At 45.4% G+C, this 60,948-nt stretch overlaps 1 protein-coding gene across 1 annotated transcript; it reads left to right on the forward strand.

The window, feature by feature from the left end:
• The first annotated feature begins 32,501 nt into the window (after positions 1–32,501).
• LOC131281398 (uncharacterized) lies at positions 32,502–52,915 on the forward strand. Its single transcript, XM_058310726.1, has 6 exons — positions 32,502–32,612; positions 40,367–42,539; positions 48,208–51,230; positions 51,300–51,695; positions 52,456–52,683; positions 52,784–52,915. Exons 1-6 carry the CDS (start codon positions 32,502–32,504, stop codon positions 52,913–52,915), a joined length of 6,063 nt encoding a protein of 2,020 aa, XP_058166709.1.
• The last annotated feature ends 8,033 nt before the right edge of the window (positions 52,916–60,948 follow it).

Here is a 60,948-nt window from a genome sequence, read left to right on the forward strand (position 1 = left end):
TTGTTACGTAAGCACTTATAACTTCACAATTACAAACCACAGCGGAACGATTGATGGGCTTGAGCAGAGAAATCGGTACAATTGAAACCCCCGGTTTATGGGGAATTTCAAGAATATTTTCCATTCCAGTGTGCACCATGCCTTTCTCCCTTCGATCCCCACAAACGCAGTTCGATCGGTGGTTAACGACTGTATTAATTAAACAATTAATTATTGGCCAAATTGAACCCTTTTTCCGGTAGTAAAGCGTGCCTCGGGGGCATCATTACTTCCACCGGTTGGTGCATAATTAATTGCGGTCAATCGTCGTGAAAATGGGTTCAGCCGGGACAAATGGCGGAAAAGCGTATTGTATTCATTACGTGAAGCGGAAGTCTTAGAGTGACTCCACGGAGTAACTTATGGGGGAATTTAAATTTAGAAGAAGGTTCTTTAGGATTGATTTATCGTTAAATCGATCCCAATCTTGTAACTTTCGGTTTGGTGAGACCATGAAAAAAAGCAAAACAAAACTCAATAAAACCAATACGATGCAACAATCGACGACGGATTAATGATTGCAACGAAAAAAACAAAACAAATGGCGCATTAATCAAATAATAATCCTTGATTCCGATAGAAAAACCGTCAACACAGGCATCATCGTGCATACGTGCTTTATTATTGTGTACCGATTAAATTCCGATTAAAAATAGGTTATTACGGGATTTGGGCGCAATGAAGAGCATCACACAGAAACCCACAACCACACACACACACACGACCGACGGTTTCCAGTGGGTTCAACTGTTGAGCAATGGCGTAAGTGGGCGGCTTCCGTTTGCAATCGAGTTGTAGGGATCAGAATAACAAGCGCCCGATGTTAATAGCTGACAGTTTAATTATTACGATTGGTCTGCCGAAAATCGGGCTGCGGGTCGAAGCATAAAGGCAACGAAGGATGGGGGGGTTTAAGGGTAGCAAAGGGAGATTTTATTTCAGATCGCCAAAACCGTTATTTTGGGGGAAAACAAACACGGTTTAGAGTGTTTATATCAAAGGCTTAGGCTGTGTGGAGAGTTGACCATACCGCACCGAAACGTATGTAAACACGTCATCATGATCATCATCATCATCATCGTTGATGTCTGAATTTCGGAGCGCATGTGAATTTCCTGTTCGTAGAACCTCAAACAAGCAGGTCTTATGGTCGATTAAATGATTACAATTGTCGAGTGAAAATTACACCCGAACATCCATCCATTGCCCCATTCGACATGCACCGGTATGGATGCAGTTGCAATTGCGTTGCACTCTGCTCCGTCAGCCAGTCTGTGTGTGTGTGAATTTGTATGAGTACGTTTTTTATTCATCACCAACGCCACACGGGCTTTTCTGGTAAATCGGAAACAAATTGGGCCCGACACGGACAGTCGGGTTCGTAATTAAACTGAGGCAAGCTTTTACCAACCACCCGATCGTTCCGCCCAACATGCTGGGCCCGTTTAAGTTTGCCTTTGTGTGGTCGGCCCCCCCATGCTTTGGGTGCATATGCATGTACATCTCAATTAATTTGAAACATTTTATTTAAACGTTTCTGGTTTTCAGCGGGAGGGCTCGATTTTTCCATCACATTACAGCCGCCTTTGGGCTCCTAATGGGTGAAATTACAAATTTGATTATCAGTTTAAAACAATTTCACCGAATTTTATGCTCTCTGAGCAATGTGTTTTACCATCCGTCGGTCGGTTCCCGTCCGTTTTGGGACCGGGTGTGTAAGCGATTATGGCGGGTAATTTATTCATAATTTAATCCGTTCAGCTAAACGCTGTCGAGGTTCTAGCGGATCGCATCCGGTTTTGATGTTTGCGGCGACAAAAGATTAAAAGCGATGCCGGGGGATTAGCCGATTGTAAAGTCGTGGTGGAAAATTTGAAAAATCATAAAATACAATCCAGCACAAACCAGTGGGAAAGATTAATAGTGGTTTGATCGTAAAAATAGTGACCCGATTAGAGTTTAGTTCTCCGTGGATGTTGTATTTTTTTCCATCACGCATTACCTTGTTTCATGCCAGTTTAGAGGGTGATGTTTACAAGTTTTCCGGAGGGGGTTGATGGCGCTATAAATCTAAATCGACGGTGTTTCGTACAATCGTGTCCGGAGAGTAACCTCGTTAGACAAATTTGCACAGTTTTACGTGAGCCGTGTTCGCATATATTTGCTCGCGAGAAAGAAAATTTAAATTTCTCGAACGTGGGTGGGTCGATTGCACGTTCCCGTTAGCGCTTGGGCGGTGCGTGGGTGTGAAATATTGTCGCGAAGCGCAAAAGATATGGCACAAAAGGCAGCCGGTCCCACTCATCTTCGGCGTTGCGGTTGTCGAATGCTGTAAATAGTTTAGCTAAACTCCGTCGTACCGGTCGTACGGAAAACCGTCTGCTTTCGCGTTATCGCCGTGCCGTGCGACAAATGCCGGGAAACGTGGTTTTCTGTTTTCTGGCCGAGCCGTTAGGGGGAGGGGGCCATTGTTTCGGATCGTTTGCGATTCGCGGCGCGCGGGTTAGCAAAGGCGCCTCGGTGCGGGTAAAACTCTTTGACCCCCGGTTGGACCACCGGAAAGCCGCGGGGTTAGTCGACCGTGACTGAGTGGCAAGCTGGTACGCCGGTTTTTGGTGCGTCGTCGGTTGGCCAGAACTCCGCAGCAGTTGAAGTCGTTGTTTGTTGTGCTAGTTCGGTCCCTAGTTTCCTGCTGGTGGGACGCACGGCTCAACCGGTTTTGCTATGTTTTAGCTTTATTGCTATATTTGTTTTGCCTTTTGGTTTTTCACACCGGAAAGAAATGGTGCCGTACCGAATGGATAAAACGGAACCGTGACCATTGACACCGAATGCAGCGACGATTTACCTTGCGCGCGCGCGCCAAACGGCACCAATCGGCCCGGAGGAGTTTTGTGGGTTTGCAGTCCGCACTTGGTGGTGTGCTTTTGTTTGTTTGTGCTTTTTAAATTGCTTGTCGTTCATGTTGAGTACTGTTATTTACGAAATGTTGCAAACTTGTTACGAGTAAAATATTCAATATGTTTTTACTCGACTTTTAACTCGGCTTGCTATCAACCAGTTGAGACACATTTTTCTTTTGGAAATCTCATTCGAATGAAATTAGTTCTATAGTAAATTATTCTTGTTTGCAACCGGATTTGTGAAACGTATGTTGATTTAATTTAACAAAGGATTAGTTAGGATTCGGTATTTGTTAGGATTAGGTACAAACTGTATCTCTATGAAATACTTTATTTTTTAAATACGATCACTGCTCGCTTTTAATAAATTCATGACCAAGGGAGTAAATATCATATCGGGTTCGTCGCTTTTACAACACGATCAAGTCTTTTTGTTCTATTTTTCTAGGACATTGTTTTTAGCTATGTTTTAGAATGTTTTGCTCAAGGAGCAGCCCGATCATCGTACCAAATCGAATTGTTTCGTTGAGTTCTTCGTATTCTTCATAGCCATTAGCTTCCTCTCAGACCAAATGGCATAAGAGCATCAGCATTAACAGGTCGGGGAATGCTGAGAAACGATGAAGAAGCTCATCTTCAGCGGGGTGCCGCAGTAAGTAACCTTCATTACGCAAAACACAACAACGGTCATAAATTGACCACTGCCAATGTGGCCGCCCTGAAGAATGAACAAAGGAACCATAAAGCAAGAGGGAAAAACTAATGTTCCATATAGCTGTACCTTTCGAAACCTCTACCACCTCCCAGAAGGGTTCTTCAAGAGAGGGTACTATTTTATTTCATTTTTATGATGATGTTCGGTGCTGCATTCTGGCAACGGTTTATTCTTCCACGTTTTTGTCTCAACTTTGCACGGTTCGTTGTGAGTTCTCACCGAGAGACCTCTTGTTTCCAAAAAAAAAAAACGTGGAAGGCAATAGAATCCAAAAGCAGTGCAAACCACGCTTTTGGAATGTAAAATGCTCTGCTGTCCCGATGGAGATAGGGTGGTTGGAGATGGGAATGCGCGGGGAAATGTATAATTAATTTACATCGTACTTTTACACCCCGCGTAGAGAAGTGCGTTTTTATATAAGGTTACGTACATTTTTCACTGCACATTACTATTATCACACTCAAGCTAGAACTTCGCCCAACTGCACGAGTGGAAAGTGCTGGTGAAAAGTTTCATTCACTCTTCTTCCCTTTCTATCACGTTTCTGGCAGAGTTCGCGAGGAACGGAGTGTGGTATGTTAATTTTCCGACCACCGCAAGCTTTACAGCGGACCAGCTCACGCTCGGAATGCGTGCGGAGATTCCCCGTTGCGGAACACTGTTTGAACTTTGCTTTTTCTTTTCCCTCCGCTTACTTGCCTGCTCTGGCAGTGGCTTCGCGGGTCCGAGTGCTCGAAACGTGCTTCCGGTTACAATCTGCTTTACGGCAGCCGAGATTGTGCCGTCCATGAGATGGTGCATGGCCGCAAGCCGAGAGCTCAGCGTGAATGTAGGTTCACCGAACGTCCATTCGGTTGCATATTTTCGTGTTAATGTTTTAACGGGCATTCTTCGCACGAAATGGGAAACATGACTGGCGTTGAAGGTTTGACTGGTCGGTTAAAATGGAAAGATGTTACCAGAATGGTTGCCCTTGACCAAAGCCAAGCTAGGCTTTGGAAAGGATTTGCAAATGTATTTTACATCAGTGCACTTTTGCTGAACGAGAATTGACGCAGGATGCAGTTTTCAATGTAGAGACGGTAACGAATCTTTGTATGATGAGTTTTCCTTGCAAAGTCGAAATGCAAGGAATAAATAGTAGGACAAAATTACGTTTTCTCGTCAATTGAAAGTAGATTAGTGGAAACTACACACTCTTGCCATTAAAAACTCATCACAAGTGACAAATGATGCGTCATCTTACGCCTTCATCAAAATTCACAATCTTACCTATTTGAACTATGGAACAGCTTAAGAAAAGCTTTTGAAGAATAAAATGCCCACTTAAGCGCACATCGATGTGTCTCAATCCCAATCCGGATACCACTCAAAAAAGCTCATTGCAGTTTAATACCGACGACTTCATTTTGAGACCACCTTTGAGGCTGGTGGCGCTGTAAGAGGACCATATAAGTTATTTCGAGCCCGGCGAATCTTTTCCCACGAAACCGGCACGCCGGATCGGTTCCATTGTGTGTCGCTTTTCGGACAAAAGGTGGCCATGCTCATAAAATGGCAATTTTCGGTACGGAAAATCGACGCACTTTCAGCTCATCGGTGACTCAAAACACGAACAGCCTGGTCGGGGCTTCCGTTCGGGTTTGATGCTTTGTTGATTGACACTCGCGGTGCGCGCGGGAGCCCTTAAGTAAGCGTTCCTAACTGCGTTCACGTAATCTCCGGTGTATGCTGGTGGCAATCGCGGGACGGGGGAAAAAACGATAATGGAATGCTGGACCATTTTCCTTCGCGAGTCCGATCATTGTAAAGATGGGTTTTTTTCTAATGTCCACTGAATTTTCTATTACTTGGAGGACCATTTCGATTACGTGCACATACCTTACTTACGGTATATCCGAGTCTCTGTTGGTGAACAATTGTCCAAAAATGCTCGCATTTGATTTTCCACGGAGAAGTCTTCTCATGGTAAATGGCTCCAAGGCTGAGGGCCCTTTTTCACTTCCCCCGATTTTATTTCCCTCACACAAGATGGCTTTCTTCAAGTGATGAGAAGTTGCGCCACTTAGATCACTACTCCGATCGGTTCGGGGTCGGTTGTGTAATACTTTTTAGTGGTGGTTATTTCGTTTTTTGCTTCCTCAGTAGCCACTACAAAAGGATGGATTCTGGTAAAAAATGAAAACAGCCCAACAATACGCGGGAGGGTTGTGACCCATTTCGTACCGTTTGGTCCAGTTGGTGTACGAGGGTGATAATTATCTGAGCGCCCGATTCGATCCGCGCCGATACCTCATGCCCGTATGCGAATGGGCCCTGTTGGTTATTGAGTTGCTGTAAAAAAAGTAAATTTAAAATATGGTTTCAAGCGGGTTCCGATGAAATCCAAACATCAACTCAAGGGTGAAAGTACAAGAGAAGAAAAAAAATACATGTAACCACTGCACGAACCTCGGCTGGTTGTGACTTACTGCGTGGAAAACTAGAGCGTCTCTACGGGTATTGACGGTTGAGGAGCAACGTTTTTCAAACCCGAGCCTACTTCGATCGAGATAAGCTGCGGGCTTATGCAAGTCGGCTTAAAGGTGACGTCTCGTTCAAGAAACAAAATCTGGCTGATGGTTTTATGCTGGTTTTGTTTGTGCAGCATATTTTTTTTGTTTCGTCATCCTCGGTAATTAAAGTGTAGTTCTGATTGTTTTGCAAGAATTTGGAGCAATATCAGCCTCATACCTACAACATCGCACACCGAAGTGCGTTCACCAAAAACGGCACCGTTCGAGCGTGGTCCAGATCGAGAAGTGGGACGGTGCGAAAGGTTAAACCACGCTTATGTAACTTCACTTGTACGCTCCCGGCACGAAAGCATCGTCCGTAGGCCTTTGGCAGGATCTACCGAGTGGGGTTGAGCGGCGGCGGAAGCTAGTTTTCGGAACGCGTAATGTTTACACGAAGAAAATGGTCCAATTATCCGGCGAGCAAGCTGCATGGGTATAGGCTGGGAGGCCATCGAAAAACTGTTGTTACTGTTTTTCCAACGATGGTTTCCCCCTTTTTTCGGGGGCGGAGGGACAGGGAGCTCGGTGAGGCGTACACACACGGCAAGGTGTCCGCGACAACAGCCCACGAGGGAAACTGTCGGTAAGCTGTCTCGTTCGGCCGAACGCCGCCGAAATCAAGCGTAAAGCGATCGCGGGGGCCAATTTCGGCGTGGCGGCACTCTATGGGCCGTTTCGTGATTAATTACTGTCTATAAATTTGTTTACTCTCCCGGGACGTCTCGGTGGTGGTGGTGATGCCGAAACGGGGCACACTTCGGAAGAGTGTTGTTTTGGGTGGAACGGTGCCAATAAAACGATTAAGTGGGTTCTTACATAAAATGGGAAAGTTCGATCCCACCGCCAGGTGCTGATGCGAAAGGAAGTGCTCAATCTATCCAGCATAATTGTGGTACTTTGTGAGGTGAACAAGAGATTATAGAAGCACATGTTAGAGACCCTTTTTGTGCTTCTATTGACAAGGTTTTTTAAACAAATTTTTTTCATATCTTACAACCTTTTCTTTCCGTTGGAACTACTTCTACAAAATACTTTAATAGTTTATTATTCATACACTGTTTAATTCAATTAAACTTCCATTGAGTACTAAAGAAAATGTTTTCTTTTTCTACACTGTTACTTTTAGAAACGGCCCATGTTCTTGTTGAACTTTATCGTCAAGTCCTTTAGAGCGACCGGTAACCTTTTACAGTAGGCCTACTTTGTCAAACGCGACTCGCTTCGATGTCCTTCGTTTGAGGCAACAATCTCCTCAGCTGGTTGAACTCTCCCTAGTTTGTTGTTTTTTTTTTGTGTTTGCCTCCGACCCCGACCCATGATCGTTCCATCCTTAAAAGCACGTCCATTGTGTGAAGCTGCACCGCGCGGCGACATTCGAAGGACACGCTGTTCCAGTCATTGGGTGGAGGGAAAGCAAACACTGGGGAGAAAAAGTGTACAGCACCTCACGGTTATTAATTAGTCAGTAATAATCGGTCATGTGCCTATGCAGCACCGAACATGCTTCTTGTGTTACGGTGACCATTCGGGGAGCGCAATTTTACCTCGGAGCCGTTGGAGAGGGCGCGGTGAGGTGTGCCGGTTACTGAGGTGCAACGGTATGCGTTACAAACGGGTATCGGCAGCAGCTTCCTTCGCTTCAGGTACACACCCTGTGACCCCATGCGGTCGCTAAGTCGCCCGGTTTCGTTCGTTTGCAATGTTCCAGCACACTTTTCAGCCATCCTGGTCGAAACTAATCATTAATTTTAATTATCTAACCGGCCCGGCACCTCGAAGCTGGTTGGAAAATGGTCGTACTTCTTTGTTGTGCGCTACCCGAACTAGCACCTAGTATTGGACGCCACGTGCGGCCGCAGCACCGATTTTCGTTATTTATTTTTACTGCAGCACTTTTATGCTTTTTTTTGCTCGCTCCGATCGAAGCAGCCCAACCGCTGGAGGCTCGCTGTTGGTCGAAGGGAAACCTACACACACACACACATAGCTGTTGGACTCACGGGTCGTATACGCCGCACCCGCACAATCGATGAAGGGTAATTTTTCATAAATCATGTTTACGGGCAAATTTGAACGGGTTTTTCCTTCGAGACCCGACCGAAAGAATGGCCACGAGGGTAGCGGACGAGCACGAGGCAAAATGTCACGCTCATGTTTCACTGGCTGGAGTTTTGTGTCCACCACGGGGCACGGGAAGAGGGGGTGGCACGCGGGGTGGTTGTTGTTATGACCGACGGCGAAACCATTCCGCGACCAGGCGACTTTGCGTAACCGACCCTAAGAGAACCTTGAAAATTTAGAGTAATTATAGATTTACTGTCGCCTGACGACGACCGCGAGCAAAGTTGGCAGGAGTTGGAACGCCGATCGGAGGATAAGGCGCCAACCGTTGGCCTCTTGGGGTCGATCTAGAGTAAGACGTCCTAGATGTCCTTTGTGATTTACTCGAATTGCTTCAATAAGAATGGCTAATTAAACCCAGAATAGAATATTCAGAATGAATGAAATGGTTGTACGAGAAAAAAGGAAGTTCAAGTTCATTGCCTAGAGTGTTCATGGATCTGGGAATGTGAGGTTCAACTTCCGGGAAACAGCTTGTAGCTCCGTACGTTTATTGCGTCCCTGTCAAATAAATCAAACATTTTAATAGCCTCTGCCTCTCCACGAAATTGTAATGGTAATTATCTTCCGTCGAGTAACCAAGATGGACGTTCGTTTTCGAAAGAATTTCGAAGGGAATTAAAATGGTCAATTAATTCTCCATCGACATTAAGGAAACAAATTGCAAATGAAAAGATTTATTCTCATATCAAAAGTAACTTTCGTTATCTATCTATCTATACGTCAACTTATTGCAGATTGCAATTTGTTCAATGGATTTCCGTTCAGAGATAAAATGGTATTGTACAGAAAACACTCTAAAGTTTAGAAATCATTTTTTTTTAGCTTTAACCAACATTAATTTGATTGTTGATATTATTATGATGCATATTCGATGGCGCTCATCGATCACTTATATATTTACGTACTACATTATAACAAAATTATCCCGATCCACCCGAGAACGTTTTCTTTCTATCAATAAACCAGCTGTTCCGGAATCAGAACCAACGTCGACGTGTCACCTCATAACTTGATTCATATTCTCCAAATCGTTAAAGTTGCACTCGGAACAGTGTTGTAGACTGTGGGGCGTAGTTTGACTCCACCAGACCGTGTATTACGGATGTGGTCTGCTGGCAGAAGGTTAACACGATGCCAACCAAGCCCAGGATTCTGATTGCCTCATTGTGGCTGACGACGACGACTGAAACTGAGAACACGTTGTAGCACTATGGCTTCGGGGGAATCTAAACCGATGGATCGAGTTGTAGTTTGATACCCGCCTCGGGATGAGCTTGAGTTTGTTGATATTAAGTATAACACACTTCGTGGAATCTAGTTTGATAACAATACGCCGGAAGAAATACTAGCTGAAATGGATAACGGTTTACGTCCCGATCTGTTTTCCACAACCGAGGAACGTCTTCTCCCGTAGAGTTATTTTGGTGAAACAACCTTGATCTCAACACGTGCTGCTTGTATCAGGCTCAATTGATTCGTTCGCGTTGTGGTTTGGTTAACGGAAGCTAACCGGTTAATTAATTAAACTCCATACCTTACCACATTCTAGAATGGTTCAAAGGTTTCCTTTGGGCTTAAAAACGGATACTCAACCTACGGGAAGAAAGCGTTGCCAAAGCGCGCGGGCGAACCCCATTGAAAGGATTAATTGAATCTTCTATCCCTTATCGTTTGAAGTAAGAATTTTCCCTCGAAAGGCTTTATTTACATACGTATGGTCGTATGAGTTCAAAAGCGACAGGTTTTTGTTTTGTTTCGTATAAAATTTCAATGTGTAATCATTTATTGCACACAGAAACCGCGTTTCAGGTCATGATCATTGATGTCAAGCACCTGAAACAGGTACGATCATTATGTTTCGCTTTGGCGGACCACGGAAGAAAGCACATCTTGTGGAAAGATTATCGCTTCCCGAGCGACAGCGGTTACATAAAGGCAGCAAATGTAATGCCCTCGAGCTGGGCCCGCCAACTTTTGCCATCGCTAACGGTGACTCGCGGTTTTGATAGCAAAGTAAGCAGTTTAATTTGATCCCGAAGGGATATGAGTGTGCAAGTGCATTTGCGGTGTGTGCTACGAACGTGGAAAACTCCGTTGGCGCCGCAGCCAACCGCCGAGAGAAGCGTAATGGTGGCCGCCCGTCAATCAATTGTGCTGGCAAGGTGGGTGGCGATGGTTTTCGGCCGGGGGTGCGAACCCGTGAAACGACGACAGACACAGATCAAGGCATTTCGCAAACACACCAACGTCGGTGATTTATGGTTATTCAATACGCTCCATCATTATGTGGGATTCTGTGACAGACCATCATCATTATTTTCATCATCCAGTCTGTGAAAGGTGTGTGGCGGTATTTTATAGTGAATGAGAGGTTTTTAACCTTTGATGTTGTCTTTACCGGTTTGTTCTTAACATTACATTTTTTGTGATTGAAAAGGTGTTTTGATTGGTGTACTTTACCTTTTTTAACATTTTATTTTGCAAATCGTAAGAGACCGTATTCTTTTATTGTTTCTTTTCTTTTCTTTTGTTTTCTGCTGACACTATTTAATTTGAAAACTACTTACTTTGTTTTCTTTAGTAACTTTTACTTTCAATTTGCTTTCGTGAAAGAAATCACATCGCGTTAATGTGATTCGTATTTTATTCGTCTCTACTACAAGGTTGCTGATCAGTAACTCCCAGAAAAAACGACTATTTCAACATTTTTTTTCATTAGCTGCCGTGTGCCTTCCACTGGTTGGTAGGTAGAAAGTGTAAAACGTAGTTTAACCGAGCGCTGATAAGAAAAACCTCACCGGGCGACAATTTAATCAGCTTAATGACATTCGTTCCGCGCGCAACTGAAAATGGGTCTCGATCAATTGCTCGGTACCACATTACTGTCGTTTTTCTCTTCTTCTGTTTTTGCTTAATTTTATGCAACACTGTGGCCCATTCGATCACCTCCATCGATGCATAACCCGCCCCATGACCGGGCTATTCGCTCGTGACGCCCACAGGGGTTTTGCTGGTGGAGAGGGGGAGGGGGCGATGGGGCAGGCTTTTCGCTTGGTGCTCTATATTTGGTGCCCTGCACCGAATGCACGGCGCCCTATTTCAGCAGCCCGGCGTCGGTGGCGTCGCCAGTGACACACCTCGGAGTTTCTTGCAGTGATCGGTGATTTGGTTTTTTTTTCTCACAACCGTCGTCCACTTTCCAGCTTCAAACCAGTTCCGAGGCTGGCACGAGGCGGGCCCAAGGTAGCCCTATGAGGTACCGTGTAGGTGCTGGGCACTTAATTTTCTTCCTAACTCGATGACTTGATGCTGCACGATGTACATTCCGTGGAGTTTTTTCTTTCTTTCTTTCTTCAATGTTCGTGTGTGCTTTTAACGGTGTACATTCCGTGGAGTTTTTTCTTTCTTTCTTTCTTCAATGTTCGTGTGTGCTTTTAACATTGTTCACAGCCGCGTAGTGCGGGCACTCCTTGAAATGGGTCGTGAGTAATTTGAGGGTCCACGCAAGCCACCAGAAGGCACAAGGATCGGTTCTCGGTGGATGGATCGCTGCGTTGGGCCAAGGAGGAAGCACACGTGAAGCACGCTTAGAGGAGTGGGGAAGAGAGCAACACGAAAACAGCTTCAAATAATTCGTCAGATTGCCGCCGGAATCGAATCGTTGACATCATCATCGGCGCCATAAGCGTTAGATCATTTCGCAATGTACTTCAATGATATCGACACCTGAGTGACGCCTACATTTTGATTGATGAGAATTTATAAAACTGCAGTGAATCGGTTTCAATGTAGTGAAGTGTAACCTAAACATTTATATCTATTTTATCTCTTTATATATTATTTTATCTCTACACTACAGAACATCTGTTGACATCATATTTCACTAATATTTTATCGATGGAATAAAAGGAATATTTGCATAAAACTAGCAGTTTGAGTAACATTCCTATTTCGCCGGTTTAATTTCGTTTTGTGTGTCGTATTGAAGGTCGCTTCTAAAAGAATGCATTTTAGGGTAAACCTTTGTTTTTTTTTTAACTTCTAGGACATAAAACTACTAGCTTATGCCGTAAGAGCACACTATTTGGAATATGTGTCCATGCGTGTATGTGCGGATTCAATGTGGCGCCCGCGAGCCAGCGATCGTTCGGGTCGAATTCCTGGGCAAATTGAATCCACGCCCGTAAACGCATGCCATAGAGAAGATTGCGTGACCGCACTAATGGGAGCCCATTTTTCCATCTGCTTCACTTTCCACTTGCAGCAATTTTGTGTCCCTGCAACAGCGAAGCCCTCGGCCGGAGCAGCCAAGCCCAACGCACCAGCGGACGCATCTTACCGCCACCGTTGCTGGAGCCGACATCAGGAGTCGCAGAGAAAGGTAGGCAACATGTGCGAGGATGTTGAAGCGTGTCGTTTACGGCACGAGGTTGAGCGGTCGAACAAATCACCCCAAGTGCGTTCGGTGGGTCGGTGTGTGCGTGGGGTTGTTGCGTTGAGTGTTTTTGTTTTGCCTCCGTGAGGACAAATCTCATTTCACAGCCCGCCGAGCATCGGGTTGGGGTTACATAGTGTACTTTTCGAGTTTGTTGGAGTTTTAGCCTTTGTTTTAGCCAATCGTGCACATTTGATCTCGTCGCCGAAACCGAAAACGTGCCTCGAGGGGGTTCGGTCAAGAGTGGAACACATTCACACAATGTGTCAATTTTTTCTTACATCAACGCATCTTCACCGGACCGGAAATGAGTGAAGTTAAACGATATCTTACGATTGCGGACGGAAAGAAAGTTTATTTTTCGTAAGGGCAATATGTCCCGCTTGATTAGTTGGAGCTATCGATTGGTTGTTGATAATGAATTTTTTTAAAGAAAACTTTCAATCCAAGCTTCTTGCATTGTTTGAGTGTTGTTACTGGAGTATCATTATCTTTACTTATTCACGCATCGATTTTTTCATTCTTAAGATGCATATACACAACTTTGAAAATTGGATTGAACTGTTTTATGTAAATAAATGTATTTTGAGTTGTTGTTCTTCCTTGGCATATTGCATAAACCCATCCCACATGAACAGCCAACAAACCCCTCTCACCAAACCACTACTATGCCTATATTTTTTTGCCCAAAAGTGAGGTTATACAAGTGAATTTCAGGGAAATTTATCAAAAGTATTTCTGCTAGTACAAAGCTGCGTGGAAATGGGCACAACTGCGTGGAAATGGACCCTGCAGACTGCAATGTTTCGTTTGCAATTTATTTCCTCTCTTTGCATCCCGAAACACAATGGGACACGAATTTGCGAACAATTAAATTATATCCCTCCGCAGGACCGCTCGTGCGTGATGGGCAGCGGTAATAATTCCGCTACGCCGGTCTAATTAAATGCTTCACGTGCGATGATATTATGCTCGGTTCCAGCGGGTGCTGGGACGATTGCGGCCATTCTGCGCGACGCTCCACAGGGCAGCGGTAATATGGTAATGTGGCGAACGTATCCGTGAAAGTGCGTTAAAGTTGGAACGAATTTTGTGTGCGTGAAACTTTTTCAAATATAACATTTCTGGTCTATTTCGATCGCTTGCGCTGAAATAATCATGCTCTTGTTTTTTTTAATTTTTTTAAATATCTTACTTTAAGTTGACTCGACCCATCCTGTTGTAAATTATGTACCATTTCGTGTCCTTTTGTACAGAGGCCTTCACCAAAATCCATCCTTATACTATTGACATCAGGCGCCTCCATTAAAACTTTGGTGACGTCAAACAAATCGAGAATATTACGAATTGTAAGAAGTAGCTGCTCTTCATTGACACTGAAATAAGGTGAAATACAGTCCTCATACATGTGTGATTCAAAATATTGTGGATTTTGTGTTCATTTGTCAACTGATCCTCGGTTCACGTTCTGGAAAGTTCAAATAGTGATGCTCCGAACTGACTCGGGCTGTAAGAGTGAGTAACAGGGATGGTAGTAAATTAATTCAGGAAACGTACGCTTTCATCTTCCGTTGTCGATGTGGAAGAAGTGGTGTTGTGGTGGAGGATTGTTTATTTACTTGAAGCTCACCTTTATTGGCCAATAAAAGAATTTTTGGCATTTATCTTTCTGGCAGAAGCCGTAACATGTTTTTGTATGCTAGGATTTGTTTATTAGGATCAATGTTTGCAAAAACGTTACAATTTTCTTCTGTTTTATAACACTTCAAGCAGTCATTTAGGAAAAAATTGATGAAGCGTTGAAACATATTTAGTTTCTTTTTGCTTCAAGCTGATTTTACAATTTATTTAAGTAATCAAGAGTTTGTTTGTATTTAAGTAATCAAGAGTTGTATCAAGAGTATTATAAGTTATAGTCTTTAATTCAACACAACTTCCACTATGCCAGCTCTCTTGCAGAAACATATTTTTATCAAGCTCCCAGCAAAATGCTATCGCAAACAAACGTTAACTGCCATAAACGTAGGGTTCTCTCTCTCCCTTATCGATTCTCGTTCCTAGGAAATAATTATAAACCGCTGTCGTTTCGCCGGGGAAAAAGCTGTCGGAAAGGCAGAGCAAACATTCGATCCACCAGATTTTCCGTTCGTGTTTGAAAACCAGCCGCATGTAGATTGTTCCATTTGTCAAGGTGCCCCAGGGCCTGACAGTTGTTTGTTGCTCTTGTTTGCATTCATTTCCGTGTCACGTATCGAGGAAATTTATGCCCCGAAGTCAAACGCTGAAAAGTGTGGGGAAAGTTGAAAGAAAACAAACCGGGGCGAGATGCGAAGAGGCGCCGGGTCTGGGGTTTGTTGGTTATCTATCCTGGCTGTTTCATTTGTTTCAAGTGTCTAATTAATGCCGGAGGAAAGAAATCCCGGCCAGGCCACACGCTGAAGTTTTCTCAACTTGGCCATAAGTACTCAGAGGACGGCTCTGGTTAGTATTTTAACCGTAGCCTGGGAGAATCGTTTGGACCTTTCCAGATAGAGGCAGGATTCAACGCACGCAGGGAAAGCTGGGTGTGCTGATGTCCTTCGGCTGTCGGCTACAGTATCTGACAGCCCAAACCCTACGCAAAAGCAAATCGAAACAAGAACCAGTACAAATAAAGAAAAGAACCTTTGGCGGCAACCAGAAGAGAAATAAAAAAAAGCAAGACTGCTGAGGGATTGAAAATCTTCCGGAATAAAACTTTCCCGGAAGTGATTTGTCAGCGCTTGGTGAAAGTTTCAACTACGCCTTCGTTTGACGTGCGGAGTGTTTTTCTGATGTTTCGTTCTCTCTTTGCACGACTTGCACTGCGCCGGAAGTATTTCGTTCTCAACCAAACATTCAACACGAATGACAATAGGCCATTCGTATCCCAAACGTCATTCGGATCCTTCCGTCACTCAAGTGGACTCGAAAGATGGATAGAAAAACAAACTCCCTCGAGTTTTCCAGGGAAACGTTTCCGGGGGCATTTTTTGCAGTATGTCTTGCGTGATTTTTTTTTCACCCCAACGCATGACCCTTGTTGGGTTCTCGCTTAACCCGAGGCTCGTTGCGAGACAAGGGCTTCTTAATCGCCTTCCCGTCGTCATGATTTATGACACTAGTTTGTTTTTTCATGACTGCAAGATGAACAAAGCATTCGATTGCAAGTTGAGGTAGTCTTTCAATGCACACGTCTATCGGATGGGAGGAAAAAAAAATCAACCAACCAATTCAAATCGAAGCCATGGGGGAGGTGGCAGATTTGGCACTCAAGATTCTGTCCCCAGAATCGGTGCGCAAATATTGAAATTGGAAAAGCGCCAACATGATTCGGTTTGAGCAAATTTTCACCAAGAATCCGTAGAGTGGCGGCAGCTGTCAGGAGAAGGGTGCAGATATGATAGCTTTGCACTCTGCTGTCAAAGTCTTACGTTGATAAGTAAGAGACAGGAGTGAATTATAGTTTAAAAGCAAAGGGTAGTTTCCAATATTTCCCCGGATCTGGGATTCTTCTCTTAAAATATGATTTTGTTTCAACGATAGAAAAATGAACCAAAAATGAATCTAGTATCATCATGAAATAACTTTGGCAATGAAAAACCTTTTAATAAACTATTCTATTACTTATTTAACAATAAAAGGAATTGAACTTGGTACTGTAATAGTGAAAAACTAAAATGTATCAGTCAATTTTCCATTAGCTGAAAATTCCACAATTTTTCGATGGGATGTAACGAGAGATGCATAAAAAAACTCGTGGATCTCTTGTAACGTAAAAAGAAAATGAAAAGCGGTATTTGTTGGTACTTTTCACACAGAAGCGATGCATGATACCGTTGCCAAGGGAAAATGTGCACCGTATAGCATCGCTTTGGCAGATTGTTTTTCTTTCGTTTGCAATTTTATACGTTTCGGATCTGTCGTTGACTTAGTATGAATTTTCATCGCGATATGCGATGAAATATCGTTGACAGATTTTGCGCCATTCAAATATGCTTCCGAAGGATCGTGGCCGTGGGAAAGTGGAAAGTCAGTGTGGGTAGGGGAAAACTCAGTGGGCCACAGATAAAGCGGAATAAAAATTTAAATAAACCAAAGCATGCTCCAGCGAGGCGCACGAAATGGTTCAGCATGCGGCGGAGCATCCAATCTTCGGTGGAATTGACGTTTCATCGATTCCGTCGGTGTCTGCGGTTGTTTTTCATTTATTTTCCCGCGCAAACCCAGCAGCAGCAGCTCGCTCGCGGTTGCTTTTGGGATCGATCGGTAGGGGGTTTGATGCGGGAATTGACATTATCAAACCATCAACGACCAAAGTCAACGTTGGACTGCGTTGGCACTGCAGTACCCCTTCAAAGTAGTCACTTTTTTTTCCTCAAAATCACCATAATGCCGACAAGAAGTTGGGCTCCCCGATTGCACAACTTCAAGTGACATTTTGATATTATTTTTCAATCAGCGCTTTGTCGGCCACTCGGTCGCGGGACGCAATGTCAGACTATGCGGCCCATCATGCAAAATAAACGCAGCACCAGCGATGCAGGTTGCCATCGCGGCCAAAATGCAGCAGGCTCTGCCGATCGGCCCAATCGACGATGATGCATGCCTTCGATCGCTTCGTGTTTGCATAATAATTATTGCGAGTCGCGTCGCGGGCCATGTGCCGGGTCGTTGGGTCGGCTTTTTATTTTCCACCAGGACAATGTAGGCCAAAACGATTATGCCACCATCGCAAGTACACTCCAGGCTGGGCTCATTCTTTCACTCGCAGGGAAGGGGACGCATTTTATATAAACTAACAAGTCTTCTTTTTCGACTCGGTTAACTCTCTTATCTGTGCAGAAACGAACACCGACGCAAATGGCACGAGTAACAAGAAGTGACAAATTGTTTTCGAAACGCACATTGACATTACCATGGCAGTGCAAATTGTGGACAGGCTTATTCTGACGCTTGCAGGAGTAAAATAACATTTACATTGTCACTTAATAAACGAAAATGTTGCGTTTGGTTCAGTGCAGCATAACCGCTGAAAGGTAAATGTATTCTAGAAACTGAATACAAGCCAGTTAATTTTTCATTAAATTGAAATCATGTTAATTAAAACAAACCGCCTGCAGCATATCAGAAACATGGATAAATAATTACTAAAACATGGAACAACAAGTATTGCTGGATGCACAAAATACATTTGCGTTCGGTTTCACGCACTGCAATGTTGACATATAAATTGTAAAATTGCGTATGCAACATTTTTCCTTCGAACATACTTGGCAGCATGTGAAAGGCATTTTTCCGAAAATTACGACCAAGCACTATGTAGTCAGGCTGCACATTGTTGACAAATGCATTTTATTTCTCATGCCACCCACAAAACCCCACCCAGTCAGCCATAGTCCGTGGCCCGCCTAGACGAGGGCTACAGTTTTCCAGCTCCTGTCGATGTTGTTAGCTTTTCGTTTACGCTCATCGTCCCAGTAGGGAAATTTCGTTCGACGCACGGCTCCGATCGGCTGAACGTTGCATAAATCACACGACATCACTCGCCGGCCGGTTGGTTTTGGGAAAATGAATGGTTCGCATCTTGCAAACGCTGACCTCCACCCGGAAGGGAGTTCCAAATCAAAAATGTTCAAACATTTGTTTCCACCGTTTTTTCTTCCTTTCACTCGGGCATCCACTTTGTGCGCGCCTCGGTTGACGATTCGCGTGCATGGTTGGTGGAAATAATTTATTGGTTATGATTTTTTATCCGTTAATAATCACGACCGTCTGTTGTTTTGCGTGAGTTTGCCCGCGAGTTCTTATTTTTTCCTTTGATTGCGATAAATTGGGCAGGCACCGTAGGGTCACAGGTGAATGAAATTTAAATTTCGACGAAAATTTGATTGGTAACTGATTGATGGTATGTTTGAAATGAATTCGTAATGTAAATTGCTTTATAGTTTCTGGAACCTGAAAGCTAATAACAAGTTGAGATAGTTTTTAAAGTTACTTATTTTAACAAATAATCACTCTTTTGTGCAACGATACATTATTTTCTCTCACTCCATATATCCGTATGTTGTACTGTCAAACTTGGATACTCCTATCCATTTCAAATGTATCCTCCGCGCGGACATGAACTGTGTGTTATCGAAACTGTGCATTCGCATAAATAAACATTTGCGGTGAAAAACCCACCGTGGTGTTGTCGAAAATTATTACCATTTGCGGTCGTGTTTCCCGTACGTTTCGCCTACGTCTCGGCACGTGGGGATATGGACCACTGCTACTCGCGTTGGAAAACGGAGAAAATATGGAATTACAATGTGTGGCAGTTGGGTTCGGGCGGAATAACAGCGGGTTCGCGAGAATGCATGCATGTGGTCATTTGTTTGTCTGCAATAATAATGAATTTCCAGAGAGAGAACATCATGGGAACATGATAACAAACCCATTCTGGCAGAGTGAGGATATTCTTGGACCTTCAAGTATCTTCACACTGCATTTACAGCTATTCCTGGTTGGTTTGGTACTAATGTATGCTACTCGATCATTGCAACCTGACCACTGCCGTATTGGGGCTGTGTTAGTTTCCGTTTCTCAACGTTGAATAGCAAACAGAATCCTTGGTGGAAATTTGATAGTTCCGATAGTCTCTAAACGTCGGAACAACATCGTCCATCGTATAAATCATTCAAATGGATGCCAAGAAACTATTTCATTACGGCGATGGTGTGTATCACGTACGTGTACGCATCACTTTCAGTAGCGAAATTGAATACAATTTTATTGAATTATGTATTCCGATTAGCTCTCAATTTTCTCGAAGAATGTGTACTGATGATTGTAGCAAAATTCATCACATTCGCTTAAACAGTTTGGTAATATATTTTTAGACTTTGGAATGAGCAAACATTTCTTTTATTCATATTTCGATGTATCTTTCTCTCATATTACAGGTAATTTTTCTGATTCTACCAACATTTGTACTCGAGTACCAGCATATGAAGATAATGTACCATGTCATCTATTCGTCTGTACGAGTTGAAAAATCACCTTTCTTATGAAATGAATTCTCCCCCAAATCAGGTTCAGGTTCAGGCGCTGTAAGGAAAAAAAGAAGTCCACCCGGACTGTCCTCCATAATTATGCCAGACGCATGATTATGTGACATTGTGCAAACTGAATCCACAAAACCTCGAACGTTGTGTTGTGGACCGATTTTGCATTTTGCATTTCGTTGACATTCAAACGAGAAAACATTAAAAAAGGCAATGAAAACGAAAAGCCCATTATTCGGATTTCATAATGTCGAACGGCGAGTAAGGAAAAAAACAAAACGAATCAACCCAAAAAAAAAAACTCGTTCTGGGAAACATTGCCAATGGAATGGAGTGGGTTGCACATTTCTTTCATAATTTCCAATCTTTCTCCTTGGACAGACATTCCCCCGTGTTGGTGCCGAGCGTGTCGATGTGCTTTTGTTAAACATCGATCACTGTTGTTGATAGTTTAATCCCATTTTTCCGTCGATCGGTATCGGTAGGGAGCGATCGCCGATAATTTTATGCAGTTTCACCCTATGATCACCATGAATGTTGGGTCCGATCGTTCAAGCCTCAAGCGAATGCTCGGTCTCACAGGTACCTACATGCTTTGAATTTTCGAAACGACGCTGGAAGCTGGAAAGGCATATGCTTTGAAATTTATTTTATACCGACCCTGTTTCCTGTACGTTTCGATTTTCTCTACGTTCCGTAGTTTTCAATGTTTCCCACGGTCCTGTTTTATTTATTTGAATTGTTTTTCGCTTTGAGATCGATTCTTCAGTACTTTATGGTTTAGTTGGAGATTACACAAAATAGTTCAATTTATCGTTCTGTTCCAATATTTTGAAAACACCACACAATTATTTAAAAGTGGTGTTGGAGATTATACTTAAATGATCTCATTTTTCTTTGTATAAGATAAAGGCTTCAACAATAAATTTAAAAAAAACTTAATGAAAGCGTTACAAAACATGTCATTAGCCGAGCGCTAATCGTCGATCATTTAAAACAGTCCGAGTCCGAGCGATTAGGGCACGTCACCTAAAGCTCTCCTGAACACGGGAGCACGCAATGGGAGCTTTCTAAACCCAAACAAACAATCAACTGCCGGCGGAAGCTGCTCCCAAGAGCATAAGTGTTCGGGTTTTGTTGATTTGCTCGTTGCCTCAAGGGTCCCAGCTCGACATGGGTGTGCCGTTGGTCAACACTGTCCACCGGCATATTTCGCGCCCAATGTTGCATGAAAACGGAGGAAACCATCAAAACCATGGCCTCGAATTTCTCTTCCCATTTTCGACCACCTGGCCAGCGGCTGCCGGGTTGAGCATCTGCATTGCGTTTGTTTCGGTTTTTATTTGTGGAGTGTGAACCTCAAGTGACGCGACGCTGCACCGTCTGGGACGACGAGTGGCTTGGACCGTCCAAACGGGAGAAATCTCTTCGACTCTAAACCAGAAATGATCGGACACGAACTGTGTTACCTGGACCGAGCCCGGTTGCAGTTTCGGTCTTACGTCGCGCCAGTGGAGTGAAAACTGTACTGCCCAAAAATAAATCTCTACACGGGAGCGCCCGAGGGCATCGTCGGCAGTGCGTCGACCTTTTGGATTTAACGTCGCACGACGTCGTCCTTTCTTCCACAATTTCTTCGCCAATCTGTCACGCCGCTTTGCACGCGCGTGAGTTTCGTGAGTCGAATGCGGATCCCATGCGGGATGGAAGGGCAAGGTTAGGGAGGCTGGGGTGGGGTGGCCGAACCGAACCGGGATCGCTGCAACGCCGTGGCCCACCGTTGGCGGCCAAGTCCAAGGCACCTGCTCTTACTTTCTTCTTTCGTGCGCGGAGGTTCAAGGGTGTGTGTACGCGGGTTTGCCAAGGCTCACCGCCTTGGAGGTCCACGGCGTCGAAAGTGAGAGTGACGAAACACCCGAAATGCCGTCCGCAAGCCGCCTGGCGACATCTCGCCATCGTTCATTCATCTTTCGGTCCGCGCCGGGTTTGTTTGAAACGATTCCCCGAGTGCGGCGCGAAAGTTTTCGCCTTCCGTCCGTCGTTTTCTCTATCGGTGCGGCCATTTTTGGAATGGTATGGGAGCGAGCAACCCTCCCAAGCGGCATACAGCTTGTCACCAGCCGCCATTATCGGCTTCCCCTCCCCCCGCGGTTCCGGCGGCCATTCGTTATTGAAGTTTCCTTTCGGACAGCCGGGATGGAGCCAATTAGCGGCGGGGTTTTGAGCGACGGTTTCGTTGACCTTGCGGCTCCTTGGAATGATTGAAAGCCTCCCCGGAGAAAGAAAAAAAAGGAAGGAGGGTTGCTGATCGATGGCTTAAAACAAATAATGGTCTGTGATGTTGATTTATTTCAGGGAAGTATGTTTTCTCTCCCATGGTAAAATCGTTTTATGTCTTAATAATACTAGCATCATGAAAAATCTAATAGCATCATGATTTTTTATGTCCGATGTTGAATGAGTTTATTTGTATCACGTGTTTCGAGCCTGCATGGGTTTAACCCTTCTTTGCATGATTTTTTCTATTTTTTTTAAATAAATCAGGGTGATGTAATTAATGCTCTGGATTAAAGCAAAAATATTTTTAAAAAATCCTAATGTAAATTTGAATTTTGAATGTTTGTTGCACGCAATAGTCGCTTAAAATGTTTCCAGCAACAACAAATTTACAGTACAAGAGTTTTGAGTACCTTTTTTTGTTGACTAGATATTATGATTGAAATTTCCCTCACCATGCAAAGAAGGGTTAACAGTTGTGTTTCTTCTGCTTGGAAACAGAAAACAGCTAATTAACCAAGTGACATATAAAAAAACTATAATAACACTCTTATGCTTGTAAAACGTTTACAAAATAAAAAAAAAAAACATCTCGTTGCTAATTTTATTTTCTGTCATCTTCATAAGCTATTATTGCTTTATACTTTAATTTCCATAAAAGCTGTTCTGTGAAATCTCGAAAAGTTAAACGTGCTACCATTTCTATGAATATAGGAATGAAAACTAATTTCTTTGATACATTAACGTAAACAGTTCACGAACAAAACGCGAAATAAATTGAGAACATTCCTGGAACAATGAATTTGCAAGTATTTAACCGCATGTTTCAACAAATTCCAAACCGAATGAATGCAAAACAAACCAGTTGGAGTTGCCCTTTTGAATCCCTGCTGGGCCAAATAGACAAGAAAAAAGAAGGAAAACGATTCGTCCCAATCAACACCGCATCAACATTAATCGCGGAATGCGTCGGTGCCCAACCCGCGGTAGGGGCAAATTCTAGCAAGCTGCATCCGCAATGGCGACCCGCAATCCGTCGCAACATTCCACTCCACCGAGCAGACGAGCTTTCGCGGCGCAGCCAAACTAATTTCCCGCTCGCCCGCGTACGCTTTGTTTTTCCAAGCGCCAAAACTAACACCACACTCCAAAATCGAGCTGACACCGCCGGAATGCCGAATGATGAAGATAGCGTCGAAATCACATCGATCGCGGGCGGTGGCTCTTTTTCCCCCTGGGGGCATCTCATTTCCCACGGTGGCTTAGAGGGTGGGCGGTGGCGCTAGGTGGGTAGTTGTGATTGAATTTGCATAACAACGAAAAACATGGATCATGTTTTTCGAGCGTTTCGTCGCCAGCGGGTCGGCTCGCTTCTGCGTCAACCGTCGTCGATGTCGATGTCATTCCGCAGTTCGCAACGAGCCAAGCGAAAGTGCAACGGAGTTCGATGTTTTCGTTTTGCTCTCAATTAACCACCCATGGTGAACCACCGATGACCTCGCTTATGTTTTTTCCCCCCTGGCAGCTCTTATCAACCGCGTCAGGAAGGATTTTCCCCCCATTTTTTTTTCGCCATCAGCTTCTCGCTTTTCTCTAGGGGGCTTAAACACTAAGGGGGAGAACTGGAACAACCACCGAAGAGGGCACCGGTGACAGTCGGTGGCATCGTCAGCGCATTTAACTACGTTGTCGAACGTGGAACGAACGCCGACGACCGCCTGTGCAAACTGACCGGCTGTGGGGCCACTTTCTAGGCCAGTGGGTCGAGTCGAGCATAGGCCACAGTTACCAGCAAGCACCTCCTGGCCTAACCCCCTTCTCCACTCATTCGCACACACTGACACATGACCTCCGTTTTGGTCGGTCTCTTTTGCATGGTTCGACGTTTAGTAAATGCGCCGTTTCACCCAAAAGTAGTTCATGACACATCGCTCGGCATTTAGCGTTCGTGTAAATTATAATAAGGTCCAGCTTGTTGGAACAGTGCCATGGAGAGTTGTAGTTTGAGTTTCCGAATATGGGGAAATAATATATTATCTGCCACCAAAAAGTGTCTCCATTAATGATCTATCTTGTGGAGTGTTATAACGAAAGAGCAATGGCAGTATGCTCCGTACCGGTACGAATGTCATCATCAACATCCTCATAATCGGCGAAAACGGGACCTAGACCTGGACAAGACGTGCAGACTGGTTGCGTAATTTTGTGCTGATCCATTTTCCGGTCGCGTTGTGTTTCGTGCTTTGCATATATGCAGCTTTTGTGGTAACAGTTCGCGTTATTCACGGGCGGACACGATGATGGTGTTCCAGTATTAATGCAAATTTTTCGCTCATGACGTGACATATAGAACCTCCTGCATGTAGACAATGTGGTGCAATCATGTACCCGTTTATAAATGGTAAAAGCGAAATTCTTTTTATTATAAAATAGATGTTTTTACGATCTTATGCATATTTAATCTTCTTTGATGTTCCCACAACATCTATTTGAACCGAATTCGATATCTACGAATCCTTTCGCAATTCCTTTTGAAACATTGTGCCTAATGGATGTTGAAAAAATCTTTCATTAGCTCTGTTTGCCGGAACGGTCTTATCCCACACTAATGGCGCCCGCTAATCATCGATTAATCAGCCTAATTCAATCGGATGGATGAGTTCGCACTTGGCAATGAGTTTTTGTCCGAGTTCGCCGGTTGAAATGTTTACGCTCCATTACCAAGGGTCAAGGTACCCCGCGGGCCATGCCGGCGAAGGTCCAGAACATTGTATTTACCTCTTTTATGTTGATCTCCGAAGCGACGACTTGCCTTCTAAAGTCGCTTCGAGTGAAAGTTACTTGTTTTTTTTGCTGATGTTCTACTTCCATTTTTATTGCTTCCGATTAGAAGCAGAACCAGCCTAAGTGTGGGTGCGGAATGCAAAAAGGGTAGCTTTTTCATCTTTGCATCAACGAGGATTGCAAAAAGGGCTTCGTTTGAAAGGAATCTCCATTCGTAAAGTTAGCGGTGGATACAAAAAAGATGAGCGAAAGGAAAATCCACTGCAATCGACTGTGAAGGAATTCACTGGAACGGAACAAACCCCTAGGCGGGTCCTGGAAAACCCAAAAGCCCCGAAAAGTGTGGCACAGTTACGCCGATTATGGTATGCCAAACTGTGTAGCAATTTGTTTCTCGAAAGTGAAACAAACAAGACGGATGTAATTGTTCCAGACGGAAATCGGAAGGATGCACAAGAGAAAGATAAAAATAATTAGTACCAGTTCATTATTACGCACTCTACTTATTATAGCGATTCTTTTCGAATGTTCTGTAAATGGATCGTCTTAAGAAAACGACGAAGTAGTCTTTGATTTGAACTGTTATATTCCCAAGTGCAAGTGTTTTGATATTTTTCTCGAACGGAATTTACAACAATCGCTCTATCGCGTTCAAGGTAAACATAAGAATAACAAGTGACCGGCTGGAAAATTGATAAATGAAACAATGAAGGAAAACTTTGCTACCTGCCCAGATTAGAAGCATATTTTCTTTACAGTTTGTTAGTTGTTTTTGTGGCCGAAAATCCGGTGATTGATTGTCTTTCCGTTTGATCGACCCCTTGAAACCTCCCGTGAGACCTGCCTAAGCTGAATATTTAATCTACATCAATCTTGTATCCGTTCCAACTGCCGTCCCTTTTTTCCGGCTCCTGAGGACACAAAACAAATGGAATAGAATATTCCAACCATTTCAATTTTTTTCCCTGTGTTCAAAAACCAACTTTCCCTCGAACGGGGTTGGATTGGGGTGTTTTCCACCACCACAAAACCACAAACCGAGAAAAGGGAACAAAAAGTGTATCAACAGCAGCACATCGCTGATAAATTACTTTGCCCGCATTTGAGGAATGCTTTAGTTGATTTTTCCCTCGAACCGTATCAATCAAGGTGCGTTTCGAAACGCAGAGATGGGTGGAATTTAATATTTCTTTACCAAATACCGACCGTTTAAGAAGGCAATCATCGGTCCTGTTGTACTGCCCGACCGCTTCGGAACGAGCAAAAGTTTTCCAATTCCAGTGCCGCGGGAAATTCGACGATTCCACAAACGACCCCGGGCCAAAGGGCATTTTCATCCTTTCGGGAACGTAAAGCAAGAACTCGCGCAAAGTATTTCTCGACCCCGTTCCGAGACGCGCTTCGAGGCGGGGAGGTCAACGTTTTCCATCGGAAGCCGTCGGTTGGCGATAAGGTTTGTTTCGGTGACGTGCTGAGAAGTGTAGCAAAAGAAAAGGCATTTCCCTTTCCATCTCACCGAATGTAGTTATTTCACGGGCAGGGTCCCATGGAGCTCGTTAGAAAAAGGTGCATTGCCTGTCGAACACGACGGCGGGTTTGGGGTGGATGGTGAAACGTAAAACATTGCACCCGGGCAACAATCCGTTCGAACGTGGCGTGGCCTCCCTTAAGGGCAGACGGCAGCGTGGGGGCGATTTGGAATCCACCTTGTTCGCCATGCTCATTGCGTTTCGTTATCGGTGAAGCAAACTAACTGATGAAAACATAAAACACGGTCTTCCACGAACGCTGTGATTAGAGGCACTGCTTTGTGGAGGACGGATAAGCGCACTAAAAAGGGATTGAGTGTTGAACCGGCGTTGGCCCCGTGCATTGGAAAAGGTGTAACACACCTTGGCGGCCACTTTCGTGCAGCGTGGTGGAGACGGAAAAAATTAAAACGGCGTGCCAGAAAGGGAGAAAAACTTAGAGGACACGCACGCACACACACCTTGGCAGAGGGCAAGACCATCGGGTTCACGATAAAAGGGTTGACTTCGCGGTGGCGCACGGGGCAGGTGAAAACTCTCACTTTCGTCGCGGGTGTTATCAAAATCGAGAAAGTTTCCCACCAGCACAAATCCCGGCATCGTCGGGAAGGCAGCGTCTTACCAACCGCAACGGCGATCTTAAAGAGGCGACGGAACCGGTTCAGGTGGCGGCGATTCGGACCTGATGTGCCATCACCGGAGGTTGGCTCACCCGTAAACCTGTGTGTGTGTGTGTGTGTGTGTGTGTGTGTGTGTGTGTGTGTGTGTAGGGGGATGTTTTTTTTCATTCATTTCCATTCGACACCAGCGTCGTCCTCCATGTTTTCATCTCCCGCGCGGTTGGTCCGTTTTTGGCGATTTCTGCAACCAACCCTCCGGTTTTCTTCGGACGGAGGAGTCCACGGTGGGTGAAGGGGTCTCTTGGTGGCGGGAGCAAGTAGGGGTATTGGAGGCTGCGGTGACAGTGAAAGTGAGCCCGAAACTTTATGAAACGATGAGCGAATTTCCATTCCATTTGAATGTCTTACGAGGCATGTTATATAAGAACTTAGAAGCGCAGGCATCACGCTATAGACGTAATATCGTTGTAATTAATTCGACTCCTGATTTGAAGCTGATTAAAGAGAAAAATGGTTGATAAATTAAAAGAAATCATTTTTATTGTTATGACATTTTTCAATCAACAAATGGAGGGTTTTTGCAAGTAGAAAAATAAACACATCATTTGTTAATGATGTATTAATGAAAAAAAGCTTTATTTCACTGGAAACCTCAAATTGTTATTGCTCTTAATCCGTCTTAACACACAGAACGAAAAGGAACACAAATTTAATCTCCTCATGCATGAGAAACTCTCTTCCCGGAATAAATAAGAACACCTGGTGCTAGTAAATTAGTTCCACTGCATAATGCATCATCCTGTGCACGAGTATCAAAAGGGCCTGCGGTCATAAACTATTCCATGTTGTTTACCCATCCTTTCCCGCTTTTGGCACCAACACCGTTCTGTTCCGGTACGACGGCAACAGTGTAGCTACATCATTTCTTTGCTCCTGCTCCGGTTCTTTAGGAACCACGATCAAAGTTCAATGATGTTTCACCAAAACATTTTCTCATGCAGTTGAGGTGCTCATCGATACCGAACACTCGAGGGCACACGACCGGGAAAGCTTCTCTATTTTTGTTTTATATTCTAGTGCATCGACATGCAACAGTTGCACACAGTCTGCTTTGTGGTTTCACACTCCTCGCCTTCGTCCTCACATGGCTCTAAGACAGAATGTATTGATTGTGGTTCGCAGCCTTCTTAAGGTTGGTTCAAATTGGTTCACCAATTTCGCTTTTCCAAGCGCTTGAAAGACCGGAAGCCTCGCGTGCAAATTGAAACACCGCTCACGTTCGCGCGACGATCGCAAAGGCGCTTTGGAGGATTCGTAGGAACTTCGGGGAATATAGGAAGGGAACTGTAAGAGCATTTGAAATGTGCTTCCGATGCAAGGTAGCGTTTGATGCTGACGATTTCAGACGAAACTAAATTATTTCTGGTAGGGTGAAAAAAACCTTTATCTATTTGATGTACAGCGTGAAAGAAGTGGAGTGCATTTTTTCTTAGTTTGTGTTTAAAGCGTTTTTTTTTAAATCCTGATAACTGGTGGGTTTTAGATATAAAAAAATTTTCCCACTCCAATCTCAAGACTCCTAAGAAGGAATTCAATTTAAAGTTAGCAAAGCTATGAAACTTCATTAACAATGAGGAAAGATGTTCATTCGAACCCAGTAACTATGTAATTATTATTCACAATTATTGTATTTTTATGTCCTACCCAATAAACTATGCTACTACTACTAAAATCCTGATAACATTGATGAATCCTTCAAAAGTAACAGTAATGGTGAAGATCTAGGGGGAAAATAAAACATTTAATTGAATATATTTCATCACGTGAACATGTTTCACGAACAATCATCCAAAGCGAACTTCTGACTCCAGAATTGAAGGATGTGCTGTTTGCAATCCACAGATTAGTGGACGTAAGCTTCTGCCTATGCTGTGATGCATTCGGTCTGTTTTTTTTACATGCTAGCATGGGTTTACCACATATGGAACTGCAACTGAACTGAAGCTTTTGAGTGGATTTACGTTTTTGCGAATGACAATTCGAAAACTACAATTTTTACAAAAGCTTTTACACTTTTGTTGGATTCATTCGGTAAAGTTTCATCTGCATCGATCCTCTCAATTTTCATAATCTTTCTATTTATTCTGTCAATATGGTTTTTATTGATTTGATCAATTGGCTGCTCTTTCTTTTCAAACTTTCCTTTATTAAAAATGGTCCACGGTTCTGCGTTTTCCGAAGGTTCATCCAGCAATTTCCATGAAAACCCCTTCTTCACTGTCAATTAACTAACAAAACAATACCGCATGATTGACGCGTCATAAATTCGATCGAATAAACCCATTTTCCAAAAGCTTACAGCCGGATATAATCATACCAAGAAACCCGCTTTGAAACAAAGAATAGATCATGCTTATGTTGTTTAAGTTAATACTGGAAAGAGAAGATGGAAATAGTTTTGAAATTCGGTGAACAATTTACCCGATAGACTACTCTATCTTCTGTTAATATCGATAGCAATCATCGTGATTATCACCATACATTATTGGAGCAGTCCAATTCAATACGAGACCAAGAACTGACTCAGGAAGCACAGTCGGCCCCCGGGAAAAGTACTAACAGAGCAATTAGTCCCAATGACTTCGATGTCAGCTTTGTTGGTTTCATAACCATAAAAGCTTCCACAAGTTTGCTTGCCTCCGAGAAGAGGCATCGTTTGCCTGGTGCTTCGGTTTAATTTCTTATGTTTAGTTATTGATGTGAACATTTTCCGACCTTCTTCCAAGCGTCGAACAAATTCAGAACTCCAATCGTACCGATTGCTGCAGTGAACTCAAGGGAATTTTCTTACGGTAGGCAATGTTTGAATTTGTAGAGAGCTGATCACAAACATATGTGGAATGTACTGTTCATTTATCGAAATCACACTTATGCCTGATATGTAACTTATGTTTGATTGCAATTTTAGCTCCTAGTGAATATTTACTTGATAGATGAGTTTGAGAATGAACTGCACACATTTATTTATCGAAAAACAAACGAATGAAAAGCAAATCTCATCCACTTTATGATTGGTTGAAAGTACTCTGCACCCTGTGCATTGTTAAACTGTTTGTCTCGTGCACACACCCCAGTGCAAATCATTAGCAAATTTGAGTCGCTTTTGCGCTCTACTTCGGCGGCAACCCGGAACCGAAGCGTGGCACGTACGATTTTCAGCCTCATTTAGACTCAAATAAAGTCATAAAACGACAATGTCAATAGCACATGAAAGGGCAATGAAAATTCGACTAACTCCGTGCAGCGTAGGTAGGAAAGAGTTTTTATACTCACGCTACGTTTCCAGAAGTACCAGACAGATGTTCCCGGAGAACCAACGTCAAATATAAATGCAGGATAGCTCAGACCAGCTGCATTGTAAGTCGAAATGGAATCATTCTTTCCACTTGTTTAACATTCAAATTTAAAGTCAATATTTAAATCTTCGCTCGTAACTAGGCTCCTTTCTTATTTGCAAGAGAGCTGTTCTTTTTCCCTTGAGTTTGCAGAGTTTTACGAGAAACTCCTCAACGAGTTTACCAAGAGTAGTTAAAGTAATTGCAACACTAAATATGCTTCATATCTAAATTTCGAATGATTTTTAAGTGTCGCTAAATATGCATATAATTGAAATGGACAAGGTTCTCGCATAAAGCACGTTTATCGCGCCGTACGCAGCATCATCCGTGCATGAAGTAGTGAATTATGGATGGAAATTGAATTAATTAAGTCCAAATCTAATGAGTCATTCTAATCGGATACTCTTCTACCGCATCCTCTGGCTCAAATGGACATTCCGCAGCCAACCGAAACCGATCTGGACATCACATTCGATTTTCAGATGGCTGTCGTTATCGAAATGGCCAGTTACATCGTCCAATGCTTCCTAGTCCGGCTCTCTTCCTCTTTTGTATCGTGTGGCATCGTTGAAAGGCCTGAGCTCCCGGGGTCTTCGCCAGCAGTCATGTCAAGCTATGAAGCTGTTGAACCGAAATCAAACATCATCATCATCATCATTGCCGCCGTTTTCCCCGTTCGAACGCCATTCTGCTAATTCCCTTCAGTATGAAGCAGTCGGCTCGAAAGCGTCGACGAGTTTCCACCTGACGGGACTCCCAGGACAACCTTGGACGATGAATTGGGTCGTCCACTATCGGTTGTCGTTATTATCTCAGACCCTGAAATTAACACCCGTAAGTCGAACGGACAGGTTGTCATTTGTCAACGGTGGTGCGGGTGCTGGCGTCGGAAGACGTTTCCCGGGTTGCTAAGGAATTTCCCTGGGTGGATGGGAGTGGGAAGGAAGAGAAGGAAGACGATGGCATAAAGGCACTCGCTGCAGAACACACCGCTTGGCAGCGTCCGTAAAAGCCCGGGTGGAGTGTCTGCGTTGATGGCGCATAATCAATTTAATGGTTCGTTGCGATAAATAAATCATCATCGATAATTAGAAAGCAGTAACGTGTTTATCATGATTTGTTGACGTTGCCATGGACAAACAATGGCAATTCGGTTGGTCATGAGTGGCTTACTGGATGTCGGCGATGTAGACAATGTGACAGAACTGGACGGGATGCCTTTAAAATGGGATATAGAGAAGTGTGGAAATGCATGAACTTTAAGAAAGTAATCGCGAAGAAAGGAAGGATACGTTCCAGTCCAATAAATCCAACGTTTTTTTTAAAAGACGCCTGCACTGTGCTTTTTTCATCTAATGTTCATCTCAGATCTCTAAGTTTCTGGGGATAACAAGCCAAGCTTGCCTGAGTTGCTTTAAACCAAATCATCCATGTTCCTAATAACAAATTCATTAAATCCAAACGAGCACTTTCTTAAGCACTCCTTTTCACCCAATTCATTTCTTGAATCTTCTCCCCTAGCTCCTTTCTCCAACGGCTTCGCCTTTCTTCCGATTCGACGTTCTGTTACACATCCTTTTTGATTAACACTAGCAACATCCGGCGTGCCGTTGAAACACCCATCCATCTGGCCGGTCGGTCGTTTTGAGCTCGTCTTAAGGTAGATTTACGATCTGCACGATGGCTCTCACCTGAGCCGAGGGCATCGTGTTCCATGAACGTTTTCTTTTATAACTCTCTTTGCCTAGCTTCAAAACCGCTGGCTTTTGACGGAGAGTTGTTTGGGAGTAAATTACAGCCTTTTAATAAAGGATGTTTTTTGTTTTATTGTAACATACACACAAGGTGAACTTTACTTGAGTGGGATCTTATGGTAAATCAGTTAATAAAGCTTGGAAAACTTATCTAGAGCAGACGGTGCTTCACAATAATATCAGGAGTCTGCATATTTTAACTCATATTTCATATTTAAACTCATGATTTTTCTTGTCTACTTTTACTAATTATTCCCTCTTTATTTCTCTTTTATTTTCTACAGAATGATTCCGTCAGATGGCGAAAGTTAGCCATCTTCCAATGAGGCGCTATCCTACCGATCAGCCAGCAGCCGTCAATGTAGATCCAATTAATTTCTATCCTCCAGCTAATGGTAGCCACAATCGGGTGAGTTTAATGATGTTTGTGTTTTCTGTGTTTTTACAATTTTTTGTACCATACATTGAATTTCTTTATGATTGCCTTCCCCTGCACGTGGTGACCTTTTTAGTGTCGCGCTTTATGCATAAGCCTTTCTTTGGTCAGCTCTAAGCGATTGGAAACATTTTTGATTAGCTCCAACGCTTTATCTATTAAGTAACAAACTTAACGGCACACACAACGTCAAAGCGAAGCTCAACACAGTCGTTCTGCAGGTTGCGTATGGAAGAAATGTTACACGCAATCTGCTTCGGTGGAAAAACATTATATCAGAGTACTGAGCAAAAACAACAAGTCTGTAACAAAAAAAAAGCATACCTACCACGCCGTGCAAATGGGCACATAATAAAATTGCAATGACGAAAGGAAAAGTAAAGATACAAAAACGTCCCACATTCATTAAACAAATGTACTTTGGTTGTAACACGCATAAAAAAAGTAAAACCCGACACGTTTATGCTCACACCTACCGCGGTTGACATGCACTGACAAAAGGCACGAAAAGCAACATGTGCAGTAGTGAAGGGGATGGTTGGGAAAAACAGACAATCCATAATATAATGCTTAGCTGGGAGAAAGGTGAATTGGTTTTTTTTGCCCTTCGGCCGAGGTTAATGCAAAATGTAAACGCAAAGTGTCTGCGGCATGAGATCATAAAAATTATGCTCCACGGAAATGATTGATTCACCCGTATGTTTATTTAGTTTATCTCGAGCTTATTGTGTATGAAGTGTGTTTTTGCTGAAAGATTATCCAAAAACGAGAATGAAGGAATATTTGAAAATATTTAACTCGTGACTCGTGATGTAATTATTTATATTAATTATTTTATATTCATAACTCAGGATTTATTTTCTATTACATTTAAGCATTATTTTTTGCATGTAAATTAACGATTTTCATAACGGTCAATGTGGAAAATATTGATCCTTTTCTGCATGTATCGTTATTGGATGATTTTGAATCGTAGTAAAATCATTTCGTTTGTTCTCTGATGTTGCGATCCGCTTCCGGCGAATGACAGTTAAAAACTTCGTTTCCCGCTTAATCCTGTGGGAATTTTATGGAGTGTCTTCCGGAAAATCTCTCGTCTGCCTCCCCCCCATTCACTACACTTCACTGGTCCGCTGGAGCGAAGGTTTAACTTTTTCATTCACCGAATGCTGCCGGAAGCAGCCGGAAGCGGTACCAAACAGAACCATTCTGACAAGGTGCTCACGGTTTCGGTATTGTTTCGCATTTTTCCTAGCACACTTTTCCAGAGGCAGTGGGATTTCCGACACCCGTTCAACAATCGGAGGCAGCTTTTTCTTTTCCCGGCTCGATAAGCGAATACACCGGAATTAGCTTGAAGGTCGTACGTTAGGGTTTTTACCAATCGCGAGGGAAAATGTGACATTCATCGAACGGCGGAAGTTAATAACTTTCCCCTGCGGGATTGGATTCCAAAAGGAAGTTTTCGAGGGCCTACGTTAGGGTAAAATCCCATACGGTTGTCGGTGGATTCCCTCAGGTGATACTGGCGTTAGCAGTATCAGGGACATATTGAACAACTTCGATGCTCCAGATGTCAACGAAAGTGATAGGCAATTATTTTCGGAAAAGTTTCTGTCAGATATTGAGTTCTACCGCACGGGACGAGAACTTTCCACGACTGATAAGATACGAGCCTGCATGATTATTACAATCAGCTCTACGCACAGCTGACATAGTTCAGGGACAATTTTAACATCGACGTTTGAGATCTTCTTTTTATGTCAATGAATTAAATGAGAGAAGTAAAATGAATAATGTTCTTGTAATGGTTATATATCGAAATTTACTGCAGATTGTTTTATGTGTAGGCTACATTTTTACAATCAATCCAACCGTCATTCAATCTTTTGGGTGGTAATAAAATACTTGAACTTTGATTTCCTGTTGCTGTCAATTTTATTATTAACCATTTTACGGCAACCATAAACTGTTCTTCCCCACCATATTATCCCTTCCGCTGTTTTACGTTGTTTTCCTTCTTATCAAAGAGGATGCACAATAAAATCAGCTTCTGTTGAAGGTACCATTACAACGAAAGGAAACGATAAGCCTTGAAGCATCTCCCCAAGGCATCAGCTTTACGTCGGACGATCGAGTGACGTTTTCCGGTCGCATCACTCCGGCAAAGTCGTAGGTCAGTCTCCGCTTTCGGTAGGTTTCGATCGAAGTAAAAGTGATTTCTCCATCATATTCTCCGCGCATAAAACGCCATATACCGCTTCCGTTCGCGCTACGTTTTCCCCACGAAACGGAAGGGACAGACAAATTGATGCCACCGGAATGCTTTTGCACGGCGCAAATTATCAGCATCCGATCGGGGGTAGCATCTCGAATTCGATCTTCACGACCTCGACCGGGGACGTCAATTAAAGACGACTTGGCAGCTGTCCCGGAAAGCGCATCGCACTTGCAAAGGGGTTATCACCGTCCGAAGCGCACCGAGAGAACGTTCGGCTAATGGAACTGCAGGAGGGGAGTGGCGATGGGGTAGATAATTAGCGGAAAAAAGTGAAATGGATTCCCTAATTGACGAAGCTAATTGATAAAGTGTGCTCAGTGTGTGACGTGGTCGGTGTTCGGTCGGCCAGTTTTCTTCTTTCCGGGAGGGAAAACGCAAATGCAAGGGAACGTGACCGTCGAATTCGTCACGTAACAGTCGTTCGATCGAAAGTTTGGTTCATGCATCGATTGTGATATGAACTAGCGAAAAATGGGTATTTATGATTAACATCTGCGAGACAGGTTGAAGGTTCAATACATTTCATCCCATTATAAATTTCCCACTGAATCGTTTTAGTTTGAGTTTCCTCCTTAACGCCTCTTCTTAATATTCATACAAAAACGTTCAACCGTCCCGGTTTCATAATACCTGGCCCAATACTGCACGAAATGGATACGTTAATATGTCGTTCGCTAATCGGACGAGCATTTGCAAAAGTTATGTGACGCGATTTGCATAGCGCGAGGCCACGGCAGACGAACACTATCATCATGCCGACGTAACCGGAAGAAATCGGCCACGAGAAACGAGAAATTGGTAATGTGGTTGATTTTTGCCATGCCTTTCTCCATGGATTTGACATCGATTTCGTTTGACCCGAATACCGCCCGGCCATCATCGGCCAGGAAGCCAGCTATGTTAATGATGGGCGAGCACGCACCTTTCGGTGATGTCGGTGACGCTTCCGGGAGTCGGAAGTTGTGAGGGAAATGTCGCGAAATTCAAATGAGGCTTTCGTGATTTTGGGATGGAAAAATTTTACGCCACTCGAGGTTCGAATGATAACTCGATTTTATTGCGCTCGTGTTTGTTTATTGTCGTCGGGATGTTTCTTTTTATGCTCATTTGCATCATACATTTTTATCGCGGGCTTCCACAGGCTTGATCTTCCAGTTCCGGCGCCTGCCCGGTAAACGGATGGGTTGCGTTGGATTTCCGCCTCCATTTCCAATGCCCTTCCGGAGTCGGCTTCTCTTTTCAGTTTTTCGTCATTTTATCATCCGAACTTTTTTATTCCGTAACGAGATGGTAAAAGTGTCGTCGATGCTTACGCAATCGCCAGCCGATCTGGTAAACCTTTACCTTTAATTTTGGTTGATTTGATCAGAGAATAATAAAGTTTAATATGCATCTCGTAAACACGATTAGGATCATATTGGATGCCTTCAAAGCATAAACCATTAGTTCCTTCTATGAAATAATATGAAAAATCATGTCTCAAATGTTTTCTTTTTGCAATGGTAATTCATAAATGATGACGAAGAAGAAAGAACATCCTATTAGAACGAAATTAGAGAAAACATCCTATTAGAACGAAATAGTACCTCTTTGAAATGCATTTATTTTGAACTCATGTGAATATATCATGCAAAAGTTTTTTCATTTGTTCGGCTCGTTTGAATGCATATGTTCCCAGCGAGCCCAATGTGTTTATATAAATGCATGAACTACATTCCATTCTGTTTCTTGCCAATAAGTTTTGTGGGGCTTTTGTGATGCATTCAAAACTTGTTTTTAACTTTTTTTAGCTGAAGCTTCTTTTTGCCTAATATTATCTGAACCACGTATAGAAGATCTGAATAGAGTGAGTAAAAACATGGAGGCAAAGCTAAAATTTACATTTAATGAATTTCAACTTGTATCCATATTCAGCGTATGTCTCCTGGTGCGCCATTTCCCAGCAAACACCGACAACCCCACCCTGGGAGTGGAAAACATGCTCTGCATCCTCGTTGTTGCAATTTTAATTTGATTAACTTTTCTTCGGAGAAAAGTTTTTCAACCCCGCAACCGTCATCGTTATGATCCTTACGCTCTCTACTTTTCGTTCCTCTGCTTAACGGTGAGTTTTATAAGAATCTGCTCGCGCCCCCCTCCCAGTGCATGCATTATCCTTGTGAAAGTTTACTAAAGATCGGAGGGTGTATTTTTTGCGTCGAACGAGGAGAGCTTAGGCTCCCTGTTCCGTACGTCGCCATGTTAGGGCGTAATTTGTGCGGTCTTGTTCGCATGATGCTTTCATTGCAAGTTGCATTAAAGGAGGAGGGAAAAATTGTGTTTCAATTTGCATAGATGATCCAGGCTGAACGGTTAGGCTCCGTGCCCGTGGTTGGGAGTTTTCCATCACTAGAGTAGGGTGTGCAATTTTATTGTGATATAAGAGAAAAGGAAAACTTGACATCAATGGTATTCAAATTTGGAAATGCACATTCACTGTAATGTTTTAATGGCATTAACATGGACATTTACGTGCGTTGGTTTTACTCTTACTCAAGTGAAAACTCTTAAACACCTATTGCTGAATTATGTTCATGATACAGGATCAAGTTGGCCATGTTTATATGTTCACTGTCTTCTTTTTTTCAACGTTAAAAATCCCGTGGATACAAATCTGGCAAAGTCTATCGAAATAAATTCTCGTTGCGCCGACTAACAGGCATTCAATCGTAATCTATTGGCCTCAGTTCACTCACGACCATCCCACCACCTTCACCACCCTCACCGTCATCATCATCGTTGACATCGGTGGTGACTTTTCTTCCCCGACCCGGAGACCGTTGGGCAGCCGTGAACCCAGCAGCTTCATTCCTTCCCTGCCATGCTTCGCTACGGTAGATTGAGTTCATATGCCGTAACATAACTCCGAAGGAAGGTGAAATCCGACCCAGTCCGGTATGGAAATGGGATCGGACTGTTGCTGCTGGGCCCGCGCGGGGGAAAGCGCGACCGTTTTTCCCAATCCTAGGCACGAGCCAAAGCGTACGGTCCCGGGGAAAAAGGTTAACTGGAAGCAAACGGCCGGAACTTATGAGTTCTTCCGGTGCAAATAAGCGGAACCGAATGGGTTCGGTTTTGCGTGTGCAGTGGGTCGAATTTCATCGCTGTTCGTTTATTGGCAGTTTTTCGTGAATCCTTAACGTATGGTGGTTATTTTTTTTCTCGGTTTTGTTCATGTCCATTTGGTCAAAGGCGAAGGGTTATGCGTACTATAGAGGTCAGCCGCACAATATATTATTCAATTGTAACGCTACATTGTCAAAAACGTAACTTTCGTGCACTGATTTGAAACCGGTTTTTTTGAGATCTAAAACAAACGAAGCAAGCTTGCCATATAAACGACATAAAACATTAAAATAAACAATCAAATGCTCGTACGCATCAGGCCAAGCTTTCAAGCAAGCACTAACAAGACTCCAAGAAAAAATCACCGCATTCCAACCTTTCCATTCGCCAGGATGCGGAAAATGGATCTCCCACCGTACGGGAAGCTAAGCCATATTTCATGTTGCGGTCGACCGCGGGAAATTTAATAACTGTAGCGAACGCGCCCTTGCGGCAAGCGCCCATACTGCACGCCGAGTCCTTCAACAACACGACCCAATCACTGCCACGGATTTGACTTTTGACGTTCCACCGCGCACGAGTCGCATCAAAAACTGTGGATCGTTGTCATCCGCCGTCTAATAAACGCCCGAGGGGGTGGTGGTGGCAGTAGGGTGAGGGTGTCGTAAAATCATGTGTAAATACTGCTATAAAACTGCGCCAAGATTATCGCCATAATCCGCTAAAACCTCGTCGCGAACGATGTGGCACGGTGCCGTAAAATTGCGAGCGTTCGCAATGCTGCAAGCTGAGGGTGTAATGTTGCGTTTATGTGTGTGTGTGTGTATGTGTGTTTTTCTCTCAAGCCCAAATTTCCTTGTGGTTTTAGTAAAAATTGAAACCATCCTCAATCGCACCGGGGAAGTATGACAAAGTCAAACATGACATGACGTTTGACTTTGATGGAAATAGAAAACAATCCTAGCACGCGGTGGAAAATTTCCCAGCCAGCCACCCTAGTTGAATTTGTTTTACAAATTAAGGGACATTGTTGGTTTTTCTCAATTGTTTAGTCAGGAGTTTATTTTTTGCGTTTTTTTTTTATCCCTCACTTTCATTCCCAGTAATCGCGCTTTCTTCTCACGAACAAACCGCCCGATGCTGTTCATTTACTCGACAAATTCTCAAACAAACGCGCCTTCCCCTCGGGGGATCCCTGTAAATGGGAAAAAGCTTCGGCGGAGGGACGGAAAACAATGTCCCCGAAACCAATCGTGCCCAGGAAGCTGAAAACCACATTTTACGACCCGATTCAGTTCGTAAAGTTTGATGCGAGCGGCAAGAACCCGGTGGTATTGCAAGGCAAAGGGAACCTCGAAAGCTCATTGCCCGCGAGCTCACTCCCCCATTATGGACCTACCGGATGTGAGTGGGGAGTGGGAGGCAACGGAAATGAAACTTAAGACGCATCAAACCACGAAAATCTTCCCTCGCCGTTGGTCATAACCGTGGCCATGGCTACGTGCTCTTTAGGGACCGTTTGGAACCGGGCGCTTTCCGTGGATGATTTTCCGCGCTAAAACTAGAACGAGGAAGTGAGTCCTGGCACCGATCGGTGGAGCGCAGTCTAGCATTAAGTGGAAGCGGTCGGCTTCCAATCAAAGCATTTGCGTTCGTCGCTGAAGTTGTGCTTCTCGGTGGTATTCCTTTCCCCTCCCGAACCACCCGGATTTTCTCAATCTTTCGGACGAAAATCGAACCACACCGTCGGCGGCGTTATTGAAGCTTGGGCGCATCAGCATGCGAGAAAACATCCATACGTGCATATCGAACACCGGCCAAGCATTGTGCGGGCTTTTCCCAACTTCCTTCGTTAGGATTTTTGCGTTTTCTTTCGACAGCACATCCTACGTGACCGGAACCGGAGCTCGGAAGCAGAAGGAGTACAGCAAATTGAATGCGAACAGATTTGTGTGAGCGGAGGGGAAATACTGAGCGGTTTGCTTTTCCCGGTAAGCCGTGCTTACCCTTTTGCGTACCTTTGGTGAAAAATAAGATTTTTCCCGCTGAGTTCGTGAGCGAGTGCATGGTCGATTGAAACCGGATAAAGAAGGGGTTTGGTGCAACCCTAGGTGAGGATTGAGATATTTGCGAACTCATCGATCCATGGCGTGGGCAATGGCTTGCACAGAGAATAAAGAAATTTCATATGTTCCCATCCGGAAAATACCTCTTTTATAAATATTCTGGCTCTTCAGTTGAAAGAACTTTTTAATTTCGTTAGGATCAACCCATCATTTTATGCTTCCAACTTCAAATATACCATTCTGAGTGTTCTTCTTTTTCTTTTTAATTCTTGCAGGCTCCAAAAACTTCCGAGAAGAACAAGAAAACATGGGGCCAACGTCTTAAGCTTAGCAAATCTTCTTCCCCAGCCGAAGACAAGCAGCAACATCAGGGTCAGCCGAGTAACGGCTCCAGTTCGGCTCTGGTTCCCTTTGGCTCCCGCGGGTACGACACTTCACTAGACTTCAACGGCAACGGTCAGTTATCGCCTTCCACCCACGGACCCGCAATTTCCTCCTCCTCCTCCTTGAGCTCAACCTCACCGTCCCCCGGGACAGGCTCGCCGGGGACCTTCTCCAATGTGCACCAGCTCGCCACGATGAAGTACGCGGAGACGTGGGTGTACGGCACGGTGCGCGGAATGCCCCCGCCGCTGCCCCTGTCCCACCCGCACCATCCACATCACCTACCGGCGATGTACTGCGCCCCACCGCCGCCCGAAGTGGCCGTCCTGATCTGCTGCTGCCCGGAGTATCTCTCCGGAACGAAGCGCGAGATCAAGAAGGCGACGGTGTGCAAGAAATGCAAGGGCTCGCGGCTCCCGCTGGCCCCGTTCGGGGGGACGGTGCGGCTCACGTCCGGTGCGACGTACCTGGCACCGCCACCGTCCCGCTCGAGCGCCGGTACGGTTAAGCTGGCCGCGACGTACGGCAAGAAAGCACGTCCCACGATCTTGGGCAATGGGAATCCCGATCCGTACGACTTTATGCGCCGCTCACGACTCACGCAACCGTCCGAGGCTGGAGGGGGGTCGAAGTCGGTGAAGAGTAGCTTGAAGGAGAAGCTGCGCGGGAGAGCTAAGAGTACCAGCCCTTCGAGGGGACGCAGTGGGAGTACATCAACGAGCAAACGGTCGTCTGCAGCGAGATCACCTTCCCCAACGCTGACTAAGAATGGTTCCCGGGCGAATCGGTGTAAGGTGGAACCGTACCAGGACTGCTGGGTCGGTGAACCCGACCGGGAGGAGCTGCTAGACGAACTGAGTCCTCCTACGAATGGGTCCATCATCACCAACGGTTCGCAGAACCGAAAGTCCATCTTGCGCTGCGACGTTAATCCGTACGACTTGATCTCGCTGAGTGGAGTTGGAACTAGCGGCGCTGGTAGTGGTGGGGCGATGCTGAACGAATTCTCTCCGGCCGACACTGACGGCGAGTTCGACCTGCACTCGCAGAAGTACGAGAACATCCTGGACTCGCTGTACGCCAACCGGTACAACCCGTCGGCGACCAGCAGCATCGCGGCAATCAATGGCCAAAGAATCAAGCTGTTCGATGACTCCGGAACGGGTGGGTCCGGCGCGCCGGTGTACGACGATGTGGACGAGTTCGTGTACGATCCCGTCGAGGTGCTGGACATGGTTGAGCCTCCGACGGCGAACGGCGTTGAAGATCCCGCCGCCGGCACCAACGGAACGCCGGAGCGTCCGCCGAGGGTGAAAAAGCAGGAGGCAACCAAAGAAGCCGACGACAGCCGGTCCCTGCCGTCGTCACCGATCTCAGCCTCGGATCCGGCGGTGGCGCAAAGTGCAATAAAGTCGATTCTCAAGCGTCCGTCCTCGATCGCATCCGGACCACCGTCCAGTGCGGTCGCCCCCGAGCGGGACACGAGTGCGCCCGGTTACGACACCATCCGCCTCAATCATACGCTCGTCCAGCGTCTCGCCAAACTCACGACCAACGGAGGCGGACCGGACGGAGGGGACGGACCATTCAGTAAGGCGGGTACCATCAGTGCCCGAAATCTGACCACCCGGGCGAACATCTCGCCGGACAAACGATACTCCGGCTCGCAGTTCTACCTTCCGACGCCGGTTCCGGTGCCGGAACTTGCCGGCTCGGAAGCGCCACCTGACACGAACCAAACGCTTGGCGGCCGCAAGAAGGTGCACTTTCTGGTGGAAAACGAAATCATCCACGACGATGACCGGCTGTTCGCCCGGATGCTCTTCACCGAGGTGAATCCTCCTAATGGCGCAGCTGCAACCGGTCCGGAACCACCGGCTCCTATGTCCACCTTCACCGGAGGACAGACGAATGGGATGAACGAACAACAGCAGCCAGCAGACAAGCCGGAATCGCCAGCCTCTGAGGGCGTGAAGCTAGGCCGGGACCAACCGGGAAACGTAACACTCTCCCTGCCCGCGAAGACACCGAACGCCGCGAGGCCAACGAACGGCACTAATGAGGGTAAGTCGACAGCTTTTAGACTTCCTAATTATTTCCTAATTGCTTGTTTGCCACCGGGATTAACGTCGCTTTCACTTGCTCCTGGCAGAAGGCGAATATCATTGGTGATTGTTTTATTCCTTCCACAAATCGGACGCCCATCAAACCTTGTAACTGTAGGTTCAGGGTCGTTTCCATCTCAAGTTTCCAACTCATTTCCTATTCAACCAGCCCGTTGTCCTTCCCGGCCCTGGAGCACATTTTCTTCGGTAAACATTTGCATTGCAATCGAAGTTGTCTACGGGATTCGGGGCGTCCCCGGAAGCTTCCAATTAAAATCGATCCTATCGATCCGGTACCATTTCGAACGAGGTTGAGTTCCATCTTCCATTTCTCTTCTTGGAACCACTTTTTTTCTAAACTGCTCCTATTCCAGCACACACGTTTGAGAGTTGCCAAGACGTCCAGCATGCCAATACTTCCGCATCGTGACGAACGAGGAGGAGAAGGATGGTGTTTGTCGGAATCGGCTTTGACTAATTGAATAATTTACACCTAAGATCGGATCGGATGGTGTCGGTGTGGGAGTTTTTTTTCCCCTCACCCACACCCCTGTTCACCAATCAGACACATCAAAACCGTTCAGAATGATTGGCAATTAGTGTCAGTTCTAGTGGTACTGAATGTCTGCCGACCCGGTTCAGGTAACGAAAGGGACCTTGATGCGGTGGTTAAACTGGACCATGATGGGCAGCTGGGGTTTTCTAAATAGGCCCCAGAATTCCAGTCTCGAGGAACCAGTGATGGCTAATTCACATTCGTTGGGAATTTTTGTTAGGGAAGTTCTTCTGCTTCCTATGTTATATCCGAGCGTATGTCCCTAGTACCTTTCCGTAGTACCTTACCAAAAGTTCTTCAGCTTAATCAGAAGCTTACCAAATGTTCGTCAGCCCTGGCTTGAGCCTCATCAAATGTCTAAATTGAAAGCTGGAATGACAAGTGGTCAGTGGGAAATGGACAAACCGAATGGAGCACTGCCGAAATTGGACAATCCATCCGAACAAAGCGGTAGAGTGATTAGTAAGGAATGATCCCAACAGCCAGAGCACCTAGCTTTCATGCTCTCGTTAGTCTTTTGGAAATGGATGGAAACATGGCACCGTTTTGTGGCAACTTATCTTTCTAGTATCACATGCTTCAATACGTGTGTGCATCTGGTTGAGGGATTCTAGCTAATGAATATGCTAGTGGGTCCCACAAATCGGAACTCCAATGGCTGGCCACCACGCATTCGGTGCATTTATTCAAGTGCATGCACCGGTGCTAATTAAAATGATCCATTACTTCAAATTTCTCACGATGATATACAAATTTCAGCAACGTTTTCCCGTAACGCCCGTAGTTTTAGCAAAGGTGCATGTTGGGAATTTCCCACGAACGGTCGTCTGTGTCCAATGTACTTCCAAATGAGGAAACCTCTGCGGAGGTCCTGTCCGTGTACGTACTCGTACCCATCGGATATTCACTCGTTTTTCGCGAGCTCAACCTGGCAGACCTTCTGCCTTTGGTCCGTTCTATCGAAGCGGGTGCTTCGAGTCGCAGCCCGCAGGTTGGTGCGATGTTTGTGATGGCAAATTTTTCCCGACCTGTCCTTCCGGTGCCACGTCGGTTCGCGGTTTCTCCGGGTGGCAGTTTTGCAATTGATTCGACAGAAACTAATGCCCATTATGTTGTCATTTTTCGGCACATGTTTCGCCCCAAAAATATTTGCATTATTGCGGCCACCGATGGCGCTCGTACTCGTACAGGTGCGGTCCTTGGGCTACGGAAGCACGAGGTTCATCTGCAACCCGTTGCAACCTGCGGTGCTTTTCCGCAGTTTGCTGCACACACACACACACACACACACACACACACACCGGTGCATATGCCGGTCCACATAACCACCGCCGCGAGGATTGATGTTATAGTCCGCCGAACTTGATGGCCGCTAATTATATAGAATTAGAGTTTATGCTAATCCAGCGCCGACATGGACGCCCGGGCACGGCGTTATCGAGCCGTTGTTGCCCATTTCGGGGGGTGCGATGGTGGTGTTGGACGGGGGGTGAGGAAAAAGGTTCGGCACAGGGTAGCTGCGGGTTATCGTTCGCTGAACAAGCCCCAAGCGCTACGGCTACAAGATGGCCTGCGGCGATTAATCGCTGCGGTGGTTTTGGCCATTCCGTGCCAAATCGATACACTCGATCGATTCGTGGGTTTTGGAAAATGGCACAGCTGCAAGTTTTCGAGCGGAAGCTTGGAATGCTCGTGTTTGGGACTCATCTAGTGGCAGGGTTGCAGGTGCTGGCCTGACGGACTTTGTTTCAGCATTTGGTTGAAACGAATAAAGGAGAACTTTACAACATTGTATTTCTTTCGTCGTTTACTACAGATTGGTGTGTAGAAAAACGTTAGTTTGTGTTCAAAGAAAACTATTTTTATTTTGGTACTACTTTATTTTGTTGCTTTATCATCCATTTTTGTTTCATTTCGAATGATTAAATAATTTTAGATTTCTTCAAACGTTAACATTTCCCTTTATCATTTTTTGAGATTCTTTTCATATTAATAAAGTTTTTCCTATCGAGAATTCTGATAAAGAACTGTTGAGTTTGTTTTCTAATAGAACTGATTTTCCCCATTCATCATTTCACTCAAATAATAAAAAAGAGAGTATTTAAATTTCCACATGTGAATAAAGTTAAGCTTCTGTTTCCTCGAAAAAAGAAATGCATCAGATGAAAGCGGAAACGAATCCCCGAAAAGTTCATCTGACAGCACAGAGCATGCCGATAAGCCATTGATTCTTGTTACGATAAATCCTTGACCTTTTCTTGACTCCCCAAAGACCTCAGATTTCACGTAGGACAAACCCCAACGCAGAGGCGGGTGGAAAAAAGGGATGAAAAACTGGGTGGTAAAGCCATCCGGAACCAAATGGAGGTAACCGGTATGAAAATGGATCGAGTCGCCTTCCGATTCTTCAACTTCCGATGTGTTTTTTCCCTTCCCCCTCTCTATCTCTCTTCCTCGCCCTTCTTCTATTGCCGGGGGGGAAAACCCATCCCCCGTAAAGGATACCTTTGCAGGTCGGGAAAGAAGGAAAAGATTGGAAAATTTGCCTATCACGTTTCCCGAATGCCACCGGCGTGTGCGGCGTGGGCGTTCGAGGCGGGGAGGGCTAAGGATGAAAAATTTGTCGAAAATTATTTGCGATACAACGTGAATTCCCTTCCCTTGCTCAATGTAAATTTTTCCCCCATGTCCCGATATGGGATGCCGATCGGTTCGCTTCTTTTCCCAACAAATCTCAGAGGAAATTTCGGGTGGAAGTGGGTAATGCTTGAAAAGGCTGGAAAGTGAAATTATGGCAAATATTTTAAGTCAAATCGGTAACCGTCCGCCCTGGGGTGAGCCCGGGTGGGGCCAAAGGCTCATAGTATTCCGGATCCGGACCCTCGGGGGAAGGGAGCTTCTGGGAAAACCCTCGCCTGTCGATTGCCAGGGTTTTGAAGCTTTCGCATAAATCACTGAGGCAAGAAATAAAATAACATGATTGGGACCAGCCAGCATTTATTGTTTGCCCATATTTCTCCCGAGTGTCCCAGCGCGACGGCGACGTAGGTGTACTACAACATGTGTCATTGCTGCTGGGACATTCGGAAACACCCGGGTGTACCCGGGTTCACTTCCGTTCTTGGTTTCCCTTTTTCCGAATGTTCGATAGATCGAATCGTTGTGATTCTGCGCCCGTAAAGCAGCTTCCGGATAAAATCCCCTGTAACTACAAAACAACTTACGGCAATTTCTCAACGAACCCCTCCCCTGGAGGGACCCATCTCCCAACATTCTGGCAAAACTATCAAAAGGTACCCGGGAATCTGTACTTGGAAGGACCGGAGCTTGGAGCGATCGGATACACAGCACCATGTGGGGTATTTACATGTGAACTTTGATTTCGATTCGCTACCCCTCCGGCACTGTTGGGGTGGTGGATGGGGGTGAAATACAAATTGTCGTGCCACACCTACCCAGGATCCAGGGGCGGGACGTTCACAAATCCGCAACCGGGGACACGCTCGAGGGACAATTCCTTGTGGAAGTAATCTTACGCTCAGACGTGTGATCATTCCCTCCACCTTTTGCGGGAGCTTCCGGGTGAGGCAGGCGATGGCATGGGGACTTCGTCCCGGATCCTTCGCTAGCGCTGGGTGAGGATAGCGATAAGAAATTCTACAAACAAACGTTTGTCTTCGAAACGACCTTAGCGAACGGCACGGCGAAGACGCTGCAGACACGATTATTGCTCGTTCCCGTTCGTCGTTGTCGCTGGAGCAGAAGTTTTTCGCACACCACGACAGACAGAGCTTCCTGTCCCGGTGCATTGTTCCAAAGCCGGGTTCGGTACCGGGGTCCAATCGACACCCTCCTGCTTTGGATGCGGAAGTTCGCCCGTACTTTTCATCATCACTGTGCCGTTGCGATTCGAGAATCGGAACCGCCTTTTCCCTCGGTGCACGAAAAGATAGTTGTTTTCTCAGTCCGTGCGCTTTGTAACGCAACAAGGCGATGGTGGACGCCCAGCGTAGGGTGGCGTTGAAAACTTTTCCCGTCCCATAACACGACCGGAGGAAACTGCACGGGTTGGGAAATCTTAAACAAAAATAGTACGAACCTACTGGAACAACATCACACGATTTTCGGTCGATGCAATTTCTGGGCCGTTGAAGATGGCGTCGCTTCCGGTTGGTTGGAATTTCGGTCTTTCATCAACGGACGATTGCACCGTGGAGGACGTTTTCAAACCGCGGTTTTATTTCATTTGAATCAGAGCAAGTCTTATGAAAAGTATATTGCTATTAGTTTAAATGAGTACAGATGAAAACCCTAACCTTTTCTTTTTACAATGTGCAAACTCATTGCTCGTTTTATTAACGTTGCAATTCACCTAAAACACAACCAAAACCATCAAATATGTAATCACACCGTTCGCAATTGGAAACCAATTCCCAGCTTGTACTCATTATTCATTCATCACATTTTGCACCCTTTGTACAATCATCAAACAAACACCCAGCGTGGCACCGTATGTCCCTTACGCTCGATACCGTTCTGAACTGCGAATCGAACGGATTGACCTACGTGTTACCGGGAACTGGAACTCAATCAATTCCGCCTGCAGCGATGGTGGCATTTGCTGCAGTGTAAATTTGATTCGCTCCAATAAGTTCAAAACCTAACTAACGCCAGTATCGCCCGTGAGGTGAAACCACCAGGAAGCCACTGACCTGGAACTCATCATGAACATCAAGCGTGCTCGGAGTTTGGCTACGCTACGGTTTCACTCCATGAGGACTGATTCTACTCCCGATTTTAGTCCTGAATCGGTTGCGAACAATGTTTACGGTACAAACTTTGTTTTGCAGGGAATTTCTAATTACGTTGAGTGGAAATTTGTCGTATACACAATGTAACCTCAAAGGCGAAAGTAATCGACAAGATAGTGAGGTTTTTTTTTCTCAGTAGGTTTCGTTCGCTTTTAAATCAGTACCGTGAAAAATAATTACTAAGTGCGCTTTAACTAAGGAGGTGCAGAGTTCTGTTGCACAGGGGTTTTAATTCGCGTCTTTTTCCTTTTTCTTCCCAGAACGTACGAGACCGAGTGCCGTGGCGACGGTGTTTCAACGGAGGACCGGACCCGTTCGCAGAAGCTTCAGTGACAGGTCATCGCCTACGAAAGCAAACGGTGATGCCGTGGTCCTGAATGGCGACGGTGTGAGTGCGGGAAAGGGTGACCATTTCAACGACACGATGGCACTTCGCGGAAGAAACACCCGTGTCGATTCCCGTACGGCTTTCGAGGATGAAACAGCATCGTCGACTTCGTCATCGTCGTCGTCGTCGGACTCGTCGTTTGGATCGGTGGCTTCGCTGTTGATTGTGGGCAGTGCAGGGTTGGCGAATGGGGGAAAAGCTCGTCCAAAGCTTCCTCCGCCACCTCCACCACCGATGTCACCGGGGAAGGCAACCGCTGTTCAGAGCGTCGAATCACCGTCGAACGGCGTTGACCATTGTCAGGATGAGCGACAACGTAACAGGGATAGCAACGTGTATGAGGATTTTTGCTTCAGCCTGATGGCCGGTGTCAGGCGTTCGAGTAGTGACCGCAGCAGCTCGACATCGACCTCCTCCCGCACGGTGGTGCAGGTCGCGAGCTCCCCGCTAGCGGCTGGGTCGCCGGGAGGACTCTCCACCACCGGGGCCGTCCATCGGCTTGAGATTCGGCACGATCCGGAGCCGGAGGAGGAGCAGTATCAGAAGAAGACGTCCATCATGATCACCGGGGATGACTGCTACTCGACCGTAAACGTGGACGGTGCCAGTGACACCCCGATCTATCAGTCGTCCGTGGTGGTAAACGATGGTGGCAGCGCGGTAGCCACAACGCCAACCGAGATACGCCAAACAGCGTCGAACACCATCACTATCAGCGTGAGTTCGCCGACGTCCACGCTGCAAAACCGAGGTAACAAGCAATCGGACAGAGTGGGTCGCAGCGAATCAACCGAACCGGAGACACGAGACGAAGAGGACCGAATTACTAAGAACAATGAGCGAAACAGCGGGTTCCTTGGATGTGGCACGGTCGTCTCGATGGGTGCCGATGACTCCTCAACCATATCGCACTCCACCGGCACTTCGATAATTCCTATCGGAGGCAGCAACAACAGCATTGTGATGAACGGATCAGCGGACTGCACCAAAAGCACCACGGTGACCAGTGGTCGAACGTTGATTAATCTTGACTTTGATCGTCAAAGGGACTCCATTAGCGACGTTAAGCAACTATCATCCCCAGATGTTGCTAAAAAACGCCCCACTGAACAAGAGGCAGTCGCGGGCGGGCCAAATGACGCGGACGCACAAGTTCCTAGCGATTGCAGCGATGATTCCAAAGAGACCCCGGACGTACTAAAACCTGATGACAAGGGTCCACAGTTGAACAAGCAGAACCCTGTCGATCAATCACCCACTCCGGTGGTGCTTCGACGGACGCTCAAACTGTCCGCCGAGCCGGTCGCAAGTTTGCAGGCAAAAGTTTGTCGCAACAGCTTCATTGCCAAGCTGCTGGAGGATCCCACGCTGAGCCAACTGGCCGAAGGTTTGGAGTACGAGCTGGTGGCAAAGCTGATCGAAAACTCGCTGCTCCGGCTGAAGGAATCCCGCAATGGGCTGGACATGAGCGGTACCAAAGACGAGGACGACGTGTCGAAGATGATCGAGCAGTCGTTGCTGAAGATACAGGAGGAGCGTACCAAGCTGGGCTGCACGGCAGCCCTCGTGTCGGCGAAGGTGCAGGAGCGTGAGGCGTCTCAAAACGCCAGCAAACGGAGTAGCGTCAGTTCAGGCAATAGCTACGGTTCGGCAGCGGCCTACGAGTTGATGGAGTTTGGAGATCAATTGGGGGATCTTAGTGATTGTTATCAGAGCTGCAGCAGCGATCTGACCGTGGACGATGACACGAACTCGTCTCGGAGTAAGTTCTACCAGATGCTGGTGGATGCCACACTTTCCGAGATCGAGATCAACACGACCAACGATGACGACCATCACTATGAGTCGATCCGGCTGAACGGGGATCCGATCTATGAGGAGATAAATGACATTCCACCACCACTGCCCCTGACCGCACCTCCCGTCGATGACGTTGACCTCGAGAAGCAGCGTAACGCACGGTCCATATTTGAGGGCGCTTCGAAGTACGACATCTTGTCGTACCTGGTGGACGCGAAGGAGCGTGGTATTGCGCAGGAAGAGTCGTACGCTGGGTTCCAGTTTGGCGGTGCGGCCGATATTATTCTCGAAGAGGAAGAATCGGAACCGATCACGGACTTGCGCCACCATCAGCGCCAGATATCGGATATAAGTAGCAGGTTGAGCCACATCTCGAACGTAAGCGACTCGAGCGAAGACACCTCGCTGCTATCGTCCGTTGGAGGTGTGCAGCGTCCGAAGGCGTCGGCAGAGATTGAACGCAACGACTCCGGTGTGGGTTCGGAGACGAGCAAGACGTCACGCAGTCGGTGGCAAAATACCGCCTCCGTGTCGTTGCTGAACAAGATCGCGCCGATCCACCTGTGCGAGGACTGTGACGGCCCAGTAGAGACGCAGGTCACGGAATCGGGCGTCATGTACGCACCGCTGGTGTGCCGCAAGTGTGGCAAGAAACGCGCCGAACGCAAGGAGATTATCACCGAGATCGTCGAGACGGAGGAGAAGTACGGACGCGACCTGCAGATCATCCTCGAGGAGTTCTACCAACCGATGCTGGTGGCCGGGCTGCTGAACCAAGACCAGCTCTCGGCAATCTTTTTGAACGTGGAAGAGCTGCTGGAGAACAACCAGTTCTTGGCGGAGCGAATGCGCGACGCGCTCGACATCGCCACCGAGCAGGGCGACGATGACCTGCTGACGGTTAACATTGGCAAGATCTTCCTCGAGGCGGCCCCGATGCTGCACGCGTTCGAGAGCTACTGTGTGCGGCAAGGGGCGGCCAGTCTGCTGCTCGCCAATCTTGAGAAGGAGAAGGAGCTGTTACGCATCTTCCTACGTGTCTCGCAGATGGAGAACGCCGTGCTTCGGCGCATGAATCTCAACTCGTTCCTTATGGTTCGCTACTGAAATTAGCCAACTTTTAAAATTAGTGTCATGTTAACAGCCAGTTCTCTTCTGTTTTAGGTCCCCGTACAACGTGTCACCAAGTATCCGCTACTGCTGGCCCGCCTGTACAAGGTGACACCGGCGCACCTCGAAGGCAAAGAGCTGCTCAAGCAATCACAGGAAAAAATCGAACTGCATCTCAACCACATGAACCGCGAGGCGAAGGACGTCCCGACGAAACTGTGGCGTCGAATCTCTTCTTCCAGCCCGGGACGGAGGCTGTCCTGTGAGCTGGACATGATCAACATCAAGCTCCGCAAGATGGCCGTCGATGTGCTCGAGTGGAACCACGAGGAGGTTCGGTTTGCCATCGAGGGACGGCTGCTGTTCACGCAACCGAACGATGGTAACTGGAAGAAGAGTCGCACGATTAAGCTGACTTCCATCAACGCACTTCTGGTGACGAATGGAAAGGTAACGAAAAAAGGCAAACAACTCCGGGGGCGTAGCCGGCCTTCATGTGTTATTTCACGGAGCAATTTATGTTGTGTTCCTTCCGTGGCATCCCTGGTTTAAGTTATTTCTAATTAGAGACCATTAACCCAGCAGTGGTCTCCGGACCGCGAGTAAATTAATACATAAACATTGGTCTGCCTTTTTTCTTCACTAATGAAGATAGGTAGTCGCAAAGCTGTTCAGCCTGGAAATAGAAAGAAGAGCTCCACCTGGAGATCCTTTTTGATTTGAAAAGGGGTTTTGGATGGAGGATCCCGCCCCGAGTATGATGAAGACAGCTGCTGGAAACCGTACATAAAGCAAATTCCATTCAACGACCACGCGTATCGTTTGGTGACCCCGTTTTCCACCGGAGGGAACCTGAGGCTCACTTTAAATTTTCATTGGTGTGTCACCGGTCACCCATTTGTCTTTCCCAACGACGGCCAGTCGAGGGCCTGAAGGGATATCGTCTTCTTGGGTTGGGGTTTTCTGAATCCTTTTGGCTTGCTTTTCTTTTGTCCTTTTCAACCCGGTTTCCTACCCACCCACAGTTTACGGTGCGGTGTCAAAAAGCGCCCACTACAAATCATGATGAAATGCAAAGGTGAAACACTTTGGCCTGGCTTCCCGAGCCAGCCCTCGAGATTGTGCGGATTGCACGGATTCCTGCACGGAAAGATTTCCCAACTGCTGAAATGCATGTTTTTGCACATACCTCTTTTTCTTTTCCATACAGCCAACGGCCAGCTACAAGGCGGACCGTGCCCTGTCGGAAGCGCTCAGCTTTCCGCGGCACACCGGCATCCGCGAGGCGTCCCTGCTGCTGGTGCGGGAGAAGGGCGGCCGCTACACGCTGCTGCGGGAGCCGCTGTTTCTCGACCGGTGCATCGTCTGCTCCGAGCACGACTGGGAGGACTATTTCGAGGTGCAGGAGATCCTCTCGAAGGAGTCCTTCATATTCAAGGTACCGCGCTGGTTCGGGGACGTGCCACGGCCGTGCATCAATATCTGGCCGTTTGCAGACGGACGTTCTTACACTCTGACTTTGCTCTTCCATTCCACAGGCTGAGGACGGCACGAAAACCAAACAGTGGTACGCCCAGCTGCAGTACCACTCGCAGGGCATGGGCACCTGGCGAAAGCGTCGAAATGCGCTTGCCAACATCATGATTAATGGCATGATGACACGAACGTAACCGAAGGCGGCCCCACCGTCACCGTCACTCTCACACTCCCATCCTGCCGATGATGATTCCCCCCCCGCCCAGAAGAAGTCGCTGGTGGAGCAGACGAGGAGGAATCGAAATCCCGTGCCAACCCCGCGTGTATTTGTATCCGAGTGGGCGTGTGTAATTGTACGTTTTAAGTTCCCTTTTGGTGTAGTTTTGATGTGTTAACGTACATAACGAGAGTAATGCTAAACGCCGTGCGATGGTACGCTGTGTACAGAGCAAGATGGCCAACGGTTTGCTAGTTTTCGTTTATGCGTTATCCCGATAAGGAGGGTTTACAATATCAGATGACCGACAGCAGGGAAGCTCCTTTTATCGGAACGGGAAACGTCTCAAGAAAGATTATTTATTCGATTAGCCACGTATCGAATGTTCTCAACTCGTACTTAACGGAAAAGAAGTTCAATTTTAAATGCTTTGCTAGTGTCCTGCGTCTTCACCTTTTTGGCACGTGAACAATCCTTTTTAATGTTACTTTCCTCTTGCCTTAGATCGTTTACAGAAAGCTAGTTCCAACCGATAGGGTGATCATTTTTAACAACCTTATTTCACTGTATGTTGCTGTTTAAAACACAATTCGCTTTATATGTAAAAGATATGTAGTAAACAAAATGGACTTTCGATACGAACGGAGACCGATAGAAACCGTTTTCTCGTGTTATTGTAAGTAGTGAGCGAACAGATGAAAAAAAAAAACAGAAGTAGAATAGTAGAGCTTTGCAGTCGGAAAACGGAATGCGAAAGTAACTAATTTATCTAACTTAGCGGGAAAAAAGCAAACGTTTGATGATTTGCGAAAGAAGCGTCCTGTCTCTGTTTGCCTCAAACACTGACAAAGGTCGTGAAGATTGGCTTAATGCCGATGGATAAATAGGACCGGAAATGATAATCGCAGCCTTAAGCTTTCAAGCAGATGAATAAACAAATGAGGACCCTATGCTGATTGAAAAACAGTGAAGGATAAATATTTACCTTATGCACTCAACGGGAAAGAACAAAAAAATAATCTCGTATCACAACATCACTGAAGAATGAAAGGGAATGTAGGACGATAAATAACAGCGAGAGAGAGGGAAGCAGATTCCTTCGGATCCATTCGAACGTGCTAGAGTTAGTGTCGGTTGTAAAAAACCATAATAAAAGAATAAAACTGAAGAACAAATAAATAAACAAATAAAAACGAACATAAACCGGGGTGAATTTAAAACAAACCGGGGGTCCAGAGAGGGATGTTTGCCTCTGATCTGACCGAAGCTGGCCCGGTTGATATCAGCCAAAGAACCTGGCAAAGGCATCATTCATATTCATGCCCGTTTTTCGCGTCGGGTTCGGGGGAGATTTAGGGAACCGGGTTTCCCAGTGAAATGATGGCTTATGATTTTTTCATTTACCATTTCCCCTTCCCACACGCCCGGCGAAAACCCCTGAACCAACGACGGTAGGTAGGGACAATGGGGTCAGCCCGATTGGACAATGGTCTGACGAAATGATCCAGCGGATGAACCAGTTGGTCCTACTTCTCCCAGGATGCGCGCTGCATCGTCCGACCCACGGCGAAGCGTCACTCTCGGCGACGGTTTGTATTCAAATTCGTTGCCGAACACATTCGGTGGCCACAGCCCGCACGTGGAATAACAATTAGGCGAACGTGCATTACCCCGGGTGCCGGGGTGTGGGGACACTATCGGACGAACTAGCTGGAATCCATCAGTCAACCGAGGGACCTAAGCCCAGCTCGTAAGTGGTCCGCCGAGATCCTATTTGTAGCGAACTTTCAGCGTACCTGCCCAGGGCAGCAAAACGGACTGGATGAGTCTCCGAGCGATGGATTCATGTGTTGCTGGAGTTATATGAATTGTGAGAAGATTACAAAATCATCCTTCATATTTGAGTAAGGGGTTTCACTCTGTTTCCCGAAGTAAATGGTTTTCGGAAGGATTGGATCGATTCTTTGAACTTGAGATCAAATGTGTCTTGTCTAGAATCAAGATGATAAATTTAGTAGAAACCATTTAGTCCATTTATTAGAATGTGCTTCAAGAAGTATGTTGTTCAAAGTTTGTCTTTAAAGGTCGTACAAAAAGTATGTTCCCCGACGTAAAAGATTGTACTGTTCAATTTTTAAATAAAACTTTAATCAAACCGGTTGCGGATAATTCACTAAATCCCCGTAGCTCCTCGAAGCTGACCGAACTTCGGATATTATCACGTCGGAATATAATGGCTTTCATCGATTCCGAGAATCCCACTCGAGGTTGTGCCAAAAATATCCTTCAATCTCATTTTAAGCTCGAGGCACACTGAAGAAGGCAAAAGTTGGCGAAGAAAAACATTTGCATCATAAACAACGGTCGTTGGACCAGTTTGGTGGGGAGAGGGGGTGGGTCTGTATGATCGGGCGTTGCTGAAAGGTTCGATATCCCCAAGTGCCGCTCGGACTGCACATTTCAGCTGGACGTTGGCGAACGATGAGATTTTCCAGGGTTGAACAAGATTTTCGAATATTCGATTGCGCCTGTATGTGTGAGCGCTTTTTCCTCCGGGATTCATTTGATCTTTGATGGTGCGGTGAAAAAGGGAGGAAAACTAAAAGCCGGCCAGAGCAGACAGATTAAGACCTGAGAGGCAGGGCAGTTGCCGCTAGGGACGTTCCGGAGAGCTCGGAAAACAGTTCAATATTTCCGCTGGCGATCGACTGTCATGGCTGGAAGCCGATTGAATACACAACGGATGGAGGAAATTGAATTTAACGAAAAAAGCTTCCACAAAATACACCATGTCGTGTTTTATTAGGTGGAACTAATACAAATGTTTGCATTTCGGGATCACGAATCCGAACAACGCCGGCCGGAGCACCCCGAGGCTTGCAGGCTTCTCACCACCGAGGCGGGTTGCTTTTCTTTTCAACGCAGCCGAACGGAATGACCCTTATTTTATTTCATGTTGCCATTTTCCTCACTGTAGAGGGGGGAAAAAACATATTCCAGCTCCGGAGGCTGCCCTAGTCCGTCCCTATTTTATGCCGTTTTCTTTGGTTGCCCTGGTGGGAAAATACGATGCCAGAAGCGAGGGTAGAAAGGGAAAACCTATTCCGTTTTCGAAAGCTACAGGTTGCCTGCTGTTTGAAATTGATCGACCAGGATATCGTCCCCCAAGGCAAGTGGAATCATTTGACACGCGCCTCCTGTGCTAAGGGTTTGTTTTGTTTTATTTTCACCCTAAGAAAATGCAGAGTTGGTTTCCAAGTTCTCAAAAAGGGAACAATGAATGCAAATGTATGTCGCAAAACAAGCGAAACTTATACGATGAGAATGATAAATAATTGATGTTCAGTTGTAAAACAGTGTATCGAAATTATATAATCGAACTGGAACGATAGCAGATTAAAAATGGTGATTGTGTTTTCTTTCGTCAATGGCATTTCCCAAATTCAACCTCATTAATCATATTTTGTCATTTACGGGTTTTGGTTAAAATGTCTGCTTTTGATTCCATCATAATTGATGAAGTTGCTAAACATTTGCTATTTTTTCGACAGTTAATGAATTGGTTTGAACCCGGCTTTCGACTTTCTAACACAGCACCAACCTTTCGAACGCCATCATTCTCAGTACTCGAACATATCCGTAACAGTGTTACCAGGGTAACAGCAAGGAGAGCGTGAAAACTAGATCGCATTTCGTGTGAGACATCACGAGAAAATTTTTTGGGGTCGTCACTTCACGTGCGCCTTTGCTAACCGATGGCATGCGACTGTTTGTTCCTATCGGACGATTTATCTTTACTAAACGCTCGCAAAACCTCGTGCGGAACATCCGTTCGGGAAATCGTCGGTTCCGTTAAGCGGAAAAGCAGTTCGGGGATTCATTTTTGGTGAACTGATGAACAGCATCTTTGCGCTTGCGTGCGTTAACGGATCATGACGATGCAGTTGGAGGTGACATCTGGCAGCAAATGCTAGGAACTACGACTTCATTCATCATTTCATAAGGATTCCCTCATGCTCCTTTCATAAGGATGCCCTCATGGACTAGCAGAGAGGGGAATACGACTGTTTCTACCGACAAATATAAATAATACCAACCGCTCCTTCACATACAAATAATACCAACACATAACTTCACATGATGCTGCTGACTTCCTGCCGTGGACGTTGGATGACGGATGCAATCCAGCGACGGGGAAGGGAAAGAACTTCAAAAGAAGTCCCAAGGTAGTTGGTGTCAGAGGTGAAAAATAGCTCGTTTATATTGATTTATTGCCGAGCAGCTTCACCCTCAACTCCTTCGTTCCGTCCATATTGCTTTCGGAAGTGATTTTTAGTGACCCATTTTTCCCGCGGGCTACACATTGAGAAAAGCGATTGAGTTTTTCTCTTTCCTTTGCGCCGGATCATTGTACTGCAGATGATGAACGTTTAAACAAACATTGCCGAATTATAAACAGTAGGCTTTTGAGTAAAAGAAGAAAACCAGATCCAGTCTAAAGTTTCCTAGCAACTTACAGCAACCAACCTAAGAAGGCGGGGTAAATGTTCAGTTGTCACTTCATTCTGAACAACGCAACAGAAGCAATCGAATCAATTGGCATCATAACATCTTAGAAATTTTTGTTTCTAGCTCGATTGGGCTTTATTCCGAGAATATCTGCGGCGATAGTGAGTATACAATTATCATCTTCTTTTGCATTTTTGGAACACAATTAAATCTACTACAGTATGTTTTTCTTTCCAGACCGAGGATGGGCCGAACGTCAAAAACCAAGTCCGGTGCAAAAAAACGAGTCCCTTATAAAAACAAAGGCCAATCGCCTTCCAATGAGGAAGAAACAACGTTGGATTCAACAATTACTATTGATAACACTCAAAACTCAAATGCAGACGTTATTGGGAATGGGGCTAACGACGAGGACTTGCAAAACGAATCTACTCCAAAGCCTCCCGTATTGCATCCGTACCCATTGTTCCAACGTTTTGCTAAGAGAAAATGGTCTCAAGAAGTGGTAAGAAACTTGAAAATGAAATAGTGTACATTAATACGCATCTAATGCCATTAATTTTTGTAGTTAAACGATAAGGAAGAGTTGTTGTTGTGTCACGTAAAACATTGGAAGGAAGTACGCCGCAAGTGGGTTTGTTTTAGGAACGTGTACTTGCAACGGTACGAATCAAAATTCTTTTTATTAGATTGTTTGATGACGAAAGATGAAGAAACGGATGCTGTACAGTATTTAGATGAGTACAAAGAAATAATTAAATAGAATTAAATGTGAAAACCGTTGATAATCATTTGAAATTTTAATCGAGGATGCAAATAACATCCTACAAATTAAATAAACATAAATGTTACTAGGCTTAAAACAAAAATTTTCTGGGTGACACATTACAAGACAATTTCTTGTGTTAATATGCAGTATACCGGTACTAACAGTATACCGGTGTTAGTTTGTGGTACATAAATTATGTCATTATTGATTGGTAAACGGTTGACCCTCATCTAGAGGTAACACTGTACAGCCGCTGATTAATGCACACTGCAATAAGTCACCATAGTTAGATGGAGTAATTTTGTTATAGTGCCCTAAGTTCACCAATTCGATTCCTGATGCCGCATCCGCGGAAACGCTTGCTACCGGTTGCTACGCTTCATCTGGCATGCATCAACCCGAGGAAGCATCTCCGTTACATATTTATGATGCCAAATGCACCAATTTTGACCCCAATACATTGTGCACGATGGTAACATTAGACTGGAGTAGCATGTTATCATTTCCTGATGGCAAAGAGATAGCGCAGCATGCACATACCATCCGATAACATAATGGTACATTAGCAGAAACCGTCATTAAAATGTCTGCCATCCCTCACATTGATTTTGGTACGAAGCACGAGGGTTAAGAGATGGCGCGGTTGTTGGTTGGATGGGAGGAGCGATTTCAAAGCCTGCTCAGCCAGGAAGGTTCAACGGATTCTGTTACGATATCGATTATGACTCGCGTGATCGCTGCCAAGGGAGTGGTATACGTAGTAGGATAAATGTGCGTTAAAATTTGAACCCCATTCAGGGATGCTATTACTATCACCTTTCTAATGATGTCGTACGGTGTCATCAACACGTTTCCGATAAATCCGTTCCCTTCAACCATCCTCACTAGTTTTATATCATAAACATTTCAGTCAGTTTTGGTTAGAGTTTCCGCCAATGGGTCAGCAAAGTAAAACACTAGAAACACTGGTAAGAAATAAATTCTCTTTGTTATAGCTTTTTCAAAAAAAAAAAAGGAACGATATTGGTGTACAAAGAGAAACTTTTCTTTTCTTCCCAGTATTGTCCTTATAAGTTACTTGAGCCTTTCGGTTGCGCTAAGAAGTTTTCTGCCCTTTACTTATTACTGGGCCCTTTGCACGAATGAATGGAGTGGGAAGAGAACAGTTTGAATAAGGCTTCAGATGCCAGGAGGGGATTCTCGCAGCATGAAACAATCCCTTTTCCCGTCAATGAGGTTCCCGGTGACCGAAGCTGTAATTAACAGTTACGGTGTGCTTGCTTTTAATGGATCGTTTTTTGTGGCTTTTCGTGTCATTGAACCAGAACTTGTAAACCCTAACTTAAGCGGGATTAATGTCCAATCAAGGCTTGATTGCTGGAAGACAGTGAGCGTGTGCGGAATGTTCTGAGATGTTGGAACCCTATTCAAGCTACACTAGTTTGATTTTATATTAATTAAATGAAAAACCATAATATAACAATGATAATTATACATTAATATTAACAAATATATAGAAAAACTTTATGAAAAATTTTGTAACCTGACCAGTTCTACAACTAAACGCAATGGGAGAATAGACTCATAAACTTTTCTTGCCATTTTATTTTGTTTTGATTCAATTTTACTAGTTTCTTCGATTAATGAATGTCATTTCCAATGTAAATTATGATATTTCTCGCAAATTTATGCCATCATTACGACGCTATTTGAACAAATTTGATACCATGAACGATTGCATTTGTTTGTTCGCATCAGAGCGAATGTGCCCGTATGTGTTTTTGTATGCCACAAAAAGTCAACGAAGGTCCTGCACGTTTTGTTGTTCCTCCATGATGTTTCGTATTTTTCTGTAGCCTGATGTAGTGTAAAAACAACTTTCTCTACGGCAAGCATACGGATGAAAACCCATACGAGATCGAGCAACAGCTGCGATTCGTAGTAACATCTAGAATGGCGGAACACGAAAGGTACAAAAAGTAATCCTAGTAAACGATGTTGTGAAAAATTGTGTCCATTTTCGTTCCACCGGGAAAGGGCCGGTACGCCGGTGGAGCATTTTTCCGTCGGCCTTGTCCACCCGAGTGGACACCAATCCCCGTGAGTGTGTCGTAAATATAAACTAATCCAGGCCCTCTTTTCAACAGGAAGTAACCACGGTTGAGTTAGAGGGCGAAGAGATTTTGCAGCAGTTTGGGGTTAACGAATGCCGGTTGGGGATGGAAGAGTGATGCTGCCTGCAGCTGTTGTGGCCAACTAACGCCGCTGCAGCGATGTGCTCGGTCTGTCGGTCAAAACTATTCCCGCGACTTCCTGCGTCACACTCGCTGACCCCACCGGGTCCGTGCCAGCAGAAAGCATTTAGCAGGAATGCAGTGGAATCCGGGCCGAGGTTTGCAAAACTAACTGCATAATTGCAAAAGTATGTCCTAATGCCGGTACACTCGTCGTCGACGGTTTGGCTGAGTGGGAGCGGCGGTGGGTTGCGATCTTTCTTTCCGACACCATACCGGACCCTTCGCCCGGCGAGAATTGTTGCTGCCGCCTCCGGGAGGGCAAGAGTTTACCGGACCGGAAGTTGGCTTTGATACGGGTTTGAAGTTTATCAGCACGTATCCGGTGGCCGGTTCCGCCGGTAACCCACCGCACTGACTGCTTCTGGTCGAACTGGATCTAGGATTGCCTCGTGGTGCGCTTTAGCAGTTTCCCCGTCCCGTTGCCTGATAACGCCT

Source organism: Anopheles ziemanni, chromosome 2 (assembly GCF_943734765.1).
Source record: "Anopheles ziemanni chromosome 2, idAnoZiCoDA_A2_x.2, whole genome shotgun sequence".
Taxonomy (NCBI): domain Eukaryota; kingdom Metazoa; phylum Arthropoda; class Insecta; order Diptera; family Culicidae; genus Anopheles; species Anopheles ziemanni.

Coding starts and splice junctions, on each gene's coding strand:
- LOC131281398 (XM_058310726.1), top strand. CDS start 32,502: ATGGCGAAAGTTAGCCATCTTCCAATGAGGCGCTATCCTACCGATCAG. Junction 51,231..51,299: donor ATCTCAACTCGTTCCTTATG/GTTCGCTACTGA, acceptor CTTCTGTTTTAG/GTCCCCGTACAACGTGTCAC. Junction 51,696..52,455: donor TTCTGGTGACGAATGGAAAG/GTAACGAAAAAA, acceptor TTTTCCATACAG/CCAACGGCCAGCTACAAGGC.